This window comes from Ursus maritimus, unplaced genomic scaffold (genome assembly GCF_017311325.1).
Source record: "Ursus maritimus isolate PB19 unplaced genomic scaffold, ASM1731132v1 scaffold_19, whole genome shotgun sequence".
NCBI classification, from domain to species: domain Eukaryota; kingdom Metazoa; phylum Chordata; class Mammalia; order Carnivora; family Ursidae; genus Ursus; species Ursus maritimus.
The window spans coordinates 4304328-4368066 of record NW_024424341.1 but is presented as its reverse complement, the minus strand read 5'-3'; the positions used below and the strand labels follow the sequence as shown (position 1 = coordinate 4368066).

At 52.6% G+C, this 63739-nt stretch overlaps 1 protein-coding gene across 1 annotated transcript; it reads right to left on the bottom strand.

Annotated features, from left to right (window-relative positions):
• Positions 1-5239: 5239 nt before the first annotated feature.
• On the bottom strand, positions 5240-45120 carry COTL1 (coactosin like F-actin binding protein 1). Its single transcript, XM_008702682.2, has 4 exons — positions 44856-45120; positions 44513-44595; positions 20932-21089; positions 5240-6534 (listed from the first exon to the last, which is right to left on the bottom strand). Exons 1-4 carry the CDS (start codon positions 44930-44932, stop codon positions 6424-6426), a joined length of 429 nt encoding a protein of 142 aa, XP_008700904.1. The 5' UTR covers positions 44933-45120; the 3' UTR covers positions 5240-6423.
• Positions 45121-63739: the final 18619 nt, after the last annotated feature.

Sequence of the window (63739 nt, the reverse complement as noted above, 5' to 3'; positions counted from 1 at the left end):
GGAGAAGCAAATGCAAAAGCTGACCACTAACGGCGGGGGTGGGGCGGTGGGGCTTAAAACAACGAAAATGGCTTCTCTTACAGCTCCGAGGCCAGAGGTCTGAAATCACGGTGCGGCCCAAGCTTCAGATGCGGTTAGCTCTGGGGGGCACTGCCCGCCTCCCCCCAGCTGCTGCGGCTTCACACGTCCCTCCTCTGACCCCTGCCTCCGTCTTCACCCGGCCTCCCCCTCTGTGTCCATCTCAAATCTCCCTCTGCTTTCTCTTATAAGGACCACCTGCCATTGGCTTCAGGGCCCCCACTAAATCCAGGATGCTCTCATCTGAAGATCCTTTAACTTAATTACATCTCAAAGACCTTACGGCCAAACACGGTCAGGTGCAGAGGTTCCAGGGCACGGATATATCTTTGGGGACCACCATTCACCCCACTACAGAGTGTGGAGGGACCTTCTAGAAGAAGCAGATCGGAGCAGAGACCAGTCGCTGTCTAAAGGGAGGGAGTGAAGGAAGGACGAGCAGATCAGGGGTCCAGGGAGGGAGGTACACAGAGTCCCGGTCAGAGACACCACCAAGGCCTCCCGGGCCCTTGTTCCCGGGGAGCTGAGACCTGACCCCAGGGCAAGGAGGCACTTCTAGGGGTGTTAGCAAAGGGCTGCTATGAAGCTGCAGTCTGGGGAGCGGAATTCTCTTCTAAATTTAGGATGAGCTTTTCTGATGGGCAAGGGAAGGCCTGAAATTAAAGCATAATGTTGGAAAGAAGAAAGTTCTAAAAATGTGTCTCTCTTAGTTTTACGACTTAAGAACTTACACTCAAACATAAAGGGAGTCTCGGAGGTGCCCGGGCTGCTCCGGGCGGGGAGGCACGCGAGCGCTGAGGGCAGCGGCAGGGGCCAGGCAGGCTCACGCAGGCTGTCGTCGAGATGGTTCCTCCAAGTCTCAAACGAGCACAGGTGTGACGGATTCCTCCCCTGACTCTTCCTGCTGTCCGGCGGCCTCTGTCCCGTGTCCCGTGAGGTTCTGGGGGGCTGTTAGGACCGGCATCCGCTCACAGAGGAGGGGGAGGGCATCCACCTACGGCCAGCACAGCTTTGCCCCTGGTTCAGGATGGAGTTCCCGGGGGAGGCCTCCGATCGCGGACATGGCCAGTCCCGTGTGCAGACTCCGCGAACCGCGTCCCAGCGTTCTGGCACGAGGCCGTGCTGTACCTGTTCTTTGTTTGGCCAGATTTGCCAGTGGTTTTCAGCTGAATCCTTGACTTCTCTTTCTCCAAGGTGATGGTTTTAAGGCTATGACTCAACCCCTTCTGACCAAGACAAGCAGAATGAACCAAGGCTTGGGCTATTGCCCGCATTGGAAGATGCTTCTGTTCTGCCTTCAGGGGTCGTCGGCACATCAAAGAGGCCCCCCCAAGAGGGCATCACGTGGCGTCCTTGAGACACCTTCAGTTTTCCTTTGCTCTTGTCTTGAACGAGAGGAAGAAGGGGCAATGGTCTTCACACTGTCATGACGCCATGACCATGGTGGGGTTCAGCTGTTTGGCATTTATCCCTCTTTCTTTGAACGGCAGCCTAGCTGCCAGAATTTCTGCTGCACGCTGCCTACAGCCTGGAAGGACCCCCTGTGAAGGGTCCCGGTCCCGGCCGACGGGCAGCTGGGGTCCCAGGTGAGGCCAACAGGTCCGCTCCTACAGGGCAGAAGGTTGGTGCTCACTCACTCATTCCTGGGGCAGACCCCGCGGGGTGGGCTGATGAGCAGCTGCTGAGAACTACCAGGGGCACCTGGGGGGCTCAGTCCGTTCAGCGTCCAACTCTTGATTTCAGCTCAGGTCATGATCTCAGCGTCGTGAGATCAAGCCCCACAATGGGCTCCAAGCTGAATGTGGAGCCTGCTTGGGATTCTCTCTCCCTCTCCCTTTGCCCCTCCCCCAGCTTGTGCTCATGCTCTCTCTCCCTCCAAGTAAATAAATAAATCTTTTTTAAAAAATGGACTACCTGGGTTCAAATTCTGCCTCACTTTCCAGGGGTGTGTGGCAGACTGTGTTTCTGTTCACATTTATTGGGGGATACGTCCCTGCCCCACGGAACTTTAGCCTAGCCATTCGCCTTGCCCCGGCCACTCCAAAGGGAGGCGAAGTGTCCTACATAAGAGCGCATGGCCTGTAAGTGATGGAGCTGGGACTGGAACGCTTCCACCTCCCCCCGCGCTGGCTCCTGGCACCAGCCCCCCCCCCCCAATCAGGGCAGTTGAGCGCCCCTCCAAAGCCCCACCCAGAAGTCAGCCTGCTCTGGCCAAACACACCACGGGAGGCGTTTGTGTTCTGTCTGCCAGACCCACAGCTATAACGGTGGGCCCGTGGGCAGTGGCACCGACCAGCAGGGATAGAAGAATCTAGATGCTCTGTCGCTGCCTGGTGTCAGGCTGGAAGCCACTCGCGGCCCAGCCCTTCCCCAGAGCAAGGATGGTCTTCCGGGACCACTCAGAGAGTAGCCGTCATGATCCGTAAAGCCATCGTGCTGAGCTGCTGGCGCATCCACCTCATTTGGTGGTCACGTAAATGTGTGAGGGAACACGGTGGTCTGAATGTGTGTGTCCCCCAGATTCACATGTTGGACCTCATGCCCAGTGTGACGGGGTTAAGAGGTGGGACCTTTGGAGGGTAACAGGGTCATGAGGGTAGAGCCCTCGGGATTGGGATTCGTCCTTATAAAGGAGACAACACGGAGCTCCCTCAGCCCTTCCAGGTGAGGACACCTCGAGAACCAGGGGAGGGCCCTCATGTGCCCATGCAGGTGCCCCGACCTTGGACTCGCGGCTCCCAGACTAGAAGAAACAAATCTCCGCCGTTTATAAGCATCGGGTTCGTGGTATTGCGTGTAGCCGTCCGGCTAAGACCGAGAAGTACCGTGGTCATGGTCCCGGCTTCGAGAGGGGGAGACAGAGGCTCAGACAGAGGCCACCTCCAACCCGACTCGGCCTGAGCGCAGAGCTGCCTCCTGGCCCAGGTGCTCACGTCTTCACAGTGGACCTTTCCGTTCTTGTTTTCACCTCTCTTCTGCCACTCATGACAAATGGGGACCAGGAAGTGGCAGAGTGACTGTGGTGAGGACCACCTGTCCTGGGACGGGGGCAGCAGGAGGCCTGCCCCCAGCAGGGTGGCACCCCAGCGCTGAGCTCCTTCCAGCCTCGCGAAGGCCCCTGGAGAGTCCACATCCATCAGGAGCGTGGGGTAAAGCGGAGAAACAGGCGCCTCCCCCAAGGATCAGTCAGCCAGGAGCAGCGAGCTCCCTGGAGGGCCCAGGGACACCAGGACGACAATCGGCTCGTTTTACTGCGGGTCTGCCCCTCCCCCACCCATGCCAGCCCCTCCCCCGCCCGTGCCAGCCCCTGAGCAGGAGGGTGCCCCAGCCCTGGCAGCGTGCCTGGCCACAAACAAGGTCACGCATGCCTTGGCACTCCTCCCGCTGAAAGGTGAGGTCAGTGTCCCCTCCCCTTGAACTTGAGGAGCTCACGACCCCTTCCCCAGTAGGGTCCAGTGGAAATGCCGCTCTGGGACTTCTGAGGCTCAAAGGCCATGCAGCCTCCCCCTGGTCCTCGGGGACGGTCGCTCTGGGGGAAGAGGTTCCCCAACCCCGACCCCACCGGGCCAGAAGGGGAGGCCGTGCTGGGTGCCAGCGTCTGCGCCCCACTGAGCTCCTGGACAGCTGCCCGCATCAGCTGCCGGCCACCAGGACGTCCGGCCAGTGGGTCTGACCTCAACTAAAGGAGGCCCCTGCCAGTGGGAACCACCTCGCTGAGCCCTTCCTAAATTCCTGCCTCACAACATCAAGGGCAAAATAAGATGCTGGTGGTCGTACGCCATCGGTTTCAGGTCATCTGGAGCAGCTGTTGGACGACCAGGTCAAGTAATTCAGAGCACGTCTAAGCAGACACTTGAGTCCCCAGAGCTCCATCCCCAAGCCCTCCATCAGGGCTCAGGGCTCAGGGCTGGCCTTTGGGCAGAGACAGGAGCTGGTGGAGGGAGTTCTAGGCAATGTTACTCAATACCTACTCAGTGCCGGTCACAGGGGTAACAACATGTGGAGGCAGGGCCTCTCTCTGCCCTCGAAGACCTCACCATCCCATCAGGTGCCCTCTGGAATCCCAGCAAAGGCCTGAGCTGCCACCTCTTTGCTCTTGCCCGGAGCAAACATCCCCATGGAGCCTTTGTCCACAGTCCCCTTGTCCCCCCAGCCCCACCCCCTTTGCCCACCTCACTTCTCCTCTCCTTAGTTCCCAGGTGATGTCACCTCAGGGAAGCCCTCCTTGATGCCTCTGACCAAGACAAGTCTCTTTAGAATTTTGCCTCCTAGAGCTTGGCTTTTCTTCTAGAAGGGGCTCATTCTTACGTGTAATTGTCCTGAGTTCTCTGACCAGGGCTAAAACCCATATGCCGCAAAGCCGGAGACCTAGTTTGGCTCCTTCTGTTGTGGGTGTAGGGAAAATCTGGGGCATGCAGAGCTAACAAGACCTAGTGGTGGCCTGACGTAAGGAGAGCTGAGCCCCTACGGGACACCTTCCTAACCCCTGCTGCCCCTTCTACCTTGGGACCCATCCCAGGAGGTAAGGTTGCTGCTGACTTTGCAGATGAGGAACCCAGGCCCAGAGAGGTTAACCAACTTGCCTAAAGCCACGGAGCTACAAGCAGAGGGGCAGGTATTCGCACCGCCACGGCTGGGGGGCGGCCTTGCCCACACCTGGTGGGGCTCCTTCCCGCTCAGATTTGGGGTTCTGCCCCGTGCCCGCCCCACACTCTGCTCCTCACACCCGGTCGTCTGTGTGTCTGAGACTCCTCCAGCCTGAGTCGGGGGTCCCACCGAGGCTGGGGTACTGGAAGTCCAGTTCCTGAGCTCTAGAACCTCAGAAGGGCTGCCACAGCCCAGCCGAGGACGGTGCTTTCTCTCCGCTGCCCTCCCAGCTCCAGCGCCAGGGGCCTGGGGAGACCTGGGTTCGAATCCCAGCTCTGCACTTGCTAGCTGGGTGGCCTCAGGTGACTCGCTCCAACTCCCTGGGCCTCAGTTTCCATAAAACAGGGACAGAATCAGCACTTGTTTCTTCAGGTTATTGTTAAAAGTTAAATAAGCGACGGAATGTGAACGTGCCTGGCCCCCGATGGCACCAGAGCACCTATTAGAACCGCACGTGACCACTGCCCTCGTCCAGTCAGGAGAGAAGCTCTGTCAGACAAACCAGGCAGACCCGTTTTTTGAAAAACAAAAAACCATTTATTTCTGTAAACTGTTTGAGGGCAGATGGGCTTCGCGCCCCCAATACAGCACAGATTTCCTACCCCCAAATGAAATGAGCAAGGAAAAGAAGAGAAAGAACACCGCAAACTTGCCCATGAAGAACCAAGCCAACCTCATCTTTCTTCGGAAAAAAAATCCTTTTGAGCGCGTGGTGCCGACCGGGGATGAACACCACAGGCCTTCCGGTGTCACGAGGGCGGGGACCCGCTCCGCCGGCGGCTCGGTGGCAGAGCCGGCCCCACCGGCACAGAGGGGCCCCCCAAAAGTGAGGAATCGGCCTCCAGTGCTCCCTGAATTCCCGCCGTGCACCCCGGCCTCTCTCCCTAGCGTCCTCATCACGGGGGGAGCCCCTGCAGGGAGCCCTGGAAGACTCGTCGGCACGGCTGGCCTGGGACCTGCGCCCCCGCTCCATGCCACGATGAGACGTCAGCCCCGAGGGGAGGAAGGAGCCGCTCCGCACTGCGGGCCCCAGCCGCGGCCGGGCACCTGTTAAGGCAAGTTTTCTCTCTTCTGTTCGGTCGGAGTCAGGCCTGAACGTCTCACGGCCGCGTGCCGTCCCCGTCGGACGGATGCGTGGCTTAGGCAACTCTGGATGGAGGGTGAGGGACCCCGGAGCACGCTCGGGCGGGAGGGGGTCTGCGCCTGATGCATGGGATCGACGTGTGTGCTGGCGAAGGCGGCCCCCCCCCCTGATGGGCACGGCGGCCTCCTCCGCCACACAGGCGGGCGCCACGGGACACCAGACGGAGGCCCGGCCCCCAGGCGACGTGAGCTGGTGGCGGGAGAGGCCAGGCGGGCTACAGTGTAAGAGAATGCCAGGAAAAGGGGTCACCACAAGAGGCGCCTCAGATCTGGTGATGTGCGTGGCCTTGGCATCAAAATGATTTTTCCTTAGAACAAGCAAGAGGGGGAAAAGGAGATAAAAGAAAGATGTTCCATGAGCTTCAGGAGATAGGGCGCAGGGGGGGCTCGGGAGGGAAGCGGGGAAGGGGAGGTGGGCTGCAGACAGGATGGCGCGCGTTGCCTCTCACGGCGTCTCCTGTCCCTGGTGGGCTGGCGGGCTGGTGGCTCAGGCCGCGGTCCCCTCCCCCGGGGAGCAGGCGGATGACATTGCGAGGGGCAGGGGAAGGGCCGGGGTTACTCCGTCTGCGCGTCGTAGTTGGCGCCCCCCGCCTTCTTGAGCTCGCTCTTGATGAAATCTTCCTCCAGCTCCTTCCGGTCGCTGATCACAAACTCTTTAGCAAAATTCTGCAAGAACAAAATAGAACACAGAGTTCCCGTGAAGAAGGGACAGGGTCAAAGTGCTGCTCAGAAAACACATCCGAAAGTCCTGGTGCCTAAAATACTAAGAAATGATCAAAATGAAAATTCGGTGGCAACGCAGTTTGGCAAGAGGAGGAAAAGCCGTGACTGGAGATCAGGAAATGGGTGAAGTCGGGATACAGTGTGGTCCTGAGACCAAGGAGATGGGCCAAGGACAGAACGGGTTCGAAGGCTGGCGCTTTCGTCTTCCAGCTGTGTGACCTTGGGCGGGTTCCTTCAACTCTCTCTGCCTTCGTTTCCTTGTCTGTGAAAGACCAACCTGTCAGAATAATAGGAGAGGAGGTCGGAAAGGCAGGCTGGTGTGCTGGGAAGTGTTTAACATCAGGCTGTCCACAACGAGGGGGGGTGGGGGCGAGTCCTGAATGGTAGCTTGTGCCCACTGCCACGGTGTGAACATTCACCCCACGGTTGGCTTCAGCCATGGTGATGAGCTGAACGGGTGCAGCCACTCTCCGCCCTCGGAGTGCACAGGCTTCAACCATAAAAGCCCACGGGCCTGGCCCACACGAGGTATTCAGTAAATGCCCGTGGCATGAACACGTGAGGCAGGTGATCTGGCTTATCCGAGAACTCCGAGCCATGAAGAATCAACAGCTGTTTTGATACGTGGATCACCAGACTTCAATAAACAAGGAAAATTTCAGGACGATGAAAGAGAAGAATCCAAAATATTTACCAAAATACGAATAACAAGTCTGAAGGTCAGGAAATCATCCACACACACACACAGTCCACAAGGAAGTAGCATAAACAATGACCACCATTTATTAAGCACCTATGGGTACCAGACATGGTCACGCACTGGCAAACTTAATTCTTAAAACCCTTTCATATGACCCAGCAACCCTACCCCTAGAGATCTACACAAGGGAAATGAAAGCACACAGCCGCACAAACACTTATACACAAATATTTGCAGCGGTATTATTCGTAACAGCCCAAATGTGGAAACCACCCAGATGCCCGTGGATGGGAGAGTGGGTTAGCAAATTATAGTCTGTCTACATGCCGGACTGTTACTCAGCCATGAAAAGGAACGAGGTGCCGAGACATGATATCATGGATGGGTCTCAAAACCATCATGCCGAGTGAAGGAACCAGACAGGAAAGACCACGTATCGTATGATTCCATTTATGTGAAATGTCCGGAAAAGGCAAATCCGTGGAGACGGGAAGTAGAATCGTGGTTTCCGGGGACTGGAGGGGAATGGGAGGTGAGTGCTAATGGGGACGCGGTTTCTTCTGGGGGAAGGAAAATGTTTGGGAACTAGAGAGGGATGGTGGCTGCAGAACAATGTGAATGTACTAAATGCCCATGAATCGTAGAGTTTAAAATGGACAATTTTATGTTATGTGAATTTCACTGGAATTTAAAAAAAAAGACTCCAAAAAAAAAAAGTTACCATCCCTCCAAGAAGAATGAGTAAACCAAAAGAACACTCAAGGTCAAGTTTCACAGTATAAAGACAAAGCGTTTGCCGTGCCAAGCCACTAAGATACTAGCAGGGAGGGGAGAAGGGAAGGTTAATATTTATCAAGCAACTAATATGTGCCAGGTGCAGCCTCACACATCTCACTTAAACCTCCCTCAGTATATTAGCTTTTTTTTTTTCTTTTTTTAAGATAAGACCCACAGGTTGGGCTTGAAGAGATTGTGCAACTAGCCCAGAATGACACCCTCCTGACCCCTTCTAGTCCCATCCCACCATCCTGTGCTAAGCATCGGTGTCTGTCTTCAGCACAGTGAGTGAACACAAATTGGACGTATGGGCTGGGAAGGGGAACCGAGAATTAACATGTTTCTCAACCAGAGCCCCAATGGCATGGGGGTGGGGGCAGAGAGCAGAGGAGGAGGAAGCCAACAGCTCGAGATGCCTCTAGCAGGAAGTGCAAAGTTCCTCTGCCGTGTGATAGCTATATATGGAGACTAAAGAAATAAGAACACTCCTGTTCATGTCTGTTAGCCATTAGGAGATTTAGATTAACAAGAGGTTTGATAAGGCACTAAGAAATCTACAGTCAAACTGTACAAGGAGCTATGTAGAGTCCAGCTGAAAACCACGAGCATATGGAAAATCAAATCACAGCCAAAATAAGGAGCAATCTGGGGCACCTGGGTGGCACAGCGGTTAAGCGTCTGCCTTTGGCTCAGGGCGTGATCCCCGCGTTGTGGGATCGAGCCCCACATCAGGCTCCTCCGCTATGAGCCTGCTTCTTCCTCTCCCACTCCCCCTGCTTGTGTTCCCTCTCTCGCTGGCTGTCTGTATCTCTGTCGAATAAATAAATAAAATCTTTAAAAAAAAACAAAAAACAAAATAAGGAGCAATCTGCAATAAGAGAATCTAGTAAAAACGTAACATAACAATAAATGTAAATGAGCAAAATTACCCCCCCCAAAACAGCTATGTCTCAGGCTACCAAAAAATACCGCCCCCAAACTCTACGCTATATAATATACCTGAGACATGATTTAAAAACCAAAAGGTGAGGCAAAAAGTGATTATATCAAGAAAAGTACATGGAGAGGCAACCTCACCCGCTCCCACTATGGGAGCAGCACCCAGCCTCCAGGGGCCAAAGTGGGGGTGGGGGAGCCATGTGGAGGGGGCCCTACCAAGCCTCACAGGCCTCCCACACACAGGACGTTCAGCACCCCAGAGGCTTCAAAGGTGAACTGACACTTCCCCTAAGGGTGTGGACTCAGCAAAAAGTCCCCAGAAAGTCTGAGTCAGCCTAAAACCCAACTCACATCGACCCCTCCCTTTCCCACCCATGTGCCTTCCAGCAGTCCTCAGAAGGGGCCTTCCACTTGGCAGGGTGGACACCAGTGCCCCCAGGGAGTGGGCTTCATTGTGACCTTTCAAAAAGAGGCAGAAAGAGCAAAACCAGCTCTATAGGCAGCCGGACCCCAACCTGGGAGCAGCACACCAGAAGGAAGGAGCCGACATAAGGACCAGCCCACGGTGAAGAACCACAAAGAGCACATCTGAGCAAAGCATGGCCACCACCCCCTTTGCTCACACCTCTACCCTCAGCCACTGTCCCTAGCACCCTCGCCGTGTCACCAAACGCCCACAGTGCAGAGGCAGGTGATGTTGAAGGCCGCAGTTGCCAGAGACAAGTCCTGACTCAGAAGGACACAGGGCCCAGAGCAATGCTAACACACAGGAAATTTTTCATTTTCTAGCAGCCACATTAAAAAAAGTAAAAAAGAACCAGGTGATATCAATCTTCATAGGATTTTTATCTAACTTTATAGATTCAAAATACTGCCATTTTAACATGTAACCAACATACAAAATCATTAATGGGACCTTCCACGTTCTTTCCTGCAGAGTTTTCGAAACCCAGTGCACGTTTCACAGGTACGGGCCAAACCTCAAGTGCTAGGCAGCCACGTGTGGCTGGGGACGGGGCGGGTCTAGATAGAACAGGAAAGAGTCTGAAAGAACAGTGTGCTCAGTCAAGGAGAATCATTAATCATAAAATAGCTCAGCTGATATGAGTGGAGGAGGGGGGAGCTTTTGGAGGCCTGGAAATGTTCCATGTCTTGAACCAGAACTGGAAAAAAAAAAAAAAGCCCTTAAAATTCTGACATTCACCCCCTCATTTGATTGAAAAGCAGCAAGAGATGCAGAGAGGAGAAGCAATTCCTTCCAGGGCACAGAGCAGCCTCATGGCAGGGGTCCTGGGGGCAGGTTCTGGCCCTGTTCTGTCCTGTCCTCTCCCTCCCTCTGCTCCAGACTGCCCATCCCTCCCACCACAGCCTCTGCCACACCCTCAAGGCCACCAAAGCCATATGTCAAAGACTTCAAAGCAAAAGGTGCTGGTCTGGAGGCACAGTCACCTGTGGTTCTAGAAAGATCTTCTTTGTCGTATCTAGGAACACTCTGTCCCTGGCTGATAGCTTCCAGAAAGGGTCACTCCTCTTTTTTTTTTTTCTTTTGCCATGGCAGGACTTTTCCACGGAAGAGGCCCATCCATCTAAACCTGACTCCAGGATGGCTTGGAGACATGCAGTAACCAAGTTCAGGACACGTTTGCCCAGTGACTTTTCTCACGTGCATATACGCTCATTTCAAAGATGTAACACAGACATTGCTTCCAATGAGCTTCCAATGGTCTGTTCCTGGGAAGGCAACTCCAGAGGAGGACAGGCTAGGACAAGGTTCTGTACATCGTCCAGAATCTATTTTAGGACAAAGTTCTGTACATCGTCCAGAATCTATTTGCAAAGCTGGTTTAGAAAGCGCTTAAATGTTTGCCTATCTTTAGTTTTAAACCATCTCACTTTTTTTTTTTTAAGATTTTGTTTATATATTTATTTGACAGAGAGAGAGAGAGAGAGAGAGCACACAAGCAGGGGGAGTGGCAGGCAGAGGGAAAAGCAGGCTCCCCACTGAGCAGGGAGCCCAATGCGTGGCTTGATCCCAGGACCCGAGCCAAAGGCAGACGTTTAACTGACTGAGCCACCCAGGTGCCCCAACTTTTCTTTTTTTTAAGTAGGCTCCACCCCCAATATGGAGCCCAGTCTGGGGCTTGAACTCACAAGCCGGAGATCAATACCTGACCTAAGATCAAGAGTTGGGACGCTTAACCAACTGAGCCACCCAGGTGCCCCTAAACCATCTCACTTCTAAATGGGTCCCGACTGCCCGGGTTTAAACCCCAGCTTCAGTCCTGACGTGTGCTGGGCGTGGGTTTGGTCCAACACAGATAGCAGCAGTGGTCCATTTGCATCTCCAGCAGTTGGCCTTCCCCAGGGACTTCCCCTCCCCCGCCATCCTGGGACTTAACACCCCTCCCCCCACCCCCACCCCCTACTCACTCTCCTCACGTGCAAATGAGGACAATAAGACCTACATCCCGGGGGTTTCAGGAGGGTCTGATGAGTCTGCATAAGGCTGGGACCCTTGATGAGGGTTCCCAAGAATGATGAGGCGATATTTTAAGAGATCCCGGGTTCGCCTTTGTTCTTAAGATCATCAGGGGATCTGAGATGGAAAGTTTCCTGAAACGCTCAAGAGTGAAGGCACAGGGAGTGGCTGGTTCCTCTTCTCTCACCCACAATGGTTTCATCCCCATCATTTATTTTACTCAAGGAAAGTCCAGGCAATTCCTTCGAATAACCATGGCACTGACACGGGCACCGCTTCGTCCTTGCAGAGAGAAGACAGCAAATCCAGCTGCAAAGCCCACAGCGGGACACAGGGTCAGCCACGGGAGGAAGGCAGGAACCAGTGGGGTAGAAGCGTCGGGTCTCCCACCCAGAACACTAGAACCAGGGTGAGTTGCTAACCTATGCAGAGAATGCGGGTGCAGAGAAAGGTCTGGGAAGAGAAACTGAGAGTGGAGTGTTTGACAGAGAAGACTGTGATGTCAGCAATGCACGTTTCTACAAAGTGGGGCGATGGAAGAGAGGTGACCTTCATTGCATCCAAAGAGAAGGAGAGCTAGTGTCATTCATTCTCCCAACAAACACATGCTTACTAAGCACCTGTTGTATACCAGACATTCTCCTAGGTCCTGGGAAGGCAAAAGTCTGGTGCTTAGGGCTCTGAGAGTCTGAGAGCATAAGAAGAGAACCAGGGGGCGCTAAAACGCCCCGAGGGAAGCAGTCAATGGCTCTGGGCCCTGGTCTCTATCTCTGCGAAAGAAGAGGGAGAGACAATGGGTTGTCCTGGCACTTCCCCATCAGCCATCCATGGCTTTGCATCTTATCTCTGGAGCACGTGAGACAAAATTCCACGTCGACCGCCAGAACCTGAGGGGCAGTGGGGAAAACTGGCACGGGAAAGTCAACTACGGGACCAGAGACTGGCTTTCGACGTGTGCTAGCTTCAGGCCCTTCCCCAACCCCTGCACAGAAAGAGCGGGGAATAGAATCCCCCCACACACACCGTGTGTGAGCCGAGGCAGGGGGTGGAGGAGACACATGCTGGCCACCATAATGTATCTTCCCCAAGTGGCTGCAGATTAATGATAAGCCAAAGACCTCAATGGGCGGCAGGAAAGCAGTCGGGGCCCCGCAGCGTGCAGTGGGCTCAGAGAAGGGACCCCTCCAGATGGAAAGGCACAGCATCAAACCCGCTGGGCGTTCAGCTGCCAACCCCTCCTGGGCCTCCCACGCTTGCCCTCCTACAGCCATTCGAAAGAGCTTCAAAGACCCAGGTTTTCAAAATCCTTCCAGCAAGGTGTAATTTACTCAAAAAGAACAGATTCTTGTAACAGGCATGAGTCATCATAGAAAAGGGAAAAAACAAACAGCCCAATGGCACAGTCTCGTGTTTGGCAGATTCGGGGACAAAGGCACCCGTGTCACCCATGCAGTTCGTGAACGACATGACCCTACCTCGCTAGGAAGAAAACAGAGGACAAGGGAGGGGCATTCGGTCACATTTCAGCGGGGCACCGGGGAACCGTCCATTCATCCGAGGCCGATGGCAAGGAGGCACGCCGTCGTGGAGCATGCTCGCATAGGGTTGGGCCAAGCCCAAACCAGGGCAGTCGTCCATATGCCTCGAATCCTGACCCCACCCCTGCAGGGCCACCCACCTCTTCAGCATTTGGGTGACCGCCTGGAGTCTGACCCCTGCTCTCCTGACCATGGACATTTACAGAAGCCCCGACTCCCCTCTGCTGGTGTCTGACTATAGCCACATCCACATCGGGAACGGCAGGAATTTGGGAAACATACGTCACTCCTGCATCCACGGCAGACGCCATCATCAATCGTGGCGCTTTTCTCACGAGTCCAGACTTAGCGTCAGAAGCCTTCTTAACCCAGAGCCCCCTGCTATTGAGGGACTGACAAGCACACTTAAATCCAGGCTTACGTTTTCAATTATCGCCTGGTCAAAATTGTACCCAGCCTTTCTTGTTCCCCGGCCACACCCACTTTGGGGAATTTTTCCCAGGAAATAATTCAACAGATTTTTATTTTTTTGTAATTATAATATATACTCACAGATGTTCATTGTCAGTAAACACCAGATTGTTTTCCCATTTCAACAAAACTTGAATAAGTAAATAGTATCTGCATTGAACAGTTTATATACATCAGGAATTTTATACCATATTTTATTTAATTTTTATAATCCCATGAGTTAGATATTATCATCCCAAGTTTCTAGAGGAGGAAGCTCAAGTTCAGGGAAGTGAAATAAGTAGCCAGCAAAAGCAGACACCTGCTGAGGGGTGGGCTGGGCCTGGACCCCACAATGAAGCCCATGCCAAGGTCTTTACAAAAGTAAGGAGTGGTCCATGGAAGGGACGAGAAATAGGAAAAATCCGAAGGACACAAGCTGCAAAGAGTACAGGCAGCTCCAGCCCAACAAGATCGTGGGGTACACGCGTGTCACCCGGGAAGAGGAGCTGCCTGGACTCGGTGTCCCGGGCTCCTTCGGTGAAGACCTGCCCGCGCTCTAGCTAGGTCCCCACCGCGGGGAAACTACGCCGGTAAGCGTGTCTGAAATCGCTGCACGGGGCGTCACCAGCTGCTGGCGGGTGACCAGGCAGGGGCCATCCCACCACTGGCTGGCCAAGGGCTGGTACCCATGTGGGGCTTAGCGAGGGGCACCCAGGCCCCAGCCCGCCCCAGCTCTTGGCTTGTGCAAGTAGCTGCCATTGCTGCGCCGGGCTCAGGACTTGGGGCCTCCTCCCCTCTCTCCTGACAGCTTGTGACGTCTTGGTAGCAGGAGCACAGAGTGGGCCATGGGGCTCCCCACCATGAGAGTGGGCTCTGATCCTCCACCAGCCACTTCTGCCTTGGCTCAAGGACGCGTGCGTCCGAGCCTCAGCCTCCACATCTGAGTAGTGGGTATAGTGACAGCACGTGGCCCCCACCTGCGATACCACACGTCCTTCGCAGGCTGCTGGGGGCTTGTATTTCTAACTGAGTCATTTGTGTCTTAAACACAGGACACAAGCAACAGAAAGCGCCCTTGCCTGAGCCCAGGCCCAGGTGAAACGCACGGGCACAGAAGGCCCCTCCTGGTCTGGAGAATAAAGGGCCTTTCCATAAACCTTGAGCCTGGAGAAGTGTAAACATTCCTGCTGAAAACAAACAGCTGAAACCCTCTGGAGAGCCACGAAGCAGCCACAGCCGGTCCCCAGAGGGCCGGGTCCCCAGCGTGCTGGGTGGCAGCGAACGCTCTGAAGGGAGGGCAGCGGCCGCATACGTCTCATGACACGGACGAGCGCGGGTTCTCCCGGCCGACCCGGCCGGCTCGCACCTCTGCTTGTTACGGAAACAAAAGCAGAGTGTTTGCAAATTCGAGTCCACCCCCAAATCCCTCCGAGTGTAACTGGCTTGCATAATTTAATGCAATCCTGAGACCAGTTATTGAACGTTTAGGAATGTTCTCCCTCTGTCCTAGGAATATGCAAAAAAAAATAAGACACAGTCTGAGGCCCGTGTGAACATCTTTGTTTCTTCACTTTTTAGCACCTGTTTCCTACTCTTCTAGGCACAAGGGGTGCCCTGTAATAAAGCAGGCAAGGTTCCTGCCCTCGAGACTACCTTCTAGGGCCATTTATTTATAATTCCTGGAATCTATAATTCATGGGATCATGGTAGAAACACAGATGAAGGAGCAATTGGTTCTGATGGAGGCCAGTAGGAGAATGGCATAAAGAAGGAAGGTTTTGAAGGATGAATAGAAGTTCACCGGTCACCCAACTAGAGAAACCCTTTTTCCATCCTTTGCATTTCTTTAATCCTTCCAACAGCACCATGGAAATCTACATTCTCCTTTTCGTAACATCTTTTTCACAGAATCGAAAGATACAGTTACTTGCCTGAGGTCCCATAGCAAAGAGTTGATGCAGCTAGAATATCAGCTTGGGTCTCACACCCCCTTAAGCCCATGATCTTTTCCATTGACACAGCAGCGTTTGTTTTTTTTTAAAACAAGTGCTGAGCAATGATATTCTGTTTCCAGTTTTTATTTTAAAGGCTCTACCATCAAGAAGATTAAGTTTAAAAATAAATCTAAGAGGTTTATTTCCTGCACAACTTCTGAGAGCCTTTAATGGGCCATGCGAATCAACACAGGTAGGGTTTCCAAACCGCATGTGACCTCAGAACGTTGTCTCGGTGCTGAGGACTTTGGAAACGGGCAGCAGGGCCAGGTGACTGCATCGGGGCTCTGGGGCCAGGCGGTCTGGGCACCAGGCAGGGCTCTACCACGTCCAAGCTCTGGGACCCTGAGCAAGTGACTCGGCTTCCCTAGGCCCCCGGCCCCTCATCAATAAAATGGGGATGGGGTAGAACTGGCCTTGTTGCAAAGAATTAATGATTTCAATATGGGGAAAGTCCTCTGAGGTGCCAAGCACACGGTGGGGCACAATAAAACCGTCATTAGGAATGTTATTAGCACAGTGGTACACCCAGGGGGCCCTCTTGCTAGAGCGTTAGGTATATGTGGTCTTGGCCCTGTGGGGTGAGAGGAGGTCCAGCATTTAAGCTGACACCACTCCTGTGGTGTAGAAGCCGTCAGAATTCACATTAAGCTGACAGTTCCACACAGTCACTGAAATGTCCGTCCTTCCTGCCCCCACTGCTCATTGGAGGCAACACGGCTGCTGTCCTTTCCCAAGGCTGAACGCGGAGATGGACCCTCTGGTCTCTCCGCTCCATGAACATTCATAGGATGTTAAAAAAAATAAATAAAAGGCTCACATGAATAAAGCCATTCTGCAAGGCAAGCACGATGCATCACGGCCAGAGTCTGGTCTAAATCAAGACAGCCTGGCCCAGCCCGGACAGCAGGCCCCTAATAGTAGTGCCTGCATTGTTCCCGTAATCCCGCACAGGCGCCGGAACAATGGCCCGGGTGTTCTGTCCCCGGCACCACCCGGGCCCTTCTGTGCGGCAGATGACAGCCGGGGCGAGACAGCCACGCATGCTGTCCATCCGGCGAGCCCCCCGACCCCAGTCCGGGCGTCACCACTGTCCAGCCCAACATGCCTGGAAGCCTGTCTTGTTTTGTCTTGCTTTCCCCTGGCCGCAGACACATCTCAGTTTCTCAGCCTGGCACTGAGCACAGACTAGAGACCCACGGTTAAACCTCCTGACTCTGACCTCCTCTGGACTCTGGCCGGGATTGGCTGTTTGTGAGCCAGGGCTTTGGGGCAAGTCCTAGCACTGCCCTGGGCCTCAGTTTCCCCATCTGTTAATGCACCTATGCAGCAGGCCCCGGGGGAGGGATGACATCAGCGCCAGCAAAGGTGGGCAAGGCCGGGACCTCTGGTGTTGCTGATGGCGGGGACTCCGGTCCAAGCCCTGTGCAGGACAATGAGGCAATGTGGCTCAATCGCAGACTTATCACCGGCTGAGGAAGTGATGCACGATGGAGATAGAGAGCTGTGCGTCACGGTCTTGTCGACAAGGGGACGCTGGGGTAACAGCAGCTACCACGCCCAGGTCTTCACCAGACGTGGTTCTTTTTTTTTTTTTTTAAGATTTTTTTTTATTTATTCGATAGAGATAGAGACAGCCAGCGAGAGAGGGAACACAAGCAGGGGAAGTGGGAGAGGAAGAAGCAGGCTCATAGCGGAAGAGCCTGATGTGGGGCTCGATCCTATAACGCCGGGATCACGCCCTGAGCCGAAGGCAGACGCTCAACCGCTGTGCCACCCAGGCGCCCCACCATACGTGGTTCTAAGCATTGTCCTCTATTTGCTGAACACTAAGAGGCAGACACTATCTTACCCCTGTTTTGGACTTCAGAGGACTGAGACCGGAGAAGGTAAGTAACATGCCCAAGGCTGCACAAGGTGCTGGACTCACACCATGTGGCTCAGAAAGCCCCGCTCAGACCACAGCACTGCAGTGCCCCTCTGTCCGACTAAGTAAAATGAGGTTCCTTTAAAGGAATGACGCCCTAAACAAAGTGCCACATTTTTTAATGAAAACGTTTCAGACTATGTCAAAGCGGAACATGACACAAGTCCACCCACTCAACTCTTCCTTTTATAAAGAAGGAAACTACAGCCCAGGAAGGGAGAGCGACTTGGCCACGGCCAGGCAGGGGGCACGAAGACCCGCCTTTCTTGATTCTAGTGTCTCTGGGTCCGTTTACATTGTCTACATTTCATGCAAACCACAAGGATGTGGGTCTAGTACTTTCATTACAATCAAACCCGAGGGTTTATCGGTAACCCTAAACTAATCGCCAATCCACTTATTCTTCACATGGAAATCATAGCAAGAGGCAGATGGAGGGGCGCCTGGGTGGCACAGCGGTTAAGCGTCTGCCTTCGGCTCAGGGCGTGATCCCAGCGTTATGGGATCGAGTCCCACATCAGGCTCCTCCGCTATGAGCCTGCTTCTTCCTCTCCCACTTCCCCTGCTTGTGTTCCTTCTCTCGCTGGCTGTCTCTCTGTCAACTAAATAAATAAAATCTTAAAAAAAAAAAAAAAAGGCAGCTGGAGAAGGCCACAGCGCACAAGACGCAGAATCCAGAACGGCCCATCAAGAAGGTCCCTTAGAGAACATCCGCTCTGAGCGCCTATTAAACATCGGGGAAACTGCCAGGTGCCCCAGGATCAGCACGATTTTAGTGACTGTGGAAAGACACCATTGCGCCAGCATAACTGACCCTCTGTAGCTTAAATGGCTGTATTTGCAACTGTAGCATCCATGAGAGGTATTGTGATGGCTTCAGATAATAAACCTTTTTAAATGCAGATGTGAAAAAGGCAGAAGGTAATGGTCAAAATATTACACTGCACCTGCAGTTCAAGATGTCCCAGCTCCCCCACCGCAGTGGACATCGTGGACATCGGTGCCTTCCCATCTACCAGCGTCGCTTTAACATCTGGGCACACGCCCGAGCTGCCAATCATGAGGCCCCGCCTCCCCACCCATAGGATGTGCATGTGACCTAAGTTGAGCCAATCAGGGTCCTTGTAAGGGAATGATTGACACCCGAGGCCAAACCCAGAGAAAAGAGAGAGGACAGGAAGCTATAGGGGGAGCCCTGGATCCAGCCACACCTAAAGGCCGGAAACCCTGCGCTTCCCAGTTCTGAAAGCCAGGCAATTCCCCTTTTTGCTTCAAGGTCTTTGAGCTCGCAAACAAATGGGTTATGACCAATAGTCCCAAGTGAAACTTCACACCGAAGAATTCTATTTCCCGAAATCACCCTCTGCCCCTGGCTCACTCAACCAAACTGGGCCGAGTTCTAGACCTGAAAGGAACTCTGCAGGCCGCTGGTGGGGACGGGGTTTCCTTTGCAGGTGACGGAAAAGTTCTGGAAACAGACAGGGATGGTGGTTGCCCAACACTGTGAATGTGCTTTAACGCCACTGAGTCATACGTTTTAAAACAGGGAAAATGAGCAATTTTATGTCACTGTATTTTACCACAACTTTTTAAATGGAAAGAAAAAAGGAGCCCTGCAAAATTCAAAAGGCGGCCCGACTGGCAAGCGTTCTCTCCCCACACGCCCTTGCCTGCTGGCCACGCATGTCCAGGCCGCCAATGGAAGAGGAACCGTGGATGGTGGAACCCAGCAGGAGACCTTCGGCCACGGAACAGGCCTTCTGGCATTTTTCAATCTGCTGCCACAAAGGAGACCCCTGAAAGCTGTGTAACCACTAAAACCCAAATGGACCTGGAGAAAAATAGCCCGCGGGGTGGAGTCGGGGGCTTTCCAGCGCAAGGGCGTCAGCGCTGGGCAGAGTGCTGAGTGGTGTTAGCCAGGGACGCTCAGTGGGCTGGGAACTCAGTGACACTGATTAAATAAACACTTACTGTGTCCCAGACCTGGTGCTAACCCGCTTCGAGATGATCATCTGACAACTCAGACCTTTTAAAAATGACTTTCACGTCCATTAACTCTGGACGCCCACCTCCCGAAAATGTGTCCTAAAGAAATAATTCAGTGGGAGAGACAAAGGAGCTGCGTGTATTGAAATGTTGGTTGGAACATTATTTATAGAAATAAAAACAGGCAGCAAGTCAATAGGCCAACCACAGGGGACGCTTAGTACCTGACGGTGTCCTTGCGCACCAAACAGCACAGCCAGCGTCAGGAGCACGCTCGTTACAAAGACTGCAGCCACATCGTTTAGAGAATTAGGCTGGCGGGGGGTAGGGGAGATGCCCACCTAGAGGGTGACTTGCAGGCTGTGATGCGCGGGCGCGGCGGAGCTCGCCCCCAGAGCTGGCAGGGAGGATGGAAGACAGGCCACGATAATGCAAGGACGGGAATTCTTTCTTCTTTCCTAACATTTTTTAAGTCGAAGTTTGATTTGCGGGATAATTTGAGATTTACGGAAAAGCTGCAGGAGAGACAGCAGGAGAGTTCGCACACACCCCACACTCCGTGTGCCTGAGGGCTGACATCTTACGTTCCTGTGCTAAGTTGGTCACAACTGCGAAGCCAACACTGAAACACTACCGTTAACTAAACTCCAGACCTCGTTCCAATTTCATCAGTTTTTCTTTTCCAGGATCCAATCCACGATACCACATTGCATAGAGCCTATTTTTGTGTCTGTTCTGTTTTTGGTTTTTACAATTCAAGGCTTTTCACATAGTTACAGATACATGCACCCATCACCACAGCCAATTCAAGAATATCTTCATCCGCTCAGAAAGCAAGCCCATGCCCATGAGCTACCATCTCCCGATCGTGGGCTTGAGAGACCCTTCTGCAAAAGGGAGAACCCCTGGTAAGGAGAGAACTCTCCGTCACCTCCCTTTTCCCCTGGTTTATCTTTCTGGAAATCAGATTTTCTCTTCTCAGCGTGACCCCAAGCCCTCGCCCCATATGGACCACCTTGGAAGTTTCCGACAGTATGGATTTTGGTTACATCCGGAGCAGAGGAACACTTGGAAATAGAGAGCCCTCCAAGTAAAACCTCAGGAAAGGAACTCAGAGACTAACCCCTCTTCCTACTAACCTAGCAAGGACGGGGGGCAAGTGTTATTCCTGAGCAACTACTGGGTCCCAGACACTGTTGAGAGGCCGTGCACGAAGTCTCCCACTGGGTCCTCACGGCCACCACTGGAAGTCAACCATGATGACCCACGATCCAAGTAGACAGCGGCTACCATTTTGGTCGTCGTTGCAGCCCCCTTCTTCATGAACCACCTGCCCCATCCCAAAGGTAGGCCCTCAGCTGCCACCTTTCCATTATGTGGTGGTCACAATCACAAACCTGGCTACCCGCCCCCAGCCCACACCCCGCAAACAACTCAGGGAACGTTTCCTCAGCGGCTCTGGGGGTCCAGAGATGGGTGCAGCTCGCGTTCTGTCCTGGGCGCCACCCCCGCCCACCCCATCCCAGGAAGAACACAAGACCAAGTACCTGCACGACCTCCTTCACCAGGGTCTTGTCCGTGCCGGTTTTGGCTCGCTGCAGCCCGCTGACGTTCTCGCCGATCCACGTGATGAGGGCAAACTTGGACCTCTTGCTCATGGCGTCCCCAGTGGTGAAACGCACAAAGGCAAACAGCCGCACGTCATCTGTCGTCAACAGCAAAACAGGGCACGGTGCTCAGTGAGAATGTCCCGAGACTTTGCTCCTGAGAAGGAGCCATGAGCCAGAATATGCCCAGAGCCGCACGGCAGGAGCCCAATGCTGGCCTCGGCCAACGTCCCCTCATGTAACCCAGCAACGGCATCGCAGGCTCCGAGGCCCATTTCGCAGCTGGGAAGGGAGGTTCAGAAGGGGCACGCGACACTCCCAAGGCCAGTGGGCAGTTCGAGGCCATGCTGGCCTCGGAACACAGGCCTCTCTGGCCGCTAAGCCTGATACCCCCCACCCCGCATCCTTCACATGGTCAAGGAAGGCTAAGGTTCTGGACCCGATTTAGCGAAACCTTCCTCAAGTCTTCTTATCCCCCAAGGAGCTGCTCGGAATGGGAACTGAGATGGGGGGTGGGAGGTGGGGGGACAGAGTGGCCCTGATCTTGGTGTGAGATATGGCTCTAGGACCGCTGGCCTGTCTAGCTCGTGGCTGGATAATTATCGCAGTAAAGAATGCTGAGTATTGTGCCGTTCGGTGTGTCCTGCCGGTTATAAGTCACAGATCTGTTATTAGGAGGTCGGGGTGGGGGGAAGAGGGAGAGGGGTTTGTCCTACTGGTCCACATCTATCTACCTTTTGTTCCATTACCATGCTTTTATCATTATTGTCCCTTCAGACAGCCTGCCACTGCTACGCGTTACCAAAATATCTGCGATGGTGCTGAGTTTTCAGAGTGACCCGGGTGTGGGTTTCCCACTAGGACGGGTCAAGGTTTCGCCGCCTCAGCACTCCTGATTCTTGCAGCTGGATCGCTCTTAGTGGTGGGGACTGTCCTGGGCAAGGCAGGGTGCTGAGCGGCATCCCTGGACCCCACCCACAAGCTGCCAATATCACACACCCCCTACCCCAGTTGCCACAACCAAAAACGTCACCAGACACGGCCCCGCAGCCTCTTCGGGGCAAAATCGCTCCCCCAGCTGAGAATAAACTTCTGGACGGTTTGTGTGTCCACTGAATCAAGACCCTCAATGTGTTTTCTACCAATATTCTGTGCTTTTCTTTGAGGAAACCACTTATCCTTACTCAGCTTAGTTCCTAAATAGTTCATATTTTACTTGCAATTATCAGGGAGAGCTCGTCATTGTCCCCAACTGCAGATGACTGCCCAGTACCGGCTTCGGGGTGCTCACCTCGGGCTGGCTACTCAGCTCAGCTCTCCCCTCTCAAAGGGCTTCTAGCATCTGGCTTTAGGATTTCTCAAGTCCCCACAGACAGTGGAGAGCTGTGCTTCTCAAGTGCCCGTGTGTATCTGACTCGCATGGGGCTCTCGCTAAAATGCAGACGTAGAGTCCCCAGGTCTCGGAGGGGCCCCGGGGCTGCATTTCTAAGTGGCTCCGGGGTGATGCTGATGCTATGGGTCAAAGGACCACATGGGAGCTTTTCTGTATTTTCATTTTTTCTAAATCAAGGTATCTTCCTCCTAAGTCTTCCCAGCTGCCTCCCTGCTGAACCCCACACAGCTTACAGGTTTACGCCAAGCCCTCTGGGTGTAAAGGGGATCATCTGGAGCTGGTTAAGTTCGCTGCCTGGAGGGGACGTCAAAGCTTGAGCACATCCTGGCCTACAAGCTGTGCGTCTCATGGGCAACCAGGGGAACCAAGAAACACGGTTCTCAGCCAGACGGATTCCTGATTCGGACCCCACGGTCCAGGCCTGGCGGCCCCACAGCGTTGATGGAAACAGGTCATAATCACCAGTCACGGTTTCTAAAACACACTCACGTTTTACTATCTCATGTGGTCTTTACAATGATGCTGTGAGGTGGGTCATGGGGGAGGAGGGGACACCTCTGTCGTCTTCATCAACATGCACTTCGCCCTGAGACAGATGAGCCTCAGAAGTCATGGGATGTGCGCAAGGTGACTCGTGACAGTTAAGCCGAGGCCTGGGTGGCCTGGGTGTGTCTGCCCAGCCCCCTTCCTTCGGGGAACTGCCCCACCCGGCCACAGGAGTCTGGCGGACACCCACTGTGGGACTGGACCATGGGGGTCGGCACCAACAGAGAAAGAGTCTCGGGGACATTTCACGGGCCAAATAGACAGGGCTTGGTGGCAGACTGGCCATGGGGGGAAGGAAACAGGAGTCCAGGGACTCCCAAATGGGGGTGAGGGCTCCATCTCCTAGCCTCAAGGACTCTGACTTAGTCCCCAAGCACTGAGCCTCAGCTGCCTCAGCTGTAAAAAGGGGTGATATTTTTTGGTCCTTCCTTTTATTTTTTTTCTTAGAAAAGAAAAAGTCACGGAACATAAAATTCGCCGTTGCAGCTAGTTCACAGGGTACAATTCAGGGGCATTCAGTACACTCACAGCGCTGTGCCGCCACAACCCTACCCATCACAGTCCTTCCGCTGCCCTCTGCCCAGCCCGAAGCAGCACTATGTCCGTTCTGCCTCTGGACTTGCCTCCTCTGAACATTTCGCATAGACGGAAGCGCACAATCCGTGGCCTTCTATCACTCAGCACGTCAGCACGGCTCATCCCCGCTGTGGCATGTTCCATCCCTCATTCCCATTACAGCCAAATCATATTCTAGGGTATGGCTATGCCACCTTCTGCCCACCCATTCACCCGCGGAGGCACATCTGGGAGGTTTCCCAACGGGGCGATTTTGCCTCCCTCATCAGTCAACCGCAAGGATTAAATAGGAACGCCGTGCAACCTGCCTGGCCCGCCACGGTGGGAACGTCTCCATGAAGTTGTGGCCACAGGACAGAGCTGCCAGGTGGGCAGTGAGCACAGGAAGCGAGGTGGCGGGGCGGAGGGACTGAATGTCCACAGCCACGCATGGCTGGTGCCGACGGCGTAGGGGGAGGCCCGCCAGTTCCAGGGCCCTCTGAGCAGCGGGGAGGCTGTGGCGGAGGAAGCAAGATGCCCCGGCGGGGGTTAATGAGACTGCTGCCTAGATCTGGGGGGGCGGGGGGGGGCAGGGCCGCAGGTCGGGTGCCTCCTGAGGCGACGACGCAGGCAAAAGCACAGCAGCCTGTTTCCATGGGAACCACTCCATCTCCCATCCCCACATTGGAAGCCTGGAGCCTCGGTGTCTGTGACCGCAGCTGGACCCCCAGCACCCCATCACTGGCCAGAGCCTCCACGTGGGAAAGCCGCAAACCGTGTGTCCCACGTACCAGCGCAGGACCTGGTGTGAGAGGGACGCACCAGAAGTGAGTCACCAGAAGTGAGTCACAGCCCGGCCACCAGCCCCCGCAAGGGCTTGGGGAACCTGGCAGTGCAGACTTTCCCCAATGTCATTTACATTATAATGGCAGGAGGGACTGCGTTCCGCGTTCCTGGGGCGGCTGCTGGCTGCTTATCTGACAACGCTTTGGCCAACAAGATCGCTGACGTTTTTGAACCGCCAAGAGTCACGTTATGCTTACAAATGTTTGCGGCCTCAGATTTGAAAAGTCAGCTGAGTCTGCAAGGGAAAGTCGGTCTGTCCGAGCGACGTTTTCGGAGCTGCCCACACGGACCTGCAGCCTCTCTCCCCCACTCACCCTGAAGGAGGCTCTGAGCCGGTTGTGACCTCAAACTGGCTGGTGCGGGGAAGTTTTAGTTCTCAGTCCTGCATTGGGCCACCTTCCCTGACAGAACACACGCGCGCGGCCACAGCACCGCATCTGCGTGGCAAACACCCCTCCCCTCCTGCTGGCACCGCGCTCACACACGGAACATGTGGGTGTACCAACAGAAAGGCAGAGCGAAGCCACACCGCACACGTGGATAACACGTGTGCCTGCACCCATCTATGTGCACGCACCTGTGTGTGTGCACTATGCCGGAACCTGGCCGGGGGGGACGTGGCGGCTTGAGACGGCTGTCACCCTCACGGTGCCACTCGGTCCCCAGAGGGCCAGTGGCACATCTTTCCAGCCTGAGGCTCAGGAGCTGAGGGTGCAGCTCCAGGGAACCCCAGTGGGGGAAGCCGGGCCCAGACCCCCCCACAGCAGACAGACCCCTGAGCTCCCTGTCTTCTATAGAGGCCTCCGCACCTCTGTCTACACCGGCTGCTGCGTCAACTTTTCACCCTTAACCTTCTGCTCCCCAGCAGCCAGGTTAACAGTCCAAGTTCCGGAATCCATTAGAAGCTCCCGCCACTTCGTGCCAGCTCTGTGACCCAGACCAGATGCACACAGGGCTCTAAACCTCAGCGTCCCCATCTGCACAGTCCTGATGCCGCCTGAGGGTCTCAGGAAACAGGATATGCAACAGGCGTGGTTCCTGGGTCCCCACCTCTCCGGTAAAACTGCCCCGGGGGCCTCAGTGCCATCAACCTGCCAGACCCAAGCACGGCCTCCCTGCCTCTCCGTCTGCACTGGCTTTCCGCACCCACCACACTGACACTCGCTCCTCTGCGTGTCCACGCAGGGGCGTTCCCCGCACAGCCATTCAGCCACTGTGGCTTGGCTCAAGGGCCTACTATGTGCCAAGCACAGCGCTAAGCACTGGGGTGTGCAGCTGAGACAAACAAGGATAACAGAAGCTGTTTATCGAGCGCCGACGACATGCTGGGCACCATGCTAAGCGCGTACACGTGTGGCCACATGTCTTCATCCCAAGCCCTCTGTGCGGCCGGAACGGCTCCCAGGCCCATTTTTACAGCTGAAGAAACTGAGGCTCAGAATGCTGATGTGGTAAGCAGCCAGACAACCCTCTCCCTGCCTGTTGGAGCACTGGTTAAGTGGAGAGTCGTTCCCACAGCGGGGCCCCCCCCCCCGACCCGCAGTGTCAGCCTCCCCCAGGAAACCATGGAAACGTGGCTCAGGGTCCACCCAAGACTTGCTGATTCACGAGCTCTGGGAAGCCGTGCCCCTGGGGGACTCGGGGGGCTCCCCAGCTTGAGAAGCACTGACCCAGAGAAAACGGGGAGGGGAGAAGAACTCGCACCAGCCCTGGCAGGAGGGGGGTGAGATGGCAGGTCTCAAGGGCAGAAAAGCTGAAGTGCCCCAAGTTCACCCCACCCCCTTCCTTCCCACCCACACTTCTTTTATTTTGAGGAAGTGATCGTGAAAAGGAGCTTCCTGTACGGCCTGGCTTCTGGACACCAGAATTTACAGACCCGAGGACTGAGGCAGGACTCCGAGTATGTCGGCACCGAAGACCATGAGGACTGTCCCAAGACTCTCCCTCGCTCAAATCCCACAGTCCAAGGAAGAGAAGCGCTCTCTTTAGGAGCAGGGCTACTGAGCCGTGGCACGGGGCCGCGGGGTCCTTTCTGTCACCTGTGGATCGTCCATTAGACAGGAGCCATCACTGACAAGGAGTCACAAACACATCACAAGATCACGTAGAGCCCCGTCTTGGAGGAGACGTCAACCCGCGACAAAGCAAGGCCAGGAGCGCCATCCCTGAGGACCATCCGTGCCACCGCCCATCGCCTTCTGGATGGCGCCGCGAACTGGGAGCCCAGGCTGATGGCACATCAGGCCTCGGCCCAGAGTGAACGCTGTGGATACCCACCCCTCCCCCCCAGCCAGTCTTAGTCGTGAAAAGATGGCCCTCATGCAGCATGAATAAACCCCACCCTCGGAAGAACTGGACCATCTCGGTGGTCTGTGAGGCCTCGCGGTGTGAAAGAGCTCCCACGGCCCTCTGGCCCGGCCACCGAAGGACTGAGAGATGCCGGGCTGGGTCTGCTCGGTTCCCTGTCCTATTTCTCTCTGCAAGGTCCTTGCCTTCATTTACGAAGAAAGTTCATACACGACATGAGGCCACCGCTGCCGAGTTCGTGGGCACGGCCTGGCACCAAGTAAGCACCCGGAAAGCCACTGTGGTCACCGCACTCTCTCCTCCACAGTCCCTCCCTGCCTCGGGCTCTCTTCTCACCCCTTTCTCCACCCTACATTTCCCTCCTTTCTCTCCCGTTCACCACTTTTACCCCTCACCACCTCCTCCTGAGCTCTGTCTGGGGCTGGACTGGCAGGAGGGATTCAGAAGTGAGAGAGGGGACGGCAGGAGGACCAGGGGGTGATGCTAAGCGCTTAGGACAAGGCAGGTGTGGGAGGAGAAACGAAAAGGGGAGATGACCACACAGGGTATGGGAACAGAGGAAGGAAAGGAGGAGGAGTCAGACTTCACAGGGATCACCATGGCCACCAGGATGAGTCACCCCGTATTTTCCCAAAAACTGCGAACGGCACAGAATCTCTAGCAAGCTCTCAAGGACTCCCCTGCCCCTCCCACCCCAACTTGAAATCCCCCTCGCCTCAGGTAATCACTGAGGGGCAGATTCTGACCACGCCACCCAGCATTCTCACCAGGGGACCCCAATGCAAGATCGGCACTGACCGAGGACCTCTACCTTCTCCCAAAAGGGACCCTAGTCTTCCCCTCTGCCTCTCCCTGAAGCCAGCCCTGGCTGGAAAGGGACAAAACCCAGAGGAGACTGAGAATTGTTTACAAATGCTCTGGACAATTTTTTTTTTCATTTCACACAGAACACAAAGTGGAGAATAATCAGCAAATCATTACAAATAAGCAAACATAAGGGTCTAAGCACCTGAGTCACCACTCTGGCGCATGTCCTGTGGATCTATTCAGCTACTTTCCTATCTGTCCGGCCCATGTCACATCCCCCAGCACCAGGCACACAGTAGGCACCACTACACGTCTGCTGGCCAACAGAGAGACAGAAGAGAGCACCTCATTTCGTAACTTCCAGCCAATAGTGAACTTCAGAGCAAGACAAAAGAAAGGGGAAGGAGAAGCAGGGAGGAAATTGCCCCAGAGCACGACAGGATTGCAGCTTGCTCTAAAGCTGACCTTACCTTATATAGACTCCCTAAGAAGTTATGCAAACAAGGTTCAGTAAGGAAGAAAACAACCCACACACCAAAGAGCTGAGCCGTCAGCTTCCACCAAGCGAGCTCCCTGGAGCGAGGACGAGAGGAAATGGGAAAGAATTCTAACATCCTGCTGCCCAGGGCGAGGGGATGAGCAGACTGTGGACGGGGCAGCAGCAGCCCTCCCTCCCGGCGGGCTGCTCACAGGGGGAGCCCAGGCAGTCACAGACCAGGGCCTGGGAAGTGGAAAAGGTTCTCCCCGGGACTCCAAGGACAGAGGGCTTGCTGGGTGCCCAGAGGAAGGGACTGAAGCCTGAGGCTGGCAAGAGCCAGTTCCTCCCTCGAGGGGAGTTGACCTATCATTCCTGAAAAGCCCCATATTACTCACTCTTTCTTTTTCAAGGTGATTTTTGTTTGCCCTGATTGGTAAAACAAACAACAAAAAAACCCTCCTGTCCCACTCAAAAAATGTTTAGAAAACAGGAAGCACAAGAAAAAAAAATAAAGCCCATTACCCTAGGAATGCAACCCCCGCTGTACTGGCTCCTCAGAGGGCAGAAATGGAGATGTTATTTGTTTACGAGCTCTATACTGTGTGTGCACACGGATGTGCACACGGTCTCCGCACCTGAGGCCACAGTGCGTGTGCAAGCGGACGGTGGTGACCCCGTTCCTGGCAGCGGTAGACTTCTCCAGTGATTCCTGACTCACTGCATTTTCATTAAATGTGAATGACCCAGCTCCCTACTTTGACGGAGAATACGAGAAAATGGAGTACAAGATAGCCAGAGGAAAAGCAAGATGATTACTTCCGTAGGACCCGCAGGGACTGCACTGCTCTGGATACCCAAATTATCCGGGTAGCTGAAGGCTCTCCTCCAGTGACAAAGCACCAGAACTTTTTTTCTTTTTTTGATGGTTACTTTTACTTCCTTAAATGGAAGTCAGCATGTTACACCCGGCTCTACCTTCGGGCTTAGAGAACAGAGGCCATAACCAGTTCCCCCGAGGCGGAGCCCGAGTCTCCGGCACCTGCAGCGGGACACCCTGGAGTTGGCGAAGTGTCTGACTGTCCTGTCCTGCTCGGCTGTGGATTCATGCTGCTGCGTCCTCCACAGCCGTCAGTCTGTCATTTGACAAACACTTATAACAATCTGTGATGTGGGGACTTTGCTGAATAGGACGCAGTCCCTACCCTCAAAAGCTACACAGTCTAGTTTGGCCAACAAAAACAAAATGCAGTTACACAATGTAGTCAGTGTCCTAGTAACAAGTTGTCACAGGGTGAATGGGAACATCAAAGAAAGAAGGAAACTCATTCTGCCTGGGGAGTGGTAATCAAGGCAGGCTTCACAGAGAAGGTGACGTTTGATCTGGGTTTTGAAGGACAAGATAGAGTTCGCCCAGCTGACAGGATAAGGGCAAAAGGGCTCATGTTAACAACTCAGGGGAGAGATTCTGACCAAACTACACAGGTAAGAGCAACAGCTTCTGGGGGCAAGTCCAAATGCCTTTCTTTCCCAGCCCTTCTATTTCTGACTTGCACAGGCTAGAGAAGCATATAACTGCCTTATTATTACTGCGTGTAAAATAAGCATTTAAAGGCTCAGGACGGCTCTCCTGAGGGCTCCGACGGTTTGCGCATCCTTACGCTGCAGGAGGGCAGGAGTCTCGTCCCTACTCTATCAAGTACCCAGGACAGTGCCGGTCACACTGCGCGTGCTCAGTAGATGCCCGAGCACACGAAGAGCCCTGCCTCCTCGTCTACGGCCGCTAGAGAGCTTTCCAGCCCCCCATTGTCAGCTGCACTCAGTACAGTGGGAGATGCCATTTTAGAAGAATAAAACCAATCCCCTTCCTGGATTTTTAGAAGTGTGGCTTCCACCCCCCAGGGAGCAGGAGTGAATAGAAATGATCAGATGTGGACAGTGAGATAGCAGTTGACTGGTCTGGACAAATGTGCCCTTTAAATAAAAGCACGTGGGAAAAGCGAACCAACGTGATGCTGGAATTACCGAGAGATGCATAACGTGGCGTCTTCTCGACCTTTCCTGTTCGTGTCACCAATTATACTGCCACAAGCGAGCGAGGCAAGCTCTAAACCTCGGCAGCCCGAGGGAGCCAGGACACCCAGGCTGGCGTCCTAGCTCTGCCTTTGTCCATGGAGTGACCGTGGCCCAGTGGCCTCCCCCAGGGATCCCCAGTTCTCTGGGCTGGGGCATGGCTTTCCCATCTGTGCCTCGGAGCCCCTGGGTGGGGGGGACAGAACTCACAAACGGATTTTATCCCCGTGGCCGTTAACACCCCGGCCTTCAAGCCTGCCAGCACCCTTACCAATGACTCACTTCACTTTCAGTCATTCACTCATTTCTCAGCCCATATGACTATCCCAGACAGAGCCTCCGCTTTTCTTGAAGCGCTCGTTTCCGACACCGGGTTTCAGGCGGTGAAACAGACATCAGACCGACGGCACGGGCCGCGGGCCAGGCGCTGAATCAGGGGACAGGAGGGCCCAGCCGGGGGGCACTGCGTCTCTGGATATCAATCCTCGTCAGACTGGAGAGCTAAAGCCCTCAGCATTGGGCCTGGCGCAGAGCAAGCATAAAAAAAACCCTAGACGGTGATGACAAAAGGTCACAGCTATCATGGAGCGAATGGAAGCGCCAAGGAGACTGGAAACCCAGGCCGTCAAATGCACATGGCGGGTGGAGGGGCCGGGGCATTGCGTGCATCTGAGGGCCCCGTGGGGATGGAGGGTCGCGTGGGGACGGGCAGGTCTGAGACACAGAGGGAAGAGTGGCAGAGCTAAACGGGCTGACCAGGGAATTTGCCACAGAAAGGACCGAGGCAAATGCTAGACGGCTGTCGAAGAGAGGTCAGAGGAGTGAAACGCGCAACTAAAATCCAGAGCTGTCACCGTGACCCACGAGGCCCGCCACGCTCCGGCCCTGCCAGCTGTGGACCGCGCCTCCCTCCAGGCTTGCTGCCACAGCCCTGCTGGATTCCCGAGCTCCCGCTCGCCCCCTTTCCTCTCCACGGGGTCCAGATGAGATATCATTTACACACCATAAAAAGGCACACACCCTTTGACGGGTGCAGTTCATTGGTCTTTCGTATGATCACAGGGTCTAATCCCAAAACATTTCCTCATCCCCAAAAGCAGACCTCATACCCACTCGTGGTCACTCTTCCTGCCCTGTCCCCACCCAACAACTACTCAGCTGCTTTCTATCTCCACGGACTTACTTGTTCTGGAAACTTCTAACCCATGGAGTCATACAGTACGTGCCTTTTGTATCTGGCTTTTTCTACTTGGCATAACGTCCCCACGGTTGGTCCAGGGTATAGCATGGATCAGTACTTTGTTCCTTTTACGGCTGAATAATAGTCCACCATATGGAGAGGCACACCTTGTCTGTCCTCGGTCGGATGATGGTCATGGGGGTGCTTTATACTTCCTGACTATTGCGAATGACGCTGCTGGGAGCGTTCATACACAGGTTTTCGTGCGGACGTGTGTTCTCATTTCTCTTGGGTAAATACTAAGGAATGGACTTGCTAAGCCTAAACTTTTCAGGAGCCACCAAACTGTCTTCCACGGGGGCACCACCATTTTCCTTCCCCGCCCCCAGCAGCGCATGAGGGTTCCAGCTCTCTGCACCCTCACACAGCCTCCTGGTGCGTGGGAAGTGGTATCTCATAATGGTTTGATGAACATCCCCTAATAACTAACGACGCGGAGCACCTTTTCATTTATTAGCCATCTGTAGGTCTTCTTGGAAGAAACATCTGTTCAAATCCCTGGCCCATTCTTTAATTGGGTTGTTTGTCTTGTTATTGTTGAGTTATCTGAACTCTTTACATATTCTGGACATGAGGCCACAATCTAATACATGATTTGAGGGCCTTCCCTTTCGCAGGGCCCACTCCTCACCCAGGTACCTAAGAGTCTACCTCCTTCTCGTTCAGGTCTTGCCTCAGTCTCCCCTCCTCTTCAGGTCTCCCGTGACCACCCTGGCTGATGGTGGCCCCCCTGGGGTCTGTCTCCAGGCTGTGGCTTCGTTGTATTTTCTTTATGGCACTCTTCCCATTCTGAGTGATCTAATTTGCCAGCTTGTTGTGTATCTGGCCCTGCGCTCCCAAAACAATGCAAGTTCTGTGACTTAGATCTCTCAATTTTCCCAGCACCCAGAGTGGCCGGCACTTAGTAGGTCCTCAATTTGTGTTTGTTGGATGGGTGAGTAATGACAAGTCACCAAAGAAGAGAGTAAGCTATTTTCTCAGAGCCAGACACACGGCAGTAGTTTTTGCTAAATCGAAAACAGAGCAAGTAGCATCCCGTTCAGGGCTGCGTGGCTCACGGGGGTGAACCCAGGCCCTCCTCTGCTGGGCAGGGGCCTCGCACAGGGGCTGCCCAGAGCCCGGCTCTTCTCACTCCTCCCCGGAAGCCCAGCGTGACCCAGAGGGGACCCTGGCCTGCCTGAAGCGGCATGGTCCTTTACTCGCAAACTGTGGGGTAGAACTATAGCCAAAAAAGGGAAGAAAACTACTTCCGGGTCAGATCAGATGACCTCCCAGGCACATCCTTTCAGACAAAAGTCGTAAAGTCAGACTTTTACCCTGGGAAGGACAGAGGCATCTGAATTACAGAGCTGCTTCTCAGAGGCCACCCCGGCTTTGCCACTTCAAGGAAGGCAGAAAAATTACCTCCGAGCTGCGTATTCCCACAAACATGCCACCGGCCACAGACACGGGCCTTAGGTCTGCCCCTTAGCGTTCAAGAAAAGAGCTCGTGGAAAGCTATTATGAGCGGAGATCCTAAGAGTTCTCATCACAAGGAGAAATTTCTTTTCTTTCTCTTTATTGCATCTGTAACAGATAATGGATGTGCAGGAAACCTACCGTGATCATTTCACAGTACGTATAAATAAAACCATCACACCGCACGCCTGACACGGATGGTGTCGTATGTCAGTTATTTCTCGATAAAGCTGGCGGTGGGGGGAGAAAAGAGCTTGCCTGTGGTCTTCCCTCCTTGTTATTTTTTTTTTTAAAGATTTATTTATTTATTTTAGAGGGGGTGCGCAGGAGAAGCAGACTCCCTGCTGAGCTGGGAACCCAATGCCGGGCTCCATCCCAGGACCTGGAGATCATGACCTGAGCTGAAATTGAGAGCCAGATGTTCAACCGACTAAGCCACCCAGACGCCTCTTCCCTCCTGTTTTAAAAGAATTTCAGTTGCAAGGGTAGGGAAGCATGCAGGTGTCAGGAATGGTGGCCAGAAACACAGGCACTAGGAGAGCAGAAGTGCTGGGCCTCTGTGCCACCTTGGGCCAGTGTCTTCTCATCTCTGAGCCTCAGTTTTCCCGTCTATGGAGTGGGAATTACAATGGGGCCTACCAAACTGGGCCACAGTGTAGATTAAATGAAATCATTAGATCACGGTGGCTGACAAAACAGCGGCCCCCAATGAGGTCCGCATCCTAATCTCTAGAACCTACGGTGATGTGAGCTGATATGGCAAAAGGGCCTTTGCAGATGTGATTGTTAAGGATCTGGGCGTGGGGAGATCGCCCTGGGTGATCAAGGTGGGCCCGCCATAATCACAAGCGTCCTCACATCGGGAAGAGAGAGGCAGGAGAATCAGAACCCAGGAGACGGCATCATGAGAAGGACTTGACCTTATCGGTGGCCTTGGAAGGTGGAGGAGGGGCCATGAGCCAAGGGCCACGGGTGCCTCTAGAAGCTGGACGAGGCCAGGAAACGGATTCTCCCCCGGAGACTCTAGAAGGAACATGGCCCTGCCGACACCTGGACTTCAGCCCCGTGAGACAGATTTTGGACTTCTGACCCCCAGGATTGTGAGATGATAAAATTACACCATCTCAAGCCACTAAGTTTATGGGAATTTATTACAGAAGGCACAAGAAAAATGAGATAGGTGACCATAAACTAAGTCCAGAACCAAATCAGGATAGAAGGCAAGTTGATTTCAAAATGCACTGATGAAACAAAATATGAAATGTGGAGCGAAGAACCCTGCCATCAGGTCAGACACAGGCCTCTAGGGACCTGCCCCTGCTGAGGCCACGCAGCTAAACCCGAAAAACCAAACACATAAAATTAGGTGGGCGAGGAATGCAGCCCTGCAGGGGCCCTGGGGCAGGAAACCCTGGCCAGAGACCAGTGTGGGCAGAGGCACCCGCCAGGGAGCCTTGGCACCTACAGACGTCCGTACGGGCCACTGGGCTGCTCCATTGGCAGGGGGACAGTGTGCCCTCCAGGGGCAAGCTCAGCTCTCAAAACTCTCAGGGGACGGTCATTCATTCACCTATTCAACAAGCATCTGTTCCAGGTGCTGAAGGTATGGCAGAGGACCCAACAGACCCGGATTGTGGCCAGGACGGTGGCCAAGGGGCTCAGACCCCAGCAGGAGAGTCAGACGACAGACATGACTCGAGGAAGCGCTAAGCGCAGTGGCCCATAACGGGCCCACATAAGGAGCGACGCACCCCTGGGGAAAAAGAGATTGGGGCTGGCTAACCATGACGGATGGGGGTTCACCACCAAGGAGGCCACCACCAGAGCCCAGTCCCTCTCTCCAGGGCCTCGCCATGGAGCTGAAGACACAGACACACAGAACCAGCACACAAGGTGGTGAGTATCACAAAGGCAAGGAGGGCGTCTGAACAGAGGGGCACTGACCCTGGGCCTTGTTGGATGTATAGGAGCCCTCCAGGAAGGCGAAGCACATGAGGGCAGTGCAGGAACAGGGAGCACCGCCCACAAGCCACAAGGAAGGGGGAGGGCAGGGCAGCACAGCGCCGGGGGAAAGCCAGGGGGCTTGGACACAGATCTGGGTTCAAAGTCCAGTTTGTCCACTTACTACGCCATCTTGAGCAAGCAACTTTTGACTCTCCAAGGAAACGGCCAGATTCCTCATCAGTAAAATGGGATAACTCGTCCTTACTCCTTTCATACACATCGTCATAGATAAGAAACGTGACGTGCTACCACATGCCAAGTGCCTACGCGGGCACCTGAGCATCGGTGAGGTCCGAACCCTGTGTTGGGGACGTGCACTGGAGGGCTCGTAGGGGCACTCCGTGTCACCTCCAAGCATTTGGACCTTATGGGCGAAACCCACCAAATGTTCCAAAGGGAGAGGAGTTGATGCCACCTGATGTGAGGTTTAGAAAGCTGCCTCTGGCCTGGGCCACAGGGTCACGCGGCGCTCAGCAAGGAGCTCGGCACACAGTAGGCGCTCACCACATTTCCCGGAGAAGGAAAAGCCATGATCAAGGGTGGACCCATGGGAAACACCCACACTTACGGGGCAGGAAAGGGAAAGGAGAAGCAGCAGCAGGAAGTGAAAACGAGAGAGATGAGGGGCATAAAAGCAGAAGTATGTGAGTTGGCAGGGGAACCAGAGGGAGGGGAAAGTGTGTTTTCAGTGAGTCGTGCTCACCGACAAATGCTGGAGGGACATAAAGTGGAATGAAGACAGAGAAATGACCACTAGTTTTGGTAACCGAGTTATCAAAGACCTGCGCAGATGTGAGTTGGCAGGGGAACCAGAGGGAGGGGAAAGTGTGTTTTCAGTGAGTCGTGCTCACCGACAAATGCTGGAGGGACATAAAGTGGAATGAAGACAGAGAAATGACCACTAGTTTTGGTAACCGAGTTATCAAAGACCTGCGATGAGGGGGTGGAGGGAACACCTGGATTCAATCCACAAGCAATACTTCCAAAAAGTTGGCATCAACTCCCAAGGATTTGCAAGGAGCAAAAACTCAATTTAATTCAATGAAGTGAACACTCTTTCTGAACAGGGGACACCCTACTGACCCGGAAGATGGACATGTAGCAGCCTTTCCCGGGGAAGGGGAAGACCACGAACTCAAAAGCAAGCACCAATATCACCCAGGAGGCAGATCCAAAGCCCACGCGTCTTATGACACAAAGAAGCAATGCGCTGTGGCTCGAAAGCTCCCAGCAGCAGATGTGTGGGAACAGAAGGCAAGGAGACACCGAATATTACAGAAAACTATGAAGGTGATGGCTCAGTAGCCTTAAGGTGCCACTTAAAAATCATAGCCCAGCATCGTCCCTGCAACAAAAGAGGTGCTCCATCAACGTGTGTTGAATGCATGGACTGACAGGCTGCTTAGCACTTTACAAAGTCCAAAGCACGGTCACAGATTTCAAGCTTCCTTTTGACCTCATATTCCCTTCGACTCACTAGACAATCTCTCTCCTGACCTCTCTCAAATTTCTGAAATCTAGGGTGTGTGCGCCACTCGGGTGAAAAAAACCCCTAGGGCAGAACAGCACAAGAAAGCAACCACCCATTGTCCGCGTGTGGTACAAGCCCACGTGCAGAGGCCACGGGCGAATGGATTTCTCGGTCTGCATCCCATCCCTGTTCTTTTGGCAACGGCAAAGAGTCTGTCCTTGACCAAATTCGAATCTGGTCTTCTTCTTTTTTTTTTTTTAAAGATTTTATTTATTTATTTGACAGAGAGAGACATCAAGAGAGGGAACACAGGGTGGGGGGGAGTGGGAGAGGGAGAAGCAGGCTTCCCGCTGAGCAGGGAGCCTGATGATGGGCTCGATCCCAGGACTCTGGGATCATGCCCTGAGCCAAAGGCAGCTGCTTAACCAACTGAGCCACCCAGGCGCCCCTCGAATCTGGTCTTCTAAGCTCTTTTTCAACTAGGTCTCAACTTCTGGACTTCTGTGTTCATCTGTACATTACCCGATTTCAGCAAGCATCCCGCTAAGTCAGGTCAAGCCGATCCCCGACCCTCCATATCTGATCGTCGCCCGTATCTAATGAGGTTCCTTGTCCTCCATCACCTTCCAGGTACTGTGTGACCACCAGGCCCACCCGGTGGGCCGCAAGAACCCTGTCAGCTCAGTTCAGCCAGAACCCCCTCAGCCCTGACGTTTCCCCTTGGTAAGCCCCCATCCACTGACCTCCACCTTGCTCCCTGGCTCCTTGATGATAAATTTGTACTTTTTCTTGTATGTATTCGGAATTGAGACTGACCTCTCTCCGCTGTTGCAAACCTCCACTGTAACGGTCCCTACGCCTGTCACGCAGTGCCCCCGAATAAAGTCTGCTTTACTCTTCTTGAACAAGTGTCAGAATAAGCCATATTTTCCCTCTTTTTTTTAAAAAGATGTACTTATTGACTTATCTGAAGAAGAGAGAGCACACGCGAGCACAAGAGGAGTGTGACGGGCAGAGGGAGAGAATCCTCAAGCAGACGCCCTGCCGAGCAGGGAGCCTGACGCGAGTCTCAATCTCAGAACCCTGAGATCATGACCTGAGCTGAAATCAAGAGTCGGGTGCTCAACCAAATGAACCACCCAGGCGCCCAAATCATGTTTTCTTTAACAGTAAACACACCTCCATTTTCCTCAGGCACCATCCTATTGCCACTCTCAGACCGTGGTAGGGCCGACCTCATCCCACGGGGGCCCTGCCCAGGCCTACACTGCCGCACTGTTTCTCTTCCTGGGAGTAGACCAGACCAGAGAAGGAAGCTGGGAGAGAGGAGGAGAGTGCATGGTCAAGGATGGGCCCCTTCAAACCCTCTTCTAAACATCTATGTCACGTGGTTGGGCAGCCTTTCCTGACATACCTCCCATGACGAGGGTCTCACTACCTTCACTGACAGCTCATTCTAACTTGAGGACAGTTCTTTCTCAAGTGAACCCCAAACCTATCCCTGAAATTTCTACTGTCTGGTCTCATTCTACCGCATGGGATTGGGGTGGGCATAGGAACACTGAAGAAATGAACACTTTGCACAGGGCAGCCCCTCAAACACAGAAGACAATACTCATGTCCCCTCAGGTGCCTCTCCAAGTTGAATGTGACCAGATTCCTGAGCCAGTCCTCCTATGAGAACTGTTGAATTCCTTGCCCAACCTGGATTCCCCTCCCTTAGCCTGTCCCAACCATCTACCTTGGGGCTCTACAGGCCAGGGCTCTTTTAGATGGAAATGATAAAGAACCTACTCAAACTGGCTTGAGAAAAGACATTTTAACCGGCTCCTGAAAGCAAATAGCCTCAGGAGAGAGCTCCAGGCGTGGCTGGACCCGAGAGTTTAAGCCATGCCACCCGGGCCCCACTCTCCATCTCTGGCTCTGTTCCCAAGTGCCTCGCACAGGTCCTCTCTCCATATGGTGCATGGGTCCTGCAAGCTCCAGGCCTTCCCTATGCTTACAGGTCTTAATCCCAGAGAAAAAGGGCTCTGTCCAAAGTATCAGGGATGGAGCTGATTGGCTTAACTTGAGTCACAAGGGCCCAGCCCCGAACCAATCAGTCAACAGAGGGCATGGCTTCCTCTGATTGGCCACGTCTGGGTCACGTGCCTTCCCTGTAGGGCAGTGTAGAGTCAAGTCAACTTCCTTGGAACTACATTGGCTGAGCAGGATTATAATGACAGAGGAAAAGTCCACACCCCCACCCCAAGGATGGGATGCTGGACAGACAAAAATATCAAACCCCACTTTCCTCTGTGAGTGATGTTTTAAGTGGAAGACAAAGCATCACGGGACTATCACCTGCACCCAGGGCATCATCTAGCCAACATCACAGGCCATCCGCCCCATCAAGCTTCAGGCTGACCCTGTCCTCCATGAACGCACATTTTTGATAACCGGCCCACATAGTTTATTTCAACCTATCCATTGATGCACAACATCCCTCAAGAAGGCGCTACGTTAACAATAACCATAGTTTTGAGCACTGACTCTTATACCAGGAGCTGCCCCACGAGCTTTATACATATCACGTCAACTTATCCACACAACAACGCCGTGTGTGACGTGCCGTCGTTCTCCCCATCTTACAGAGGAGGAAACAAAATCTGGGAGACTTGCCCAAGGTCGCACAGCGCACCAAGGCTGCGAGTCAAGGCAAGACACCCTGGCTCGACCGTGGCTCCGAAACATACACCAACAGAAAACTGGATTCATTCCCAGGTGCTTGGACTCGTTCCAAAATAAAACTGCTTGCAACAGAGAACTCTGGGGTCCATCAAAAAGAACTGGCTAAACAATATTACATTTATATGGGAGAACACTATGTAGCCATTGGAAAGGCTGGGCAACGACAATAACACATCAGCTCCCTGAGGACAGGGACCTTCTCTGCTTCTCTACTTATCCTCAGCGCCTAGAGCAGTACCCTGCAGGGGAGCCACTCATATACAGGAGAGGAAGGAGGGAAGGAGAGGGGGAGGGAGGAGGGGACGGAGGATGGAGGGGGGAGGGGACGGAGGATGAATGAGAAACCGAGCAAATGAATTAGTGAACAATTTCTGAGTGGTAAAACTTTATCTGAACTATATCTAGTTTCTATTCTTTTCACTTAGTCTTGCTTTTTCAATATTCTACTAGGAACACGTATTACTTGTAAGGTGCCAAAACAAAACATGATTTCAGAGACAGCGTGAGCCACTGCTGGCCACATATACGTGATCTGTGAGCCCTTTCTGCCGCAATCCGAGAGATCACGGGTCCAGTCAGCCTGGCAAATGGCTCCTCCTGGCTCCCGAAGGCTCTGTCGTGGGTACCACTGGACCTCGGGCACAGCTCCGTACCCGTTTCCTCCCCATCATCTCTTTACCTTCCCACCTTTCTGGCGCTCTCAGACCACACATTCTACTTCCACATCAATTAAATTCCACCAACGAGATGACAATCATTGTAACTAACACTTAGGGAGCGCTTACTGTATCCTCGCCACTGTGGAACTGCTTCCTCAATCCTCCTAATGAGCACGTTACAGCAAAGGAAGAGCAGCTGGGTCACTCACCTGCTCCAGGTCACATGACTGACTAGACTTGGAACCCAGGCCAGCCAACGTCGCCTAAACCTTTAACCACTGTGCTAACCACCTCTTAAGAGGTAGGTGCTTATGTACTAAGCGCCTACTGCATGCAGACCCAGGCCAAAGGTCTAACACACGCCCACGTGGGGCTGAACGCCCACTGCTTGCCAGCCTGGGGTTGAGTGCCTAGTGGGGCTAATCAGGAGCTGTGTGCCTACTGAGCACTGAGCCGGGGCATGTACCGAAAGCACAAGGTCATCCTAAGAGCTGCAAGAGCAAAAATAATAAAAAGTAACAGTAACCACAGTCACGTGCATGCATCGGGGGCCTATGCTCTCATTTTGAATGTGTTATTTCAGCTAACACTCCCAGTCACTGTCAGAGGTAGGCACTGCCAGGATCCCCATTTTACAGACTAGAAAACTGAGGCACAGAGAAAGGGATGTCCTTGCCCAAGGTCACAGAGCAAGCAAGAGACATAGCTGGGATGTGACTCAAGAGCCTTTCTAACTCTGGGCTGTTGAAATAAAGAAGACATCACACTGGGTTGGTTGGGGGCAGAGATGGTGTAGAGGAATTCTGCCTGGAGGGAACTTCCAAAATCAAAGGTCCAAAGGTATCGGGCTGCAGGTGCACAAAGAAAGGTGTGGGCAGGAGATGTGGGTGGACAAAGTGACTGGACTGCCAAGCAGACAGCCTGTGCCAAATTCCATGCGCAGAAGGGAGCCAGAGAAGGTTAAGGAGCTGTGGAGTGACTTGGTTAGAGATGGGCTTTGGGAAGAATTACTCCAGCAATGGGACTAGAATGGATATAAGACAAGAAAGATCAGGGGTGCCTGGGTGGCTCAGTCGTTAAGCGTCTGCCTTCGGCTCAGGGCGTGATCCCAGGCTCCTGGGATCAAGCCCGGCATCAGGCTCCCTGCTCTGCTGGGAGCCTGCTTCTTCCTCTCCCACTCCCCCTCCTTGTGTTCCTTCTCTCGCTGGCCGTCTCTCTCTCTGTCAAATAAATAAATAAAATCTTAAAAAAAAAAAAAGCAAGAAAGATCAAGGGCTAAGAGATTGTTGCAATAAGGGGAGGGAGGTGAGGGGCAATGGACCTGTGTTTGGTTTGCCCCTCTTCTGGAAGTAGCAAGCCTCCCAACACACACACCGCCACTCTTCCCTTAAGAAGCCACCCTCCCCGAATCTGTTTCCTGGTTTGGGTGGGGCTGCCCCTCCCCCACCCCAGGGGGTGGGCACTGACTCAGGCCTATCCAGCCAGAGTCCCACTGACTGGTCCAGGACAGGCACATGAATCCAGCCAGGACAAGGAGAGTGTGTCAGTCTGGAAACTTCCGCTGATGTCATTGGCCAAGGGTCTCCCTCTGCCCACAGGGATGGCTCTGCCTCGCTGGTGGCCTTCTGTATCACCACTCAGGGAGAACATGCCCTCCTGTCCCCAAGTAGAGTAATGAAGGAGAAAAGCAGAGCTAGGGGCTGGAGCAGGGGGGCTGAGTTTGGGCAGCCTTCCCTGCAGCTACTACTTCTTACCCACGGAAGCGGCTTAAGCTAATCTGCGTGAGGTCTCTCCCTCTGCACCTGCAAGCTCTCGGGGACTGAGGTGTGGGGCAGGAAGCCAAGAGTGGAGGCGCTGATGGAGCAGTTAGTGCAGGAGGAGGAGGCCAGGTGCGTCCAGCCCCAGAAGAGCCAGGGCAGAGCCCAGAGAGCTCCAGATCCTGCCAGCAGAAACAGGAAGACGAGAGACCTTCCAGAAAACAGCTGCAGTGGACAAGGGGAGGCCAGGCCCGGGGGCGAGGAGAGATGAGAGGGAGAAGCTGGACAGTCAGGGCACAGGCGTGGGAAAGAAGGGTGTGTCACAGAGAATGCCAGAAGAGGGGCTGTCAGGGAGGAGAGAAAGCCCAGAAGGAAACTCCCCGCCCCACCCCCCACCCCCAGCACTGACGCAGGGAGAGACCAGGTGCTGTTTCTGGCTTCCAGGTCCTCCGAGCACCTTGTTAGATGCTTGGAAACAGGAAGGCTGGGCCAGAAGGGGAGCCTGTCCTCATAGCAAGGGCCCCTCGGGCTTATCAGGACACCTGCCTGGAATTAGGGCCACAAAGAGCCCTCCCTGCCTCATGTAAGTGGGCAAGCACGTCTCCTGTAACCTGCAAACAATTTCATGGGGCCTGAGCAGAACCTGCTGTATTGAAGAAGCCTCGTGGCTGGAAGGTGAGAAGGCAACCACTTCCGGGGCGCCTGGCGGGCTCGGCTGGAAGTGCGAGCAAGTCTTGATCCCAGGGTTTTGAGTTTGAGCCCCACATGGGGTGTAGAGATTACTTCAATACATAAAACTTAAAAAAAAAAATCTAAATCCACTTCCTTAGAGAGATGAGGCCGAGACTCTGGGCCTTCGAGCCAGCCTGCCTGGGTTCAGGTCCCAGCTCTGCCACGTCCTAACTACGTGATCGCAGCCAAGTCACTTTACCTCCCTGGGTCCTGCTGTACTTGTCTGTGGAAGGGAAACAATCTGGTCATGGGAGACAAGGCACGTCAAGCACAGCGACTTGCATATATGAAGTTACTAGTCGGTGTTGAGTCCTTTGTCACTGGGTTATGAGGACACGGCTGGGGGAAGGAACACAGTTTTCCAAGAGAAAGAAGGGCAGACATAGCACCCATAACTGGCCTATACATTTGTCCAACAGATGGCCCGGGAAGGCGGGCAGATTTCCAGCCAACGCAGACGGAGCCTTCAGATCCCACAGCCCATTCATAAGATCAACAAGCAGCAGGGAAAGCATTTTTAGTTCCCCGCCAGGCACTCCCATCCCTGCCTCCCTGCTGGGTGGGGGAAGGGTCAGAGTAACACCCCTCCTCCCCACCCCCTGCAAAGCCCAGGGGAGGAAGGAAGCGTTCTCCCACTGCATCAAGCCCTTCCAATGGCCAGGAGCAGCTGTTCAAAATCTATTCTATTGACAGGATGCTCTTTTATCCCTGGGTCACCTTCTCCTACTCGGTGAGGAGAACAATAGCTTCAGGAGCAAAACCCAGTCTGATGTGGGGGGAGGGTGATGGATGGTCAGCAGGAGGAAAGAAACTGCTAGTTTTCTGTTCTCGAGTTCAGCGAGGAGGGAAGCTGGCCTGTGAGACAAAGCCTCAGATCCGACAAGGCAAAAAATACCGCTGAATCTCCTAGATGTGCACCAAATTGGGGGAAAGCCAAGAGTTTGCATTTACTCTACTTGCAAAAGCATTTGCCATTGGGGAGGAAGCGTAGAGGTAGTAAAGAGACAGGGCTCCTGAGTCATGGGCCTGAGTTCAAATCCTGACCCACCGACTCTCCACAAGAGGCCCTAGGTGCCTTATTAAATGCTGAGTTGTTATAGTACTTCACACATCGGATATTTTTAACCAACCCTTTACAAAAGCCATGCCTGACTATTTACAGGCAGCTCTCAGGAAGACATGTTAACTGGGAGAACATTAAAAACCACCTAGCCCAGAGCAGACACTTCATAAATATTCTTTCAGTTAGACTAACTGCAAACTATCACTCGGTTAAGGGAACAGCTACAGAAAGGAGCAGTCACGTGATCTGGGACACAATTTCGTGCTTTTTCTTTATTCTGCAAATGACCACGTAGTTGTGTATAGGCACTGCCCTGAGCATTTTCCACGCGTTGACTCACCCATCCTCACAACAGCCTTCCAAGATTACAGGTGAGGAAACCAAGGCCCTGAGGGGTTAAGTAACTCACCCCAAACCACACAGCCAGGAAGTGGCCACTCAGTGATTCAAACCCAACTTGCCAGCTCAGGGTTCCTGCCTAACCTCCAAGCTGCACTGCCTTTGTCTCCACATCTGTTTCAAAGCGAGGGACCAGAGGCCTGGAGAGAGTTCATCCTCCACTCTCGGCTCTGAAGGGTCCTATTACTGAGCAGGCTGAGCCTTCTGCTGCTGCTGGGGGTCTGTGGTTCCATACACCATGTGTTCCTTTCTTTCCGTGGTTTAACACACCCCAGGGAAGTGCAAGAAGTTTACAGTTCGTAAGTATTTTCCTTGATGATTTCTTACACATGTACACACCTGTGTACCCACCTCCCAGATGGAAATACGAGACATCTCCGACACCCCTGAGCCTTCCATGTGCCCCTCCCAGTCAGTGGCTGTCTACTCCAAAATGTGACCACCATTCTGACTTTCCACACCGCAGATTAGCTTTGCCTTTTCGACAGCTCCACATGAATGGCATCACAGGGACTGTACTCTGTCATATCTGGCTCTATATTCTACAAATAAAAAACCCACATGGAACCAGCACACTGACAATAAGCTTCGGAGAAGGGAGGATATCGCTGACAGTTTCTTTCTCCTGCAATAAGCTCCAGGATTGTGTTTTTACTTTGGCTCACTGACCGATGAAAGAGGGTGGTGGGGAGAGCTGAACGGGAGGTTGGAACCACACTGAGTTGACCCTTGAAAAACCAGTGACCCGCAGGGGGCAAAGGAGCTGTCTCTTCTGGAGAGGGTACTGAGGGGAGCAACGGAGCCAGGCGGCCACCTCTGGTGGCTCAGGATTTCCAGACAGGAGCACGCTTTATGAGGCTTTAAAAACCTCAAATCTGGTTCCTGCAGCGCCAGAGGCACCCGGGGTAGCCAGGCTCCTCCCAGTTTGGCCTCTGCAGCTCCTCCCCACCGCGTTGACAATTTCCCAAAAGATCAGGAATTCCCCCCAGAAGGCGCGTTTCCCTACCTGTGCACTCTTGGATGAAGTCCTGATATTCCGCTCCCTGCTCGCCGGGGACGATGGTGGAGCCGTCATACTTAAAAGTCACCCTTTGGATTGGAAGAAGAAAAACACACACACACATCAGCGATGGTAGTAGCTGCACGGTGCCGAGCTTCCAGCAGGACAATCTAAAAGATGCTCTGGCTTGGGGGGAGCCAGCGCTGGCTTTCCACGCTGTCCTGAGTTAAGGCTGCGGGAGACAGCTCGGGATGACCCTTAATCCGTCCCGTTTGGAAGACGGCTCAGTGCACCAGGCCCCTCGAGAGCTCGGGGAGCGGGGCTTGGAGAGCAATGGAAAGTTCCTCACCAGATGACGGCCGAGCCGTCGTCGCGCACCAGGTTGTACGCCGCCCGGCAAGCCTCCTTGTCGATCTTGGTGGCCATCGCCGCAGGGCCGCAGTGGGGACACTCTGCCCGGAGCGACTGAGCGCGCCCCGGGCCGGCCGCAGGGATCGGAGCGCAGCGGGGACGCGCGGAGGGCGGGCGGCAGTAGCAGCGGCGACAGCGACGCGGGACGCGAGCTACGAGCTGCGAGCGCTGCGGCGGCTCCGAGGGCGCACGGAGCGCGCGCCGGGACCCAGGCGGCTTCGCCACGCCCCCCTCTGGCCATTGGCTGCCTGAGCGCGGGGGAGGGGCGTCTTGACCCGCCTACGACCAATCCCAGTCCGGGCGGGTTGCGCAACTCCATGGCGGGGGCTGGAGGAGGGGCTTTCTGCTCTCCCTCCCCCTCCTCCCTCCCAACCCTCTTCTCGGTCTCCCACAGCCACCTCTTACTCCCTCCATTTCCTCCTCCCCAACCCCTCTTTCTCCTTTCCTTCATCCTTCTTTACTCCTTCTCCTTCCTCCTCCCTCCCCTTCCTTGTGTCTCCCTCTCTTTAGTCCTTCCCTAGACCTCTCCTCCCCTCCCCCTCCTTGCTCCTCCCACTTCCCTAACCCCTTCTGCCTCCTCTTCTTTTATCTCCCCTCCCTTCCTTTCTTCCGCTTCTCTCTTCCTTTTTTCCTCTCCCAGTATCCCCAAATCAAGCCCTTCTTCATCCTCCCTGTTCCCTCCTCCTCAAGATCTATTCCTCCCCTCCTCCCTTCCCCTTCCCCCTCCTCCCTTCCCCTTCCTCCCTTCCCTCCTCCTCCCTTCCCTCCTCCTCTTCTCCCTTCCCCCTCCTCCCTTCCCCCCTCCTCCCTTGTCTTCCTCCCCTTCTCTTCCCTCCCACTCCCTGCCTCTCCCTCCTCCTTATTCCTCCTCCTCCCTCCCCCCACCACCCAGGCTGCGGGGCTGCAGAGCTTCATGCCTCCAAAGGGATCCTCCAAGTGGGTGATTTAATCCAGCAAGCCAGAGGAGACTGCCACCACCTCAGTGTTTGGCTCTTTGGTTTCTAGGTGGGGAGGAATTGGGAAGAAGTAAGCATTTCAAATAGGAGGGGATAGAAAGTGGATTGCATCCAAAACGCTGGTGGGATCACTGTTTACTTTGTATTCTGGTTATTTGCATTCACGTCTTATCTCCCCCTTTGGGTTCCTCTGAGTGCGAGAGCTGACTCATTCTGTCTTCCTCACTCCCTCACTGACTCACTCATTCATTCCTCATCCTGCCATTCCACAAAGACCAGTTACAGTGTCAACGCAGGTAAAAAGGCCAGACCCTGGAAACCAGGCTTTTGAATTTCCTCCAGCACTGCCACTTTCTAACTGTGGGCCCTTGGGCAAGCCTCAAACACTCTGAGACTACTTTCCTCAAATGGGATAATAGTACTAGCATCATGGGTTTGTCTATGGTTTAATGGAAACATACATATAAACAATAGATATTCAATAAACGGTCGTTGTTGGTTATTAAGTAATCAAAATAAATCCTAAATAGAAATCCAAAAAGTCAGGGACAATGTCCAATTAATAATAACATTCTCAGTGGCAAACAAGAAGAATCAGTCAATCAGTGGATGGGTAAACGGGTGGGTGGATGGGACCACATTTTGAGAAAAAGCGGATCTAGTGTCACTATAAATAAAAAGACAAAAACAAATTTCGGTTTGAAGTAGCCCAAAGCAGTTTCTATCTTACTCCTTGATAAAGGTAATGATATGATTGGCCATTGGAAAGAAAAACAAGGGTGGATTCATACCTCACAGCATTGATCAGGATAAATCCAAAGCATCCAAGATTTAAATGTGAATAAAGGAAACCACAGAAGTTGCAGAAGAAAAACATAGGAAGCTGTCTTCACAAGTCTGGAATGGGAAGGGTCCTTCAGCCACGACTCTAAGTCCAGAAGCTAGAACAAAAGATGGATACTTTCAAGTATATAAGAAGTCTTCAAGGAAGAAAACAGAACAAAACCATAATGTCTCATGCAAAGTGTAAAAACAAAAGACTAAGCTGTGCAAAGTATTTGCAATCCAAATCACAAAGAATTCCTCTTGTTTACATACAAAGAAGCCAATCTAAACAAAAATGAAAACAAAATGGGCAAAGGCCACCCCCAGACAGACCTTGACTCTTAAACATATGCTAACTCTCTGCCCAAATTAAGGAGAGACTGAGATACCTTCAAAATAAATTAACAGGTCAGCAAAGATCCAAGTTCGACAAAGCCTGCTTTGTGGTGAGGCTAGGAAGACCCAGGCCCTCTCAAGCCGGTGGGAGTGCAGGTGGGCATAACCCCCAACACAGGCCACTTGGCAATATCTAGCAGATTTGCAAGTCCCTGCGCTCTTGACCCATCAGGTTCCCCCAGAGGTCAGTGGTGTCCAGGGCCGGCTGCAGGCTGGAGTTTCTGTGATGCTTCCGCAACACACTCAGAGATTCTGATGTAATTGATCTGAGGTTCAGCCTGGGGGGTTGGGACATTTAAAGGCCGCCGCTGTGATTCTCGTGGCAGCAGGGTGGGGGGGTGGGGGGGTGGTGTTGCAGCCACTGCTGTACTCAACGCTCACACGAGTGTAATTCTTTTCAAGGTTATTCACTGAGCTTTATTTCCAGTAGCAGGAGGTTAGGAGCAACCTGAGTGCCCGTCAATAGGGGGACTGGACAAATAGATAATGACACAGGTCTGCCAGGGAGAACCAAGGCAGCTGTGAAAGAGTGGTGGGGGAGGGGAGGTTGGCGTGGGGGAGGCTGCGACCTTCTCCGTGGACGAATGTGGAACATCCTACCAGATACATCATGAGCACACAAAGCTGGGTTCAGCACACTTTTGGGTGTTGCTACCTTTTGGGTAAAGTTGGGGGTGTAAGTAGATATTTCTATTTGTTTACACATGCATAGAAACCTTTGGAAGAGCACACAAGAGAAAAGTCACAGTCACAGTCGTACCTGTGATGGAGGTGAGGTTGGAGATCAGGCACAAGGGGAAGGGTATTGAGAGTAGGGAGATTTCATCCAGTGCCATCCTATTGATTCCATTCTATTCTGAGCCATGTGAGTGAATTATCTATTCAGAATAGATGAAGTAAAGCCCCCCCACCCCCTCACAAAGGTGGCTCCCATCCTGAACATGACCCCACAGCTCAGCATCCCTGGAGAGAGCACCTTGCCTGCATTTCACCTTTAACGGTTGTTCTCCTTCTACTCGTTGCTGCTGTCGCCCCCTACTGGACGGAAATGGAAAGGGCCGGTTTTTAAGGGAAGGGGATTCTGAGTGCCCTGAGATCAGCTTGCCCAGCTAAGGCGGAAAAAGAAACTTCACTCCGGAACTAAATGCCTGTCAATATTGGTTTAAATCGAAATCCGCACAATATGAAAAGCAATATAATTCATGTTTCTTTAGAAATCAAATAAAAATATTTGACGCTCTGTGTAAAGGACTGTGTCAAGAATTGAGGGAGTGTTATAAATTCATTCATTCATTCATCCATCCATTCATTCCTGGCACTGGGCCTATTAAGTGTCCAAGGGGATCGCAGATTCACTTGCCTGTAGGGGGCAGGCGCGTAGTGTAAATGAGCGAAGACGCAATCTGCAAGGGAAGTTTTTCTGGAGAAGGTGACCCTCTCCATTCCGCCCTCCCCTGGCTGTCAGTTTCATCTTCAGATCTGACGTCAAAAGGGGACCACTGGTCCTCTGCTCTGCCCTCACTGCCATGCAGGAATCTTAGCCCGGCGCTGCCAAGCCCTCCAGTTGTCTAAGAAAAGCAAAACAGGGGTGTCTGGGGTTGAGCGTCTGACTCTTGGGTTCACCTCAGATCGTGATCTCAGGATTGTGGGGTTGAGCCCCAAGTCGGGCTTGTGGTCAGTGTGAAGTCTGCTTGAGATTCTCTCTCTTCCTCCCCTTGTGCCCCTCCCCCCTGCTCGCTCGCACTCTCTCAAATAAAAAAAATAAATCTTTCAAAAAAGAAAAGAAAAGAAAAATATCTGGACCTCTTTGTGAAAGCTCTGGATTAGGGGTGGCTGAGTGGCTCAGTCAGTTGGGCGGCTGCCTTCAGCTCAGGTCGTGATCCCAGGGTCCTGGGATGGAGTCCCGCGTCTGGCTCCTTGCTCAGCGGGGAGCCTGCTTCTCCCTCTCCCTCTGCCTGCCATTCCTCCTGCTTGTGCTCTCTCTCTCACTCTCTCTGTGTGTCAAATAAATGAATAAAGTCTTTAAAAAAAAAAAAAGAAAGAAAGAAAGAAAGCTCTTGATTCTTAAACTTGGGCAATAGAGATGTTACATGCAAGAGCTCCCTGTGTGCAAATTTGAGCTTGACAAATACTCCCGTGGCCCTCACAGGGCTTAGAGTCTCACAGGAGAACAAGCAGTTCCTTCCGTGTGAACACTATTGCTTCTTAACAACAGAAAATTCTATTCAAATGGGCTTCCACAGTGGAGGGCAAGTCATGGCTCAGAGACTGAAAAGCCCAGAGGTAAGGGGGCTTCAGGCGCGTCAGGATCAGGGTTTCCCCTCTGTCTTCCTCAGTGTTTCTGTTTGGCCCTTCCTTGTGCGTCAGTTTCTGCTTTAGGCAAACTCGGCCCCTCTGCCTGGCACAGCCGCCCCAGCGCTGCAGAGCCGACCTCTCCTGCTTACTGTTGTAGGCCCATGTCCAAACACAGCACCAACCGCAGACAGATGCAGAATTCACTGTCGCTGAGTGGATGGATGGAGGATGAAAGAGAGAGAAGGGCCAAGGAAGGGGATACTTACAGAAGGATAAACATACAGATCAAGGGAATACCATTGAAAGTCTAGAAACAAACTCTTATATTTAAGGCCAATTGATTTTCTTTTTCTTTTTTTAAGATTTATTTATTTATTTGAGAGAGAGAGTGGGGGCGAAGGGCAGGTAGAATCCTCGAGCAGGGTCCCTGCTGAGCACAGATGCAGGGCTCAATCCCAGGACCCTGAGATCATGATCTGAGCTGAAATTAAGAATCTGCCACTTCACCAACTGAACCACCCAGGCACCCCTGGTCAACTGATTTTCAACAACGGTGCCAACATCATTCCATGGGGAAAGAATGGCCCTTTTAACAATTGGTAAAGGAACAACTGAACAGCAAATGCAAAAGAGTGAAGTCAGACCCCTACCTCACACCACATACAAAAACTGACTCAAAATGGGTCTTCTTTTTTTCTTTTTTTTTAAAGATTTTATTTATTCATTTGAGAGAGAGAGAGCTAGTATGAGTGGGGGGAGGGTCAGAGAGAGAGAAGGAAGCAGGCTCCCCACTGAGCAGGCACCTCAATGTGGGACTTGATCCCAGGACTCTGAGATCATGACCTGAGCTGAAGGCAGATGCTTCACCCTCTGAGCCACCCAGGCGCCCCTCAAAATGGATCTTCTAAGAACCGCTCTCCGAAGGAAACATGACCTCGGATTAAGCAATTATTTCTCAGCTATGATGCAAAAGGCAGGAGCAACAAAAGAAAAAATTAGATAAATTGGACTCGTCAAATTAAAAAAAAATTGTAATTCGGAGGCACCAAGAAAGTGAAAAGACAATGCACAGGATGGGAGAAAGTACATGCAGCTCATATATCTGATAAGGATCTAGAGTCCAGGACATATAAAGAACTCTTACAATCAAAAAAAAAAAAAAAAAAAGACAAGTAACCCAATTTATTTTATTTTTTCAATTTTTATTGTCTTTTGAGAGAGAGAAAGAGCCCAAGCGGGGAGAGGGGCAGAGGGAGAAAGAGAGAGACAATCCCAAGCAGGCTCCATGCTGAGCCTGGGCTTGACAGGGGCTCAGCATGGGGCTCCACACAGGATTAGATGCCGGGCTTGATCTCACAACCCTGAGATCGTGATCTGAACCGAAATCAAGAGTTGGACACTTAACCGACTGAGCCACCCAGGTGCCCCAACCCAATTTAAAAATAAGAAAAGGATTTGAATACACATCTCTCTAAAGAAAGTATACAAATGACCAACAAACACAAGAGAAGATGCTCAGTAAGATTAGTCATTATGGAAATGCAAGTCAGAACCGCGACGAGATACCCCCACACTCACCAAGACGCGAAAGTTAAAAAGACAATAGTAAGTGTTCATGAGACACTGGAGCACTCATCCCCTACTGGTGGGAATATGAAATCCTGCAGCTACTTGGGAAAACAATTTGGCAGTTCCTCAAAATGTTAAACATAGCGTCGGCATATGGACCCAGCAATTCTGCTCCTGAAAATATACCCAAAAGAAATGAAAACCTACATCTACATAAAAACTAGCATGTGAATGTCCACAGCAGTATTGTTCATAATAGCCAACAGTCCAGAATTTTTGCCAGCAGTCACTCTCCATTCCCTGCCACCCATCCCAGCCCCTGGCAGTCACGAATCTACCTCCTGTCTCTAATGGATTTGCCTATTCTGGATGTTTCATACAGATGGAATCCTACCCTTTGGTCTTTTGTGGTTGGCGTCTTTCATTTAGCGTAATGTTTTTAGGGTTCGTCTGCATCGTAGAATGAATCTGTGCCTCATTCCTTTTAATGACTGAATAAATATTTCATTGCATGGAGAGACCACATTTCGTGTATGTATCAATCAGCTCATAGGCACTTAGGTTTTCACTTCCTGGCTGCACAATTTGTGAATATATGAAAAATCACTGAATTGTACCCTTAAAAAAATGTTTAATGATGTTTTTTAAAAGAGTGAAGGAAGGTTCTTGGGCTTAGGTCTGAAGAGCTGGGCAGGTGGAGGAAATGAGCCCAGTTTGGGACACGTGGCATCTGAGATGCCCATGGGACATCAAAGTGGAGACGTCCAGCAGAACCACAGGTCTGAGACAGGACAGAAACTGGGTGGGAGATGCAGATCTGGAAGCTATGAGTCTATGGGGTGGGGGGTGATCAGGCCAGGGGTGTTTGAGATAGCCCAGGGAGGAGGCTTAGGTAAAAGAAGAAGGTCTACGGAAGAGCCCCAAAGATGACCAGCACTTAAGGGAAAAGGAGCCAGTGAAGTAGACTGAGAAGGATATTCCAGAGGGAGAAAGAAGCCCAGGAGAGGTGGTATTTCAGGAAAGGGGGTGGGGTGACCAGCATCAGACAAGCTAGGATCCATCCCTGCAATATTAAGCAGGGGAGAAGACGGAGGTCAGCCAGGAAGGAGGGGGTTTAAGACAATACACGAATAAGTTTTCTCTTTTAAGATTCTACATCCTTATTTATTTATTTGAGAGAGAGTGAGAGCGAGAGAGATCACAGACGGAGAGGGAGAAGCCGACTGGCCGCTGAGCAGAAAGCCCCATGCGGGCCTCAATCCCAGGGCCCCAGGATTATGACCTGAGCCAAGGGCAGATGCTTCACCGGCTGAGACACCCAGGCACGCTTCACAAATAAGTTTTTAAATCTGTCATTGGAAATGGGCAATGGACAGAAACTAGGGTGTGTGAGCCCTGCACCTGTTTCGTAGTACTGTCTCTTTGCCCCGCCCCCCATGCCAGCTGGAGAAATTATTCAATAGACAGATGAAGTAGTACACGGTGTTAATAATAGCCGTCACATAGCGCAGGGTTATATAGTCACTATATTACGCAGTATCAGTAAGAGGAATGCCTTCCTATCCGTTGTGTGCCGGCGGCCATGCTAAGTGTCACTCTTTTCTCAGCGAATTCTCACATCAGCCGGAGCGACGACGCTGTCACTAACCCCCCAACGTGGACGAGGGAGCCGCATTCATCTCCCAAGATGACACAGCTAGAACATTGCAGAGGTTCTCGTTGAACCCAGGCAGTCTGACCTCAGGGGTCTGAGCCTCCCCACCAAGCAGCAGCCTGGAGACCTTGACGTTGACCTAGGGTAGCTCAGCTACGCCTGCGCTGACACAATTAGAAAAATTTGTGCTGGCTTTTTAAGACCATCACTTCTGCACGGGTTTTCTTTCTTTCATGGCAAAAACCTTACAGACGTTGTAAGGTCAGCGTCCTGGTTTCCACATTTTCCTTGGGGCTACGAATACAAAAGGAAAGAAAGAAAGAAATCCCACCTCAGCTGTAATTAGAGACGGGAATAAAACGTAACCCTGAAATTTGCTGTTCTCAGCAAGGTGGTTGTCATTCTGAAGCAGGTGCCTTCACGGAATGAATATTTCTAGAAAATGATATTTATAGAATCAGTGCTGAGCTCACCCATCATCAAGTCTCTGAAAAGAGGTTCCCAGGAACGTTTGAAAATTAAAGATGCTGAGCCAGTGACTGAGTGTAAGACGGAGCTCTTGACTGGTCTTTTTCAGGAACTATGAGTCGCTCAGAGAGAACTCCACTCAGGTCCTGGAAATCCAGCAGGAAAATGCTGGAAAGGCAATGTGACCTGGGGTCTTAGCTACCAGTGAGTAGGACAGTGGTCTAATGGTTAAGGGTTTAGAACAGCCACTCACCCAAATCTGGGCTCTACCCTATCCCTCCTCTGCCTCAGTTTCCTCTTGTACAAAATGGATACCTCCCACAGAGGAATTGTTTAATCTGTAAATGTATTTTCTCTTCCTTGTGATTTTATATGATTTTTTAAAAGATTTTATTTGAGAGAGAGAGCATGAGCAGGGGGAAGGGCCAGAGAGAGACGGAGAAGCAGACTCCCCTGAGCAGGGAGCCCGACGTGGGACTGGATCCCAGGACTCCGGGATCATGACCTGAGCCAAAGGCAGATGCTTAACCAACTGAGCCACCCAGGCGTCCCTGCTTGTGATTTTCTTAATAACATTTTCTTTTCTCTAGCTTACTTTATTGTAGGAATACAGTGTATCATACAAAGAACATAAAAAACACGTGTTAATTGACTGTTCATCTTATCAGTAAGTATTATCCAGTCAACAGTTGGCTACTTTATTGTAGGAATACAGTGTATCATACAAAGAACATAAAAAACACGTGTTAATTGACTGTTCATCTTATCAGTAAGTATTATCCAGTCAACAGTTGGCTATACGTAGTTAGGATTTGGGGGAGTCATGCAAGGATCAAGTGCATATATGTTATCTCTCTCCATATAAATATCAGGTATATAAGCCGGAAGCATTGAATGCGGGGTGTTGGCTGCCCCAAGGTGGGAGACCTGAGAAGCCAGGCAGGTTGGTGAAGCACCCCGGAGATTAAACACAGCACAGAGACTGGCATCCAACCCTGGGCTGGAGGGACAGAGAGGGGAGAAGGATACTCGAGTCCTGGGGCCGGGGTCACCCAGGGAAAGCTGAGCAGGGAGGTGTAGCTGCTGGAGATCTGCTCCCGAGAGACGTAGAAATACCCCAGCCTTTTGTAGCCTCCTACCCTCCAGTCTCTACCAATGTCCCCCATTGGCCAGACCCAGCGGGGAGCCACTGACCAGGGAGCCTGGGAAATGCTGCCTGCAGGGGAGGCCCTCCTTCCAACCCCCAGGGCACGGGGGGAGGGGCAGACCCAGGTTCTGGAAGGGCGCCAACGCCCAGACCCAAGGAGGAGAAAGACGGGCTTTACTATGAGCCGTCACGCCACCCTTTGAGAATCGTGTTCTGATTTGGGGTTCACGTTTAAAGGAGGACCCCGGCTGACACAGGGCAGTGCTCAGTGCTCAGGACAGAGGGGATGAGGAGCCACGGATGTGGTTTACCCTGCAGGAGAGCAGGCTCACAGAGGACGGGAGAACTGCCTCTCCCTTTGGCAGGTGATCGTCTTCTTACATGAACCTCCTGAAAGCCAATCAAAAACAGTTACAGGAAGACAGAGTTGAAGTCAGTATAAAGAAGCTCTTTCTGATGCAGATGGCATGGGCTCCTCTGTGAGGTAGTGAGTTCTCCGTCACAGCAAAGAACCAAGAGAGTTCATTCTGACTTTTGCCACGTCAAGGAAGTTTCAGCAACGCAGAGGCTCTTGTATCATCGGTTAAATTTTTACACTTTCTGTCTTCTCTCTCCTGAACAGGGTATAAATCCCTCAGAGGCAGGAACGTGTTCGAGAGCTGCCCGACGTTAAGCTAACACAATATATGAAAATCTTGGGTTTTGGTTTTACTGAAAACAAACAAGCGAATGAGTCTACCACCGAAGGCTTTCAAGCAGTGATTTTCCCTGGAACTTTGAATACTTTCAGGTTCACCTAAGATTGTTTTCTGAACCATTTCTTTCAGGCTGGAGAAGGGAAACCGTTACACTGAGGAGGCCCACAGGGAGGAAGGAATTAATGTGGACAATATGCAAATAAAAACCCACAATTGTCTGCAGCGTGCAGTTAAAGTTGTCCTCCTCCAGCGGGAAGCAGCCCGTAACAGCAGCCCGTAAAGAAGTCCCGTGTAAGTGAATTGACAGCGAATATTCCATTTAATTCAAGAAGTACAATACGTCAAAATTTAAATATTAAAGAGAATTACAATTAAGTACATTTAAAAAACCAGTTTCCTTTTCGGACATTTACTAAACAGAGGAAGAGGCAGACAAAATAGCAGAGAGAAGCGTAAGGGAAACAGGAAGAACAGGAAAAAGGGAAGAGAGAGAACTTCAGAAAGACAAGGAGGCTTTCTTACCCTGTAAGTCTCAACTCCAGTCAATCAGCTAATTGTGAGGCTAACAAGTCAGCTGTCCCCGGGAGTCCCCTGAAATACATCCCTTCCGTGCGGATTTCATGCAACCCGCGATGTGTGAGCCGACGTTCTTTCCTTGGCCACGGGCTGGTGGTGACACAAGCCTGTGTCACCTCCCCGTTCTCCCCGCATGGACCGCATGACTGCCCACCTGCTAAGTTTCCCGTTTCCTGTTCTTTGCTGCGGCTGGAGAAACTACGATGCTTTCCGAGAGAGCAACCTGCGGGAGGATCATCCCCTCTCCCCTGGGGTCACGGTCCCTCCCGCCTCGCCTTCCCGGTTCCACAGCTAGTTCAGGCGTGGGGCCGGGGTGAGGGTGCTGACGTCTGCTAACCTAGGCAGTCAGGTACGGAGAAGCCGGCTCAGAGAGGGTCTTAAAAATACATGTTTAAAAGTTCGAATTTGATTAGACATTAGAAGTTAGGGGTGGCTTTTATGCATGAGCTCACTTCGTTTGGTTACCCACGCATTATTTCATATCAATAAATATTCCTTCCGTGACCTGATAATACGAGACACAGCGCTTAGCACAGGCTGATCGACAGGGTCGGTATTACCGTGTCCTTTCTATTGGTGGGGAGACTGGGACCCAGTTATTTGTCCTTGGTCGGTGTGTGGCCAGTAAAAATGCCTGGCCTCAAATCCAGGTCCTCACGCACATCCTGCTATGTCATGCTGTGGGTTCAGATTGGTCTTCTCCTTCGACCAGAAGTTCAGATCCTCCACGTTGACGGTACGAGGCAGACAGCAGACAATGCTACAAGCCACTTTGGAAAATGACAGAGAAACAGATAGAAAGGCAAATTTTCCCAGGGTAGGGAACCAGGGTGCTGACAGCACACAGAAGCCACGTCGGATGGAATCCTGAAGAGCATTTCATTCAGGGGGAGCCAAGTTAGAACCGGCAAGGGCTACTGAGGCACCGGGAGCTAGCGAGAATGGAGCTATCACCCCTGAGCCTGGAGACAGGGAGGCAGGAAGGAGCGTTCCCGGGGCCGGGGGCCTGGAGGCATGGAGTGGGCTTTGCAAAAGCTCCTCCTTGACCGGACATTAGTCACGGCTCTTCCTTTTTTTTTTTTTTTTAAGATTTTATTTATTTATTTGACAGAGAGACAGTCAACGAGAGAGGGAACACAGGCAGGGGGAGTGGGAGAGGAAGAAGCAGGCTCCTAAATTGATCTTGGCTCCCGCGTGTCTTTGGCCTGCCAAGCCCTGTTTTAGCAAAGAATCCTGCTAAGTCGGTTTAGGGAGAATCCCCCGACCCTCGGTATCTGATCAAATTCCTCATCCCCCACCTTGATGTCTTCAGCAAGAAACTCCCACCCTGACAGCCCCAACGATCAGGTTTCCATCCGCCACCCCCATCCAGCTATAAGCCCCCAGCCAGCGCGACTGCACTTGGAGGTGAGCTCACAGTCTCTCTCCTATCGCCATGGTCTTTTTTTTTTTTTAACATTGCGTCAAGTTGTGCTTTTTATTTTTTAATTTGTTATTTATTTATTTATTTATTTATTTATTTATTTATATAGAGAGAGCACACCTGGGGAGGGGCAGAAGGAGAAGGAGAGAGATAATCCCTTTTTAAAATTAAGATTATATTTATTTGTCAGAGAAAGAGAGCACAAGAAGGGGGAGCAGCAGGCAGAGCAGGCAGAGGGAGAAGCAGGCTCCCCACTGAGCAAGGAGCCAGGCATAGGACTTGATCCCAGGACCCCGGGATCATGACCTGAGCCAAAGGCAGACACTGAATTGACTGAATCACTCAGGCATCCTGGGAGAGAGACTCCTAAGCAGACTCTTGGAGTCTGACAGCGTGGAGCCCAGTGCAGGGCTCTCTCTCAGGACCCTGAGATCAAGACCTGAGCTGAAATCAAGAATCAGACGCTTAACTGACTGAGCCACCCAGGCGCCCCTCCTATTGCCATAGTCTTAAAACAAGCCTACCTTGCATCTTTAGCGAGCGTCAGAATGATTTCTTTTAGTAGGACGGCCTGGCAGGAGCTGGGGTCATGTAAGGGGGCAGGAGCTGACAGACCCTGAGCCCAGAGCCCAGAGCGGCCAGGGGAAGAAATGTCCCAACCTGTCCCCTCCCGCCCTCCAATCTCCCGGTGTCTCCCATTGGCTGAAGCCAGCAAGAAGTCCTAGGGGAGGGAGCCCAGGTGAAGTCCTCCAATGTCAAACTTCTGGGATCTGAAGAGCCTGGAGAATGGAGCTGGGGGGTGGGCAAACAGGGAATAACCAGCCCACCCTGCTTGCCGATGGGTGGCATGGTTAATGGGGTCAGAATTCTTTTTTCCCTTACAAAGTTAAGAAATCTCTGAGATGAATGCAAGAGGAAGTGGCAGGGGCAGGAGGAGGACATGGCAGCCAGGGCAGTACTGGCTGCCAGCCCACCATGGTGGTCAGAGGAAGTGTGCAGGGGACAGGGAATTGACACACAGACCAGGCCAGCCAAACCTCTGGACTTTGCATGAGATTAAAGGTCAACAAAGCAGATGAGAGGTGTGGCAGACAGCTGTGACTCCCAACCCCATTCAAGAAAATCCCAGCAAGGGGTGACCGTGGCCCTCAGTCTGCTAGATGAGATATGCTCACTTGATGAAGTACACACCCTTCACATCCTCTCCCCTACCTCTCCCTCATGCCCCTGGCAGTTCTGCATAGGCCTCAGTGGCTTTGTCAAAAACCAAATGATGGGGCAACCCAGCCAAGGCCACCTACATTTTGCCTTTGGCCCCCACACTTCTCAGACACCATGGCCTGCAACACTTTTGGGGGACACACACATGTACCACCCAGAAGTTGGCAATGGGGTTAACTCCCTTGGGCTACCCTTGACCAGTGGGCTGCAGGATCCATACACAAATGTGTCCCCCTTTTGTCTCCTGGGTGGGCAGTTCTGAGATGCATTACACGGGCTCCCCAAAGGTCCCATGGGATCAACCACGCAGTCACCCTGTATTGGCGAACTTGAGGGTATATCCCTCTGATTCTGTTCCACGCCCCCATCCTGCATTCCTACTTTCTGGAATCACATGTATTATGTAACTTGGAAGAGAAAAGTAGGAAGCTTTCCAGTTGAGCTCAGCCTTCCGGGAACCAACCACATGGGAACAGCCTGGCCTTGAGTACACAGATTCATAATCCAAGATTCTCTGTCAACAAATATGTCTTTATCCCCAAAAATGCTGCCCCTCGTTAGTCTGAGGGATTAAAGTAAGAATGGACCCCACATTAGTGAGGACTCTGTCGTTGCAAGTGAGAGAATCAGAAATCACACTGACGTAAGCCAATCGTTTGGGGAGAAAAAAAGATGGGGAAGGTACTGGCACAGTGTAATCATCTCATGCAGAGAACTTTGAACTTACATCCTCCCCCAGTTAGCAGCAAAGAGGAGAGAGGACTTCTTGCTCCTGGCAACTGTATAAAAATGCCAGGGAACGATTCTGATTGGCCCTGCTTGAAGGACATGCCCACCCTTTCAGCCAATCACTGGAGCCAAGGAATCTGCGACTCTGATTGGCTAAATATGGGTTCTGTGCCCAAGCTTGGGGGTGGGTTTCTCAGACTGGCAACTTCTAGAAGCTTCTGGAAAGGACTTTGGGCAGGAATAGTTTCCTAAAGGAAGGTGCAGCGCATGCTATTGGTTTTCCATTCATACTGCTTAAGCCTCACTGCTCCAGCTGCCGGTATCTGCAGCCCTGGGTCGGAGGGCTTTGCTTAGACAGACAGGAGATGTTCTGTCCACCGGCCCAGCAGGCTGCAAGTGCGGGCTGATGAGCTCCGTGAGCAGCTGTCAGCCAATACACGCCAGGAACGTTGTGTAAGTACCCTGTCTGCCCCACCCCTCGTGTAGGAAAGCTCTAAAGGGTGTGTTCTCCAGTATTTCCGAGAGTTCCCTGTGTATAAAGCTCCAGCCAACCCTCGGGAGTAGCCGCCTTCATTTGTGCCGTCCAGACCCCTTCCCTTTGCTGTCTTGCTTCCTCCTCCCGATCAGTGTTTTTGCACTTTCCAAATTCGCTACTTGAACTTGAATCTTAGTCTTTGGGGAAAGCCAGACTAAGGGGGAAAGGATTGGTGGGGGCAGGGCTATCACTTTACAAGAGGGACAAAACCTTCATCTGCAGCTTCTTATGTCAGGTGTCTAACAAGCAGATCTTGAGACCTGGACTCTCTACAGGGACTTATGAAGGGAGAGCTTGCAGGAGAAACCAAACCTGTAAGGAACAGAGGAAGCAAGACAGGGCAGGAGAAGGCCCAGCAAAGGGTGATCTCAGCTCTATCCCAGAGAGAGCTCTGGGATTCAAGAGCTTGAACAGAACCACGAAATTTTCCCCTCCACCTTGAGGCAAGAGGCCATACATACCTTTATACTCTAATACTGGTCAGCATTTGACACTGGCTGCAGGCTGCCCTCAAGGGGAGGAGGCCGGAAGCCTCCAGGCATCCCAGGGGAGGAGGCTCGGATATTCACAAGGGGCAGGATCTGGGGGAACTGGGCAGCATCTTCTACTTGTGGATTGCAGCTTGGAGGAAAAGGGGCCTCAAAGCTGCTAAAACTTGACACAGACAACAAATATATACAGAGTGTGACCAAAAAAAAAATACGTGAGCTTTCCCTTCTCAAAGTTTATGGTGCCCTTGTAGAATTAAAATAAAGCTGCCTCAATCACCCCATGCCAGACACCCAGCTCAGTGCTGATGGGTTTCTGTGTTTGTGGAGGCCCCGTTTCCTGCTGTTCCCTGCAGGCGCCCATTGTTCCAGCCCGGTAGGGTTCTTCCTGGACTCATCAGCTGCCTCATTCCCCAGCCTTTGTGCCAGCTGTTTCTTCAGCCTGGGATCCCCTTCCTCCTTCACCTGCCTCCTGATCCCCCACTTATCCTTGCAAATAGCTCAGATATCAATCCCCAAAAGCTATGTGTCATGAGCAGATAAGCTTTCTCCCAGGAATNAAAGTTTAGTATCTGAAAAAAAAAATTTAGTTCATGAATGCAGCATGCCAACAGAGTGAAAAAGAAAAATCTCTGGGGACCCGGAGATGTATGTGTGACTGACAATAGCAGTGAGCCAATATCGCATACATACTACAGCGCCCCAGGCACCGTGCTAAGCCCTCTGCCTGCACTAACTCGCTAAATCCTCCCTGAGACCCAGACCCTCATTGGTAGGCTCTGTTGTAAACCCCATTTCACAAAAGAGAAAAGCAAGGCACAGAGAGTCTTGGCAATTCACCCAAGGTCACACAGCTGGTGAACGGTAGACACAAGAGTTGAACTCTGAGGTTTACATCAGGTATCATTACTACACGCTGTGCTGAATGAGTGATTGAAGGGACCAGCAAAACCAAAATGACATAAGATCCAGAGAGAGGACAGCCCTGCTGTGTCAGGCAGGGCCATCCGGGTCAGTCCGTGCGGTGGAGGACAGAGGGACCAGGACAGGCAGCTCAGAGGGTCTGGCTGGAGGCAGCAGTCCAGGATGTGCATCCCCCTGCCCCCCACACTGTGAGGCAGACTCCCAGGGACCCAGCGTTCCTTCCTCCCCTGAGTCCCCGCAACATAGGGCCACCTCCACCCTCCCCTTATCTTATCCATATGGCAATTCATGTTCACGTGTCTGCCTCTCCCACTTCAGATGCAGGCTGAGTTTCACTCAGACCTTTTTGGCCAGGACTGATTTGTCCTGCCTAGAAACAATCCACCTTCTTGATTCAAAAAGAAGAACAGGATTTGAGACCCCAGGAGCCCTGTGCGTGGAAGGCCAGACCCCACTCCAGGAGGCAGTAAAGCAAGAAACCCATTGCTGGCAGGAGGTCAGAGCAGGGCCAGCTGCTCGGCTGACAAGGTAATGACCAGGCATTTGCTCTTTCTCCTAAGTGGGGGCAGGCCTGGGCCTGGAGTCTGAGCTTCCACAGGACCTAAGGGGTCCCCCCATCCAGGATTGGGGGAGCAGGAAGCTTGTAGGAGAATGCAGAGGTGATTTTGAACAGGGTGGCGTGAGTTCTGAGAGAATGTGTCCGAGAGTGCTGCCTGATGCTCTGTTCCTAGAATCCCATAGGTACTTCTGGGTTCAGTGGAAAGCGTGCTGTGATCGATTAGCAATGTCTGCCATGGGTATTGGATGAGAAGTGGAGGCCTGAATGCTATGTATTTAACATTCCAGTTAGCAGGGCCATGGAAGAAGGGAGCTGGGCAGATTACTAGCAATAACAGCAGCTACCATCTATCAAGCACTTCAAATGCCCCAGGAACCATGTAAAGTGCTTTTCTTGCCCTATTTCATTTGATTCTCAAACAGACCCCAGGAGATAAATGCTGTTTTTGCCGCCCTTTAGAAGATCGATCAGATCCATGGGGTGCCTGGGAGGCTCAGTCGGTTGGGCATCTGACTCTTGGTTTCTGCTCGGGTCATGATCTTGGGGTCATGAGATTGAGCCCCACATCTGCATCAGGCTCTGCTGCTGGGCGTGGAGCCTGCTTGAGAGTCTCTCTCCCTCCTCCCCTCACCCACTCTCTTTCTCTTTTTTCCTCTCTCTCTCTCAAAAAAAAAAAAAAAAAAAAAGTCAGTTCCAGGAGGGCCATGATTCTATTTATCTGTGTTGTTTCGTGCTGTAACCCCAGCCCCTCGGAGAGTACCTGGCAGGCACCCAATTAAGCACTTGCTGTTGAGTAGATTAAGTCTCATGTTGCAGATGAGGAGACAGAGGCCCAGAGCGGTAAGTAACTTGCTCCAAGTCATGCAGCTAACAAGCGCTAGTAAGCTGGTAAGTCAGGCAGCTAGGACAGCGTCTCTTGTAGAACTTTCTGAGATGGTGGAAATGTCCTGTAACCTCTGGTGCCCAGTACAACAGCCACCAGGGCGTGTGCCTGTGACGTACTTGAAATGTGGCTCAAGCAACTAAGAAACTGAATTTTTTTAAAGATTTTATTTATTTGAGAGAGAGAGAGTGAGAGAGAGAGAGAGCACAAACAGGGTGAAGGACAGAGGGAGAAGCAGGCTCCCCGCTGAGCAGGGAGCCCGATGCGATGTGGGACTCAATCCCAGGACTCCGGGATCATGACCTGAGCTGAAGGCGGACGTTTCCCCGACTGAGCCCCCCAGGTGCCCAGAAACTGAATTTTTAATTTAAACCTAGCTAATTGACATTGAAATGGCCACGTGTGGCTGTTGGTGACCATTTTTACACAACACGATTCTAGAGCCCGAGGGCTTGCTTGCCTGCCCTAGACTGATCCCAGATGCCAGATTCAGAACGTGGTCCAGGTTCTCCGCAGACGTGCATGAATACACGGGGACGTTTTCAGTGATAATTCCATCAGGGAGGGCAGGGCTGTAACCAACAAGAGGACCTACAAGCAACTGCACTCGTGCTCTTCTGGTCACAACAGTTCTGGGAAGGCTTTTTTCCGTGTTGTCTAATTTTGCACATGAGAAGTCTGAAGATTCCAGAGGAGGATACGGTGCTCTCAGAGGGACCTGCTGGCCCTGGACCCAAGCCAAACCAGGTTCACGAACCTGAAATCCCAAGCATTTCATGTTAACCGTTGGCAGAAAGAGAAGCACAGGGTCAGTCTGGTGTGCCATGGAGGGGTCAGGCTGCGGGCAGTGCTAGCTGAGTTGGGGGCCTCCGTGGTGAGTGACAAGACCCAAGACAGAGTTGGCTCCAGGTGAAACCATGACCCGCAGGGAGCTTCCTGGACATCTTACCTGTGGCACCTGCTTCCCCCGCAGCCTTGTCCCTACCTCTGTCCAGGGGCTGGCATCTTTCTTCCCCTCTAGTCACAGCATGATCTTGAGAAAGTGCCCTAGGCTGATGAATGCTAAGGTGTGTATGACTAACAGGAAGTGTCCACTTCCTGACAATTTCTATTTTGACAGGACGCAGGGGCTTCGGCCAAGGGCAGCTCTCTGGCCAGCAGAGGGTCAGGCATCCTCAGCAAAAGCTCGTATGTATGCAGCCGCATGTGTCCCGCGCCACGGGAAGTGGTGGTTATGTATGAAGCCATTTAGCTCCGTCCCAGTGTGTGGGAGAAGCGCCACCCCACCTGGAGGTGGAGAAACTGAGGCACACTGCAGCTAACTAGCTGGTTCAGTTCGCAGCTGGGGGGGAGGGCAGTAGCCAGGCCAGGGCTCAGACCAGGCAGAGCTGCGGAGAGGAGCGCTGGGGATGAGAGGGAAGGAGGAAGCAGCAGGTGCCAATTGCAGGGAGGCATTTTTCCTTTCATCTGAGATGA

Bases quoted from the DNA above. Each gene is read 5' to 3' on its own strand.
- COTL1 (XM_008702682.2), bottom strand. From the start codon at position 44,932: ATGGCCACCAAGATCGACAAGGAGGCTTGCCGGGCGGCGTACAACCTG. The intron at 44,596-44,855 runs GTGAGGAACTTT...TCCAATCCAAAG, and splicing joins GACGGCTCGGCCGTCATCTG to GGTGACTTTTAAGTATGACG. The intron at 21,090-44,512 runs GTAGGGAAACGC...TGTTGACGACAG, and splicing joins CTTCATCCAAGAGTGCACAG to ATGACGTGCGGCTGTTTGCC.